Source organism: Rana temporaria, chromosome 1 (assembly GCF_905171775.1).
Source record: "Rana temporaria chromosome 1, aRanTem1.1, whole genome shotgun sequence".
Lineage (NCBI taxonomy): Eukaryota > Metazoa > Chordata > Amphibia > Anura > Ranidae > Rana > Rana temporaria.
In genome coordinates this window covers 508,829,575-508,901,663 of record NC_053489.1, presented here as the reverse complement: position 1 = coordinate 508,901,663, position 72,089 = coordinate 508,829,575, and positions in this window count along the sequence as shown.

The following is a 72,089-nucleotide window of genomic DNA, read 5'->3' as shown; positions in this document are numbered from 1 at the left end:
AGTGTTGCTCACGAATATTCGTATTGCGAATATTCGGCTCGAATATGGCATATTCGAGTATTCGCGAATATTTCGAATTTCGCGGTCAATATTCGCTATTCCGACTATTCGATTCAATTTTATTTTTAGAACAGATCACATCCTAGAGATCTCCATCGACGTCTAAAAGCATTGCTGGTATGATTAGAGACCTTGGGCCGATCAGCTGAAGCCATCATTTTATATTGCCGAAAATTCGCATTGCGATTATTCGGCAATAGGAATATTGCGCGATTATTTTCTCCGCCCTTCTTTTGCATCAGAGCCAGCAGTTGTCGAAATTCCGCAATCAATATCGCATTCGCATTTTGCGAAATTTCGATACAATATCACGAATATTCTGAGCCAATCAGAGTGCTCCTAGCGCTGTTGTCGAAATTCCGCCATCAATATCGCATTCGCATTTTGCGAAATTTCGATACAATATCACGAATATTCTGAGCCAATCAGAGTGCAAAATATTACGAATATTCTGAGCCAATCAGAGTGCTCCTTCCGCTGTTGTCGAAATTTCGCAATTATTTTCGCATTCGCAATAGCGAAATTTCGCAAAAATTTCATTTCGATAAAATATCACGAATATTCTAATTTAGCGAATATTTCTCGAATATACGGCTATATATTCGTGATATATCGCGAAATCGAATATGCCGTGTTCTGCTCAACACTATACACTACACCTGTGACCCCATGGCACAGAAATATCGTCCATGTGTGAATGATGTCTTAGTTATACTTTATTTTTGTTTTTTAAGATTTGAGAAATATCAGGAGTCTAAACCGTGGGTGCTCAACCTGTGGCCCTCCAGCTGTTGCGGAACTACAAGTGCCATCATGCCACTGCCTTTGAGAGTCATGCTTGTAACTGTCCTTGGCTTGCAATGCCTTGTGGGACTTGTAGTTCTGCAACAGCTAAAGGGCCACAGGTTGAGCATCCATGATCTAAACAGACAACTTTTGAAATAGAGACAGCAACCACCATCTTCTCTGCAAATGAACTCACTCAATAAACAGGAAGCATTCTATACAGAGACTTCCTGTTCATTCACAAACTGAAGACATAGTAAACACAATTTACTATGAATTATTTATTAATGATTACAGGAGTGATTGGTTCTAATCACTCACTGTTTTCATTCATTTAGAAAAGGAGGGGTTAATAAACACGAGAAGCATGTTTACTGAGTCCCCCTCTCTATCCTAATATCTGATCCCCACCTAAGTGCTCATCGCTTCTGACAGCTGATGGGGAGGGAGAAGAAGAAAGGCTGGAAGTGCTGTGGGAAGTCTTGGGAAATTGAAATGGTGTGATGAAAACCATGTGGGGATAAAAATGTGAGGACTGACTCGTTTACATGGTATTATGTAATCATTTACTATGCTCTTGGAAAAAGGTGTATATCTCGCGCCAATAAAATTTGATTAAATTAGGTGTATAGAATAATACAAATTGAGCTGCACCCCAAAATCAGTGCATACTGGAATAGGGGATGAATAAAAAGAGGGTGGGGGCGCTAAATTAAATAACATAAAGATGTAAATATGAAATATTGAATAAAATATATACATAACATGAATATATCAATTGGAATCACAAAACCAATCAAGTGCTGTGCAATTAAGTAGTGTAACAATGCCCAAAATTAACACCAACAGACTCAAATAATAAATACAAATGGCTAAACAAAATCAAAAGTGCAACAGTGCAGTTCATTATTGTGGTAAATACCACTGGCGCCGACACAAGTACGCAGGCACTTGGCGCCCTGTTTTTTACATTTCTTTTAAATAAAACGGAATTATACTATTGCGGTCTTTTTCTTCATTCCGTATATTGCTATCGGAGCCTGGTTGATTCCAAGGAGTCTGAGTACTAATGCAGCTACACATCTGTGGACTAAGCTCTGATTGACCTATTTTTTGGCTAAAAGGGTCAACAACATTTGGTAAGGTGCCATCCTTAAAGGAGTTGTAAAGGAAAACATTTTTTTTTGCTGAAATGACTGGTTACAGTGTATAGAGACATAATAGTTAACTGTTTCTTTTTAAAAATGATTAAAAATAGATAAAAATCAATCATATAATGTGCCTGTAGTTTCAGTTTCGTGTTTGCATGTTTTCTGCTTCTCTGCTGCACAGAGCCAATACAGGGCAGTGATGGTTTGGAAAACGAAACTGATTGGTGTTGAGGGGTTTTAGATACACAGTAATCACACCTCCTTGATTAGTGACCACAGAGAGAAAGCTCCCATGACTTTTTTCATCAGGAAACAGACAACCAGGAAGTGTTCAGAACAGAGAAGGATTACAGCAAAAACAAACAATGAGGACATGAAACCAGGACTGCAGTAAGGTAAAGGAAGCTATTTAGCTAAAAAAAAAATTCCTTTAGTGTCCCTTTAACTTGAGCACATTCTGGGTGATTTTTCACAGTCGGTAAAGGTGGATATATCTACAGTGAATTTGAAGGCCACTGTTTATGCACATAGCACTTTATTAAAGGACTTATTTATCACTTATTCGCCAGTGGTATTTACCACAATAATGAACTGCACTGTTGACTTATTTATCACGTATTCGCCAGTGGTATTTACCACAATAATGCACTGTTGCACTTTGATTTTGTTTAGCCATTTGTATTTATTATTTGAGTCTGTTGGTGTTAATTTTGGGCATTGTTACACTACTTAATTGCACAGCACTTGATTGGTTTTGTGATTCCAATTGATATATTCATGTTATGTATATATTTTATCAATATTTTATATTCATATCTTTATGTTATTTAATTTAGCGCCCCCACCCTCTTTCTATTCATTTACTATGCTCTGTTATGCTTCCTAAGGGCAATTTCTTTGATTGAGAGATCTCATTGTTGGGGACTAAGCCGCACCCTCATTCATTTACCTGGGCCTTACTTTCTATAATCAGGGATGTGGTCATTACTCAGCTTTTCCAGCACAGAATATTGGCATAAGCATGCATGAAGGATATCCCTGTTGCAAGAAATAGGTATTTTAAGGCATTTCAAAGAAAAAAATAAGTTAGTACAAGACCATAAAGAGATAACAACATATGAAATGTTGGGGTTTTTAATGTTGAAGATTGGGGATGCAATTTAGTGCAATTGAGAGTTTTCACTTAGTTCAGGTCATTTCACCATTTTAGCAACACACTTTGAGAATGCATAGGAAGTAGAGAATTAATAGAAATTCAACAGAGAAGGCAAAATTAGGATTGCTTTAAGTGTACAGTGGGCTTTAAATAGTCTCTGAGGGTTACATCAGCTCCATTAAATGTTTTTGAAAAAGTGTTACTTTAAAAAATGATGATGATGATTATTATTATTATTTTTACTGTATTTATTGGCGTATAATACTCACATTTTTACCCTAAAAATAGAGGGTAAACTGTGCCTGCGTGTTATATGCAGGGGGATGTGGAAAGTTTTTTTCCTGAAACTTCCCTCTTAAAGTTAGGGTGTGTGTTATTCGCCCGAGCGTGTTAAACGCCGATAAATACGGTATCTATTATTATTATTACACACATTCTTGAAGAAAACATTTTCTTTCTATGAATATTTAAAGAAATACAGTGGCAATGTTCCCTCAAATGTTTATTAACAGTCGTGTTATCACCAGCTCTGGAAACAAATGTTTTTCTTTATCAGCAAAATCATTGACCACCATGCCAACACTTACATGGTGACCTCATGGGTTTTTAGAACCATTCTGCTTACCTATAGTGAACATTAAAAGCAAGGCATTATTGTGTACATACATAGGTAGATTCAGGTACATTGGCCTTACTTTAGGGCGGCGTAGCCTAGCCTGTTTAGGCTACACCGCCATAAATTAGTTAGGCTAGTAGTGATTCTAAATCAACTTACCTGCCAATTTTCGGCGGCGTAGCCTAAAACGAGCGGGCGTAAGGGCGCCTAATTCAAATTGGTTGGAGGGGGGCGTGTTGTATGGAAATGAGGCTTGACCTCACGTTTTTTGACGTTTTTCTACACTGCGCATGTGCCGGGCGCCTACATTTCCCAGGGCGCATTGCGGCTAAGTATGCCGTACGGGCCTATTGATTTCGACGTGGACGTAAACGACGTAAATCCCGATTCTCGGGCGACTTACGCAAACGACGTTAAAATTTAGAATTTCGCTGCGGGAACGGCGGCCATACTTAACATTGGCTAGGCCACTAGAGCATAGCTCTAACTTTAGGCGGCCTATCTCTTACGGAAACTACGTAATTCGACTGCGGCGGCCGCGCGTACGTTTGTGAATCGGCGTACAAGCTAATTTACATAATCTACGCCGGCCGCAATGGAAGCGCCACCTAGCGGTCAGCCAAAACATTGCAATCTAAGCCATCCTATCTTAGATATATTTAAGTGTATCTCTGTTAGAGAATACACTTAAACATAGGTCGGCTTAGATTCAGAGTTAGGTCGGCTTATCTGTAGATAAGCCGGCCTAACTCTTTCTGAATCTACCTAATAGTATTTAAAAAAAGGAACAGTGCAAAAAGCAAGAAATATATTTTTTTATCAGCATAACACTGTTTTTACATTTTTGCAAAACCTATATTGGTTCCCGTCTCTGTGCCCCAAATACTGTAGTGAACATCAACAAACTTTTTGTTCCTCGAGGGAGTAAGACTGGAAAAAAACAAACAGAGGTGGGAGGAGGATGTAGGCCAAATTACAAAAGCACAATGGGAACAGATCCTTGCGGCAGGGAACTTGGTGTCTCTTGCACCATCGCAGAAAGTCTCTCACCTTTTTTTGTTTTATAGAGTCTATTACATGCCAAAGAGACTGTACGAGTTTGGTAGGAAAGAAGACGACAAATGCCCCAGATGCCAAAAGACAGGGGACTTAATACATATGCTGTGGAGGTGCCCACAATTGCACAAGTATTGGGGTAGAGTGTAACACTAGTCATATATTAATCATCCAGCCACTTAGATACTTGTCAGCTAAGAACTGCTTAGTTAGGTTGCACTGTAACGCTCCCACCTATCAGCGTCACTTATCATTTGTTTCCTATATTGCCATGCTTATGATGGAATAAGCAAGCTTCATGTTGGTATTACTTTGAGGATGTGATGAGTTAAACCCCAAACTTTCTGTATACTAAGAGAGTGAACTGGTGGTTACACCTGAGAAGCCTCTGCAGCTGTGATCCAACCCTCTCATTAAATACTCACATAGCAGAGACGTTACATAATAACGGAACCCCTAAAAATTAAAATGGATCCAGCAGAGCTTGCTAACCACCTAGTTGGACTTTCACAAAGAGTGGATACCCTCACAGCCACTATGAACGATTTACGATTAGAAAATGACGCCTTACGTAACCAAAATTTTGCCCAACCAAGGGAGAGACCTGAACCTAAGGTCTGCCCCCCAGAACCCTTTTCTGGGGACCGAAAGTTTTTCCGCCAATTTATCAGCTCTTGCCGCCTCATGTTTGATTTACGCCCCCGCACCTATTACTCAGACAGAGTTCGAATTCTCACCCTCATATCTTATCTTAGAGGAGAACCTAGAATCTGGGCTGATGCATATGTGGAAGAACATGGTGATTTACTCGGCGCATTTAATACTTTTTTGGATGAGATGTCACTTCTTTATGAAGACCCAAACAAACAGCTTACCGCAGAGAACACCGTCAGAAACCTCAAACAAGGGAAAAGACCTGTAGAGGACTATATTTCAGAATTTAAGTGTTGGAGTCGAGAAACCCAATGGACAGATATCGCTCTGCGTAACCAATTTAGAATTGGATTATCTGAACCAATGAAGGATGAGATTGCTCGCGTTGAACTCCCTCCATCTCTAGAGGAACTTATGCATTTATCCCTCACCATTGACCGACGTCTACGAGAAAGGAAGGCTGAACGTGTCACCACTTACCTTGCTCCACAATTCAGGAGATCCAAGTCACCTCCTAAGGATGTTCCCATGGAACTCGGAGCTGTCAAAGGTCCTCTATCACTGGCCGAGAAACAACGTCGCAGAGCTCAGAACCTTTGTCTCTACTGTTCCGCTCCAGATCATATTGTCTCTACCTGCCCACTTCTTAAGAGAAACGCCGAAGGTAACTTCTCTAACATATGTAAGACCAATTCACCTGGAACTAACACTAATCGCTTTATATATGTCACTCTTACTTTACAGTGGGACCAAGATAGAATCACCATCGACGCCATGGTCGACACCGGTGCCTGTGGCAACTTCATTGATTTAGGAATTGTAAATTCTAATAAAATTCCATGTGTGGTTAAACAAAATCCTCTCTCTGTCACTTTTATTGATGGATCTAGTTCCACTTCGGGCCCTATTTCCTCTCAAACCTCACCTCTACTGGTCACTTGCGGGAATAGCCATACAGAGACCCTTGTCTTTGATGTCATTCCATCTCCATTATTCCCAATAGTTCTCGGGTTACCTTGGTTACTACTCCATCAGCCAAGTTTCCATTGGTCTAACCACTCACTCAATCTCAACTCCACATTCTGCCAGGAGACTTGCTACCCCATTTTTTCAATTCTCTCCACAGAAGTTTACTGTAAGGATCTCCCTAATTATCTACAAGATTTCTCAGATGTTTTCAGTAAAACCAACGCAGAGATCCTTCCCCCCCATCCTATATACGACTGTCCTATAGATCTCATTCCTGACAGTCCAATTCCAACTGCACATATCTATCCGCTATCACAACCAGAACTCGTGCATCTGAAGGATTACCTAGATGAAAACCTGAAAAGGGGCTTTATTAGACCATCCACTTCCCCCGCAAGTGCTGCCATGTTCTTTGTTAAAAATAAAGATGGCTCTCTACGACCTATCATTGATTACCGTGCCCTCAACCGTATCACTGTTAAGAACCGCTACCCCCTACCACTCATTCCAGAACTCATTGAACGTCTTCAAACTTCAAAAGTTTTCACAAAATTAGACCTCAGGGGTGCCTACAATTTGATCAGGATTCGTCCAGGCGATGAGTGGAAGACCGCTTTCAAGACTCGTTATGGTCTCTTTGAATACACTGTGATGCCATTCGGACTTTGTAACGCACCTGCTACTTTCCAGTGGTTCATAAATGACATATTCCGAGATCTGCTTGACATCTGTGTAGTAATATACCTGGATGACATTCTGATCTACTCAGATACACTTGAGGAACACACCAAACATGTTCGTTGGGTTTTGGCCAGGCTCAGAACGCATTTCTTATATGCCAAACTTGAGAAGTGCGTTTTCAGCCAGTCAAGTATTTCCTTCCTTGGATACCAAATTACACCTCAAGGCATCCAGATGGATCCCTCTAAAGTAGAGTGTATTATTTCTTGGCCAATCCCCCACTCTAGGAAAGCTCTTCAACGCTTTCTCGGTTTCTCAAACTACTACCGCAAATTTATTAAAAATTTCTCAGCAATTGTCAAACCATTGAGTACTCTTACCAGCACGAAGACACCCTTCTCATGGTCAAAGGAAGCCCAGAATTCTTTTGACACTCTTAAGCACTGCTACACTTCTGCTCCTATCCTACAACTACCTAACCCACAATACCACTTCACTGTAGAAGTTGACGCCTCCCATTATGCCTTGGGAGCTATACTTTCTCAACGTCCAACTCTATCTGAACCTTTACACCCAGTAGCCTTTTACTCCAGGACCCTATCACCAGCAGAGAAGAACTACCCCATCGGTGAAAAGGAGCTTCTTGCAATTAAAGATGCATTACAAAATTGGAGGCACCTACTGGAGGGTACTAAATACCCAATAACCATCCTTACGGACCACCGTAATTTACAGCATCTAAAGGCATGTAAGACCCTCTCTGCCCGTCAGGTCAGGTGGAGTTTATTTTTTGACAGGTTCGATTTTTATATATCTTATAGACCTGGTACACAGAACGTCAAAGCTGACTCCCTGTCTCGAATGTATGAGGACCAAAACACTGAAATTGCACCTCTCTCTATCATTCCATCTGACCGTTTCATTGGTGTTACCACCTCCTTTAGGCAGTTGATCTCTCAGTCACTCTCCAAAGATCTCTCCTCTTTACCAAGTGGTCTTACTAGGTTACCAGATGGAGTTTACACCTTCAACAACAAGTTCTACGTTCCCCCCAATTTACAACTTCTACTACTCAGACATCTTCATGACTCACCATTAGCCGGCCATCCTGGGATCAACAAGACAATCCAACGGATTAAGAGAGACTATTGGTGGCCCAACCTTGCCAAAACGATCCATGAATATGTTAATTCATGTGAAATTTGTGCTCGTAACAAACATTCCAGGAGACCCCCTTTTGGTCTACTCACTTCCATCCCAGTACCTAACAGACCTTGGGATGTTGTGTCTATGGACTTTATAGTTGATCTCCCTAGGTCAAATGGTGCCAACACCATTATGGTCACGGTAGATCTCTTAACTAAAATGGCACACTTCATACCCTTGAAGAAATTACCAACCTCCCTGGAGACAGCGAAGGCTTTCATTTCTAATATTCTCAAAATACATGGTCTTCCCTCTCAAATCATTTCAGATCGCGGTAGTCAATTTGTTTCTAGATTTTGGAAAGCCTTATGTAATGCTTTACAAATTGACCATCGCATGTCCACTGCCTACCACCCTCAAACAAATGGACAGACAGAACGTGTCAACCAGATCCTCGAACAATACTTACGATGTTATTGTACACATCTTCAAGATGATTGGTTTCACTTGCTTCCCCTTGCTGAATTTTCTTATAACAATTCTACTAGTTCTTCATCTCGATTCACGCCATTCTTTGCCAATTATGGTTTCCACCCAAACAGTCTACCAACCACCTACGTCCCAAATAGTGTTCCAGCAGTTGATCATTATCTCTCTACTTTAAAGAACACACTGGCCATTCTACATTCTAATTTAAAGTTTGCTCAACAAAGACAAAAACAATACTATGATGCTCACAGGTCTGTTCCTCCTGTTTACAAGGTTGGGGATTTGGTTTGGCTTTCCACCCGAAATCTTCACCTTAAGATTCCATCAAAAAAATTAGGCACCCAATTCACTGGACCTTTCCAAATAACACATTTGATCAATTCTAACGCTGTTAAGTTACTTTTACCCCCAGATTGGAAGATACATTCTTCATTTCATGTTTCTCTCATTAAACCTTTCGTTTCTAACCCTTTTCCTAACAGGAAACCATGTCCCCCTCCTCCTGTCGAGGTACTTGGTGAAACTGAATACGAGATTGAAAAGATCCTAGACTCCAGGAGACGTGGTTCTACCCTTCAATACTTGATACGTTGGAAAGGTTATGACCAACTGGATGACTCTTGGGAAGCTGCTTCAGACATACATGCCCCTCGCCTAATCAGACAATTTCACCGTAGATACCCTAACCGACCCTCTCTTTCAGGGAGCACTGTTGGTGCCCCCTTGAGGAGGGGAGTATGTAACATCTCAGATGTTGTTCTTTCTACAACGAGCGCAGCTGTGCCTTTTAATAGCAGCTGCGCTCCGTTCTGTATGGCGTCCGCGTCACTTCCGGTGCGCGGACGTCTGCGTTCCACGCTGGAACGCGGAAGTGCGACTCAGCGTCGTTTCCCCGCGAATTCCCGGCTATTTAAAGCTTGCAGAGATGACGGCAGGGTGTTCCGTTATTTTGTCGGATCCCTGCCGTCACCTGCGATCACCCCATCGAGCGCTGAACCCCACGATCCACTGGAGTGCTTGTCACCCAGATCCATCCCTGCCTACGGAGTCCTTGGCTTCCTGAACCTGCATCTCTTCACCACTCTGCATCCTGCCACAATCCCTCTTGGATCATCCATACCAGGAACCATCAGTTCTCAGGATCTTGGGACTCCTCTAGCACTTCCCTACAAGCTCCTCTCAGTGCACCATAAGCTCCAGCAGAACCGCAAGTATCTTTAACCACATAATACACTTGAATTGATACTAATGACCTATCTGCTTACCATAGGGGGGTTTTACTAGTTGCTGTAACCTATCCTTAGATACATCTCCTTACCATCTGAAAGACTGTGTCTATATCAATATTGTGTCTAATATACATGGAGTAATATAACACTAGTCATATATTAATCATCCAGCCACTTAGATACTTGTCAGCTAAGAACTGCTTAGTTAGGTTGCACTGTAACGCTCCCACCTATCAGCGTCACTTATCATTTGTTTCCTATATTGCCATGCTTATGATGGAATAAGCAAGCTTCATGTTGGTATTACTTTGAGGATGTGATGAGTTAAACCCCAAACTTTCTGTATACTAAGAGAGTGAACTGGTGGTTACACCTGAGAAGCCTCTGCAGCTGTGATCCAACCCTCTCATTAAATACTCACATAGCAGAGACGTTACAGAGTAATAGAGATCATAAACACTACTTTTGGGATAAACTTGGAACTGGAGGCATTGGTCTGTCTGCTAGGATGTATAGAGGAGAGACTCGAGTCAAAAGGCAGAAGGGTAGCAGCTATAAGGTGTCTGTTCCAAGCCAGAAAGCTGATAGCACAAAAATGGCAGTCAGAGAAAGCGCCAACATCAACTGAATGGGAAAATGTGATAAACGCCACAGTATGGAAAGAAAAAGTAACCCTAACCAGACAAGGCAATTTTAACAAATTTAAAACAATGTGGAAGCCCTGGTTGAGTAGAATGGGATGTCCACCATAAGGAGAGCTGGGGAAACAAGAGAGGTCACCGTGGTGGGTAGACCAGGGGTAGTTAAAAACAATGAGGTAAAAGAGTGCAGGTTAGGAACTCCCAGGGGACGTAAATGCGTTATATGTTAAAAAGTGCTAAGAGTAAAGTAGAACTTAAAACGGCCAAGGTGGGTACAAAGAAACATTCAAATAAGCAGGGGGGTGGGAAGGGGGAAAGGTAAAAGGAGTAATATAAATTGTAAACATAGAAATGCACTAAATTAGGATATATGAAATGTAAAACGATTTTTAATGTTTACCTTTTGTTTTGTACGGAAGAAAACGAATAAAGATTACTTGAATTTAAAAAAAAAAAAACTTTTGTATGTGCATAAGTTACTTTATTCAGAAAACATAACCATGCATATAAAAAGAGCATCACAAGCAATGCTGGGAATTCTCATTTTATCAGCTATAAGCATGTATTGTCTATGCCTACATTCAGTGTTGTGTTAACTTGAATTATTGTCTGATTGCCTGCATCCCTAAAATGTATAAGGATTGTACGATTCTGTGGTACTCTCACACCTGATGCTACTGTGAATGCTCCAATTACTCCTCTTGTGTGCAATGCCAGAAGCATTGTAGGAGAGACAATGCCCGCAGAATCTCTTTAACACCTTTAGATTGATTTTGTCTTCTTACGTTGTAAAGGCATTCACATGATTTTAGCTGATATAAAGTTATAATTTCAACAACAAAAAAAATAATCTGAAAATTATAACTGAGGTCTCACAGCTGGTCACTTTCCCATGTTCTTCTTTCAGGAAGGTTTATTTACATTGCTCTATAAAAAGTGTTAGGTTATTTGTGCAGTTAGATTTTTATCAATAAAGGAAGTAAAGGAAGTATAAAGCCTCATACACACAATCGGACTTCCATCAGACTTTTCCGTGGATTTTGCTCCAAAGGACGTTGTCCGTGAACTTGGTATGCATACACACGACGGGACTTTTTCAGCCAACAAACACGAACGTAGTGACATAATAGACGTACTACATGGTTTTTCTGCTCTTTACCACTACTCTTTGACAACTTCTGCTATTGCTGTCTGATCTTTAGCATTGGTTCTGCATGTTTGTACTTTGGACTTTAGTCCGATGGAGTTGTGTACACACAATCGGATTAGCCGACGTAGGACATTTGTCTGTTCTCACAGCGAACATTTGTCTAATGAAAAAGTGAAAACGTTTGTCCAATGGAGCATACACATGGTCAAATTGTCCGCTAAAACAGGTCTGTCGGACAATTGTTGTCAAAAAGTCAGATCGTGTGTACGGGCCCTAACAGTCTTAAAGGGGTTGTAAAGTCAAAAGGTTTTTTATCTTAATGCATTCAATACATTAAAATAAAAACAACCTTCTGTGTGCAGCAGCCCCCCCCCCCCAGCCCCCTAATACTTACCTGAGCCCCATCTCTGTCCAGCAATGTCCATGAGTGTCTCGGCCGTCCGAGACTCTCCGTCCTGATTGGCTGAGACACAGCAGCAGCACCATTGGCTTCCACTGCTGTCAATCAAAGTTGGTCAGTCAACCAGAAGAGAGAGGGGGTGGGGGCAGGCCACTTGGTGTGGGAGCTGCTTGCTGTGGGAGCACTCTACAGGAGGGATGGGCAAGGAATGCCAAAGAGGGAACCGAGAAGAGGAGGATCTGGGTTGCTCTGTGAAAATCCACTGCACAAAGCAGGTAAGTATAACATGTTTGTTATTTAAAAAACAAACAAAAAAAACAAGACTTTACAAGCACTTTAACACAGAGAGGAATGGAATCTGCTGATCTAGTGATGGTGCTCAAATTACATTTTCTGGGCAGTGGCGGCTGGTGCTCAAAGTTTTTGGGGGGGCACAAACGAAAAAAAAGAAAAGAAAAAAAATTGCAGCTTCACTGTGCCCATCAAATGCAGCTACTGTGCCATCAATTGTCACCACTGTGCCATGCCATCAAATGCAGTCACTGTGCAATGCCATCAAACGCAGCCACTGTGCCATCAATTCGCACCACTGTGCCATGCCATCAAATGCAGCCACTGTGCCATCAATTGTCACCACTGTTCCATGCCATCAAATGCAGTCACTATGCCATGCCATCAAACGCAGCCACTGTGCCATCAATTCACACCACTGTGCCATGCCATCAAACGCAGCCACTGTGCCATCAATTCGCACCACTGTGCCATGCCATCAAACGCAGCCACTGTGTCATCAATTGTCACCACTGTGCCATGCCATCAAATGCAGCCACTGTGCCCATCAATTGTCGTCAGTGTGCCAATTGTCACCACTGTGCCCTTTAATTGTCGACACTGTGCCCATTGTCGCCACTGTGCCCATTGATATCACTGTGCCCTTTAATTGTCGCCACTGTGCCCATTGTCCCCACTGTGCCAATTGTCCCCACTGTGCCCATTGTCACCACTGTGCCCATTGTCACCACTGTGCCAATTGTCCCCACTGTGCCCATTATCACCACTGTGCCCATTGTCGCCGCTGTGCCCTGTAAAATGCCCCTTCCCCCACCCGGCACTTACCTTTCTGGAAGTCAGCCATCCTCCTAGTCCTTCCACGTCCCTTGATGTCTTCTCCCGCCCTCGATGACGCTTCAGCCAATTAGGTTACCGATAACCAGAACCGGTGAACCTGATTGGCTAAGACGCCTGTCAGTCTTATCCAAGGAACGCACCCCCCGTACGTTCCCTGGATAAGCATCCGGAAGGCTGAGGGCTGTACTTGGAAATCCTATCAGAGCCGCTGGCTCTGATAGGCACTACCGCACAGCCAACCAGCTGCCATTATTCAGGTGGCCGGGCACTCAAGGTCCGGCCATCTGAATAGACCAGCGGCCGGCAACAATAACATAAATTCATGCAATGCATGAATCTATGTTATTGTAATCAGTGGCGGTGCGAGAGCCAGAGGGGGCAGCACTCCAGCGCCCTCTATAGATGCACCGCCACTGATCCTGGGTCATGATGAGCACAGAGCATGCTCTGCCAGTGACATGAAACTATAAAAAAATACTAGAGATATATATATTTCCACATTGAGAAGCTTGATTAAGAGACTGGACAGCCTTGAAATGCATGCTGCCTGAGGCTTCCAACATCTCTGGTTCAGCTGGCGGACTGCAGATTGCTTGCTGGTTCATAGCTATAGGGGCTATTATTCAAACAGAGAGGGACTCTGCACCCAGCTGAAACAATGAGATTGGCACTCCATTGCTCTATTTAGTTGCCATTTTACTTTTCCTGTTTTACCCTTCCTGTGCACCCTATTGTGTTCTTTCTGCAATATTTACTTGGTATACAGTTTGCATAGATTGTGATCACTGTGATTTTGATCACTGCTGCATTATCTCTTGAGTGGTTAAAAGGATCGTTACAATGCTGCTATACGTTCCTCCTACATTTATCTTGAGATGCAGTGTGAAAGGGTTGTGTGAGTCCCGATTTGTTGTGAAAAAAGTTCCCACTCAGTCCACACGCCCCCCAAGTCAGAGAGAACTGTGGAGGGTGGAGCGCACAATCTGAGCATTAACCAGTAGGGTGAGTGGTCCACTAAGTAAGGCAATAGAGATCTAGATATAAGGATAAGTGTGATCACTGTGATTGGTCACAGGAGACCAATCACATCAATTTCACATGTAAATAGTGTATATTTGCATCAGAGAGTTCTCCTTTCCTCTTACAACAGCAGAAGGTGAGGAAATAGGACAAATAAATTAAGTCATTCATTAATTCCTGATAACAGTACACGCGATGTAAAGATTTTTAACCCTTTTAACCCCCTTCTCTCCTATACATCTGATCTACAACTAGCCTTATGTAACCTGTATATTACCCTTCACCTCCTTATCCTGCTTATCTACAGGTTACATATTACATCTACTCCTCTCTCTGTGTATGACTTGTATGGGTTGTATATAGTTCACCATTAGTAAGCTCCCCTTAAAGTGGTTGTATGCCCTGAAAAAGTCAAAAGCATAATAAGCTAGTATGCAGCGCACGGCGCATACTAGCTCATTCTGAAATACTTATCATAGAATGAAGCGCCCGCACCATCTCCCGGTCACCACTGAGGGAGCTGACATGTTCCCTCTGCGTTTCTTCCAAGTTCACATGTGCTTGGGAGTCCCCATTTTGGCAAGGTCCAGCAGCGTACGCCAGACCTTTAGAGCGCATGTGCCGCTGACGTCAGTGGCTGCATGTAAGGTGAATATCTCCTAAACCATACAAGTTTAGGAGATATTCATTTTACCTACAGGTAAGCCTTATTATAAGCTTACCTGTAGGTAAAAATGTGAAAGCAGGTATACAACCACTTTAATACTAGAATGTTTCTAAATTTTGAAAAAGTGGCAAAAAAAATCACCATGTGTAGTATAGTTTGCAAAAAGAATATTTGTTTATGTTAGTATTTTTCCTTTATAAAGTAAAAATAAAAATAAAAATCCAGTGATTATTAAATGTCACCAAAAGAAAGCTCTACCTGTCTCAAAAATTTATTTGGGTACAGTGTTGCATGGAGGAATAATTGTCAAAGTATCACAGCACTGAAAATTGAAAAATGATCTAGTAATAAAGGATTATTACAATCTGGTACTCTAGAGGTTAGTAAGTTTAAAGTGAGAAATTAGAAATGCTAAATTTATTTAACTACCATGCTTGAGGGAATCCTTAAACCTACCTGTGGAATAGTGTATCTGTAGGATGTACTACATTAAAAGTGAAATAAATAAAAAATTCCTGCGAAATGACATATCCTTCTGGCTATTTTTTTTTTTTTTCAATGAAACGACTTCCTAAGCTGAACTGGGCATTGCCCAAGAGGACTTGTATCAATGCAAAAAAAGAAATGTAAAATAATACTATTCAGGTGAGAGCAGCTCTTTTCAATAAGGCATAAAAGGCAACATCAACAATACATAATTAATTTAACCTCTTCAGCTCACTTTCACACATTGCGTGTACATTTAAATACAGTATAAACAATTATGCCACAAATGTTATAGATCACTGAGCATGTCAGAATCAGAACAACAATTTTACATCCCCTATTTATAGTTAACGCTAAACTAATGAGCTATTAAGGCATTTAAGTGTCACCTAACAAAGATTTTGAGTACAATAATTTTTTTGCCCTTTTATGGGCATATCCAGCGTTATTTTATACAAAAAAAGTGGATTATATATACACTTTAGTGATTTTTTTTCCTGAACATTTAGGTTTGATAAACAGTTGTACAAATATCATACAACAAAAAACAAAAATTCCAACTACCATATTTTTATTCCACAGGGCCTCTGCATTAAGAAAAATATATATCTTTCTGCAGATTTTTAAGTAATTGTATAGCTAAAAATACTCATATTGAGGGAATCTAGGATGGAAAAGGACCTGGGGTTCCTAGTAGATTATAGGCTCAGCAATGGTTTTCAATGCCAAGCTACTGCTAATAAAGCAAACAGAATATTGGCATGGGAATAACTCCAGAGATAAAATGATAATTCTTCCACTTTACAAGACTCTGGTCCGGCCGCACCTAGCGTATGCTGTCCAGTTCTGGGCGCCAGTCCTCAGGAAGGATAGAGAAAATTTGATACTGCGCTAAACTAACTAAATAAACAACAAAAAGTGAAGAAAAGCTGCAACAAAAATTGTGATATACACACAATAAAGATCAAAAACAAAACGTATTAGTTGCGCTAACAGTGAATAAGTGTAAAAAAATCAATATGATTGAAAAAAATATTGTCCATGGGTATACAAAACATCATACATAATAATAATATATAGTGAAAAGTTCAATTTTCAGTGAAAAAAATTGTTGGATGAAATTGTGCCCGTGACTAAAAAAAATAGAAATCCTCCACCGGTGCAGTAATTGAATAGATATCTATGCGCTTACCGGAAGGGCAAGCAAACAGGGCTTGCAGCTGAAATCCCCCAGCTAGGGTCTTTAGTGGAAATCCAGATATTATTCCTCCAAATTGGGTAGATAGTTCCGAAATCCAAGAAGCATGTAAATAAATGTATAAGCAAATAGTGATGCACCGTAGGCAAATGAACATAGGCACACCAAGGGAAAAACCTCCACCGAAAAGGGTCACCAAATAAAGGGGACTCTTACCAGAAATAAGTGATAAAGAGCTTGTGGCCAAACCCAGCCAGGGCCTTTAGGGTTAAATCCAATCAATCGATTCTCTCACAAAGCAAGACCGAATATATCACCATAAAAAAGAGAGATTCCACATAGTGACGTACCATAGGTAAAAAGATTTAATAAGGTAGATGCACTTACATGGAAACAGGTAAAATCAGCATATAAAAGATTCGAGCCGGCCGGCTACTACAAACGCCCGTCCTTCGGGACCTAGACGCAGCACGTCAAAGCGTCTCCTCCTCCCGACGTACGTTTCGTCAATATGTGACGTCGTCTGGGGAACGGGCGACGCAGTGACGTGTCGCGCTTAAATGCACATTATAAAAAACCAAGCCTCGATATGGGTAAAGTCACGGCTAACACGCGGTAGGAAACAACCAATCGCGGAAGCCGCAACACATATCCGGGCAGATACTGCATAGACGTCGCAGAATGATCACTGCAACGTCGGGGCAGCTTATTTAAAACAAACTAATATATAATCACAATAATATATCGATAAAAAAGTGAAACCATAACAATGAGATCTATATATATATCTCGGGGCTATGTACACTCTCAAGCCGAGCCAACCACTCTGGCCCAGGAAAGAGTGCCAATTTTCACTCATACAGAAATGAGGCCCAATAATTCCCATTATAAATTATTAACAGAAAGAAAAAAAGGGGAAAAAAATCAACTTCACTAAATGTAAATTATTGAGATAGCAGAAGGTTGAATACAATAAGGCCTGATTTAGTAGTACGGAAACTAACTTAAAAGGCTAGACCATATAATGGATACTCACAAATAGAAATAAATAAATAAAAATAAGAAAATAAAATTAAAATTAAAAAATATATGTGTTATAAAGCAAATACTTGGTTAACACCAATAACACATACATCAAAAATCACCGAACCAAGATGTATGAATTCGGGATAAGTTGTGGGACTCGCCCCATTAGGGGTCCACAAACAAAAAGAAAAATTCTTTTATAGTTAAAATAAAGCCTATGAGGGGCTCGACTCGAGTGGCCATATAACAAATACCGCCCATAAAAACTCGACTTAAATTAACATAGAATAAAAACAAAGGCAAAAATGCCTTGATATAAAAAAAAAAATAATTGAGATTACCTTATGCATTATTGATAAAAGCATTGACATCTACCTCCACATTTAAACCGTGGGGGGTATAACATTTAACCTTATAAATCCATCCCATTTCAAGTCTAGAAATACTTCTTACCAAAGACCCCCCTCGCCAGTGTGGGGTGTACTTGTCAATCCCTAAAAAAACTGTTTTGGAGGGATCTCTGTTATGTGATAATAAGTAGTGTTTAGACACTGAATGGTTGGGATACCCATTTAGGATATTCGTGATGTGCTCATTAAGCCTGACTGAAAGAGGTCTTTTTGTTCTGCCAATATATTGCAACCCGCATGGACATTGGAGCAGGTACACTACCTCAGGAAGGATATACTGGAAATGGAGCGAGTACAAAGAAGGGCAACAAAGCTAAAAAAGGTCTGGATGATATTAATTATTAGGAAAAGCTGCAAGCACTGAACTTTTTCTCTCTGGAGAAGAGACGTTTGAGAGGGGATATGATTTCAATTTACAAATACCATACTGGTGACCCCACAATAGAGATAAAAAAAATTGTGGAAGGGAGTTTAACAAAACACGTGGCCACTCATTAAAATTAGAAGAAAATAGGTTTAACCTTAAACTACGTAGAGGGTTCTTTACTGTAAGAGCGGAAAGAATGTGCAATTCCCTTCCACAGGCAGTGGTCTCAGTGGGGGGCATCGATGATTTCAAGAAACTATTAGATAAGGACCTGAACGGCCGCAACATACATGGATATACAAGGTAATACTGACATATAATCACACACATAGGTTGGACTTGATAGACTTGTGTCTTTTTTCAACCTCACCTACTGTGTAACTATGTAACTACTATGTAACATATATACGAAAAAAATAAGGAAAAAAGTGATTGAATGACATGCATGTGAAATTCCTTAAAGCGGAGCTTCGCCGTAAAAAAAATATTAAAACCCAGCAGCTACAAATACTGCAGCTTCTGACTTTTAATAAATGGACACTTACCTGTCCTGGAGTCCAGCAACGTCGGCAGCAGAAGACGAGCAATCGCTCGTCTCTCGGCTGCCCCCACCGCCATCATCGGTGAGGAAATCAGGAAGTGAAGCATCACTGCCCGATTCCCTACTGCTGCGCCGTTCTCACTGTTCCCCGCTGTGTTCTGGGAGTCGTGTGTTTCCCAGAACACAACATGAGGGGGGGGGGGCGGAAACTGACGTACTGCCCGCAGGTCCCCGCAGAGTTTATGCCCGGAAGTGGGTGCAAATACCCTAGACAGATATCTGTACACCCCTGAAAGGTGCCAATTGTGGCACTGGAGGGGGGAGGAATCCAATGAGCAGAAGTTCCACTTTAGGGTGGAGCTCTGCTTTAAATCTGCCTGGTAAGAGACACAAATATAGGATATACACAAGCAAAAGTGAAATTTACAAAGAAAAAAAAATCCATTGAAATTGCTGGTCACTAAATTATATTTTCCAACTGCAGGAAGTTGTCATTTAGTGGTGGTAATGATACAGGGGTGGGTGAACACCCTATTCAGTTTACCCATTCGATGACCAGTGATTAAACAAATCCTGCGTGACAGCAAAGGTGAACCTCACCCCAGCATGATGACGACAAAGGGAATGCTTTATCAGCTACATGCTGAGCCCAGGTACCACACTGCCAGGGACAAGCAGTCAACACTAGCCCCTGGCCACCTTAAAATCAGATGCTTTTGAGATTATAAATGATCTTAATCTGTTGACAAGTAATCTCATGTTAAAATTCATGTGGACAGGACACAACATTCTAGAAGAGATTTAATAGCAACAAGAGAACTTGTCTATCCCTTACATCAGATGCCCCAAGCAGGCAGAGGGCAGAATGTGCTGCAAGTTTACACATAATTCCACTTCTGTTCTCCTAGGAACCTAGGGGTGGGTCACATATGTGACATCATTGGTTGTTAGGACACCAGTGGTCCTATAACCAATCAATGCAGTAGAGGGCTGAAAACTGCCCTTGGGAATGCCTGGCTAGCTGACGATTCATAAAGAACTGTCGCTCTGTCGGGGTCAGGACCTCCGCCTGCCATTTAGAAAATCTATTGATACCCCAAAAATATGTGACATCTGACAAAAAACAAAGCCTAGCTCATAAATAATTGATTAATAAATCAAGAGATTACAATAAAGCCTTCAGAGAAAGGGGATAACACTGTGGTTTTAGACAATGAACAGTACCAAAGTATATGCCAAAAAATGTTGAAAAAATAAGGAGTGGTCTAGGTTTCATCTTCTAAAATACAAGAATTGAATAATAATGCTATTTGGGAATTCAATGAAGCCTTAACAGCACTTTTCTGGAGGCAGCTCCCTTTAAAAATTCCTTCACCTAATTAAGGCAAACCGAGTAGGCCATGCCTGTGCTGGAAAGCTGCCAAGTACGTAACAGCTTTCCAGCAGGACTCTATCCTTGGCCCCCATTCAGCTGTTTCCTGGGTGTATATAATGCATACAACCTCCTGCAAAACAACATGCCTGGGGCATGCCCTTAACCTGCTTGTGAAGTTGTGCATCTGTATGTTGTGTACAGCCTACTACAGTAAAACTGACATTTCAATTGTCAGTAAATTACAGCTCTAGGCTATTTCTCTCTGTAAACATATGTGCGAGTATTCCCTTCATGTGAATACATACGAGGATCATAGTTCCCCTATTCATTTACATCAAACAGCAAAAAGAAAAAACTTCACGTAGATAGTTTTCAACAAATTCTTTTGTTGTGACGGGAAGCTGCTTTGATCCCCTGTACTCTTTCAGAGTGAGGATTTCATTGAGGAGTCACCTACATATTAAAACTAGAACCTATAGGTAAGTATTTGCTTTATGGAACATCAATTAATATATAAGCAAGGGCTTTGGACTTAGTAGATATTTGTGGTTGTATTCTTTCAGAACTTGGGTTTAACATTGAACAAACTCAAGGGAGCAGGTAATGTGGATGTATAGCTCATTGTAAAGTAACATTAATTCACAATCTAGGGGCAATATACCTAATATTGAAATATATAATCTGAAGATGAGAATGAAATGTACAGTATATAAGGATATAAGGGATATTTTAGTGCCATTAAATTTGGGTTTAATGTATCCCACCTGTAGATTTTCTACTCTGTGGTTATGCCCTGCAAAACTACTGTATGTAGAGTCATCTGATACATGTTGAATATTGGACTGAGCATCAGGCTATAGGATAGTTTTTGTTGAATGCTTTGGTAATTAGGCATTCAGGTTCCATTGGCACAGAGTATATTGGGTATAACGTTGTGATTATTTTCAACATCTCTGTGATCCAAATTGGGCTTAGTTCATTGAATACCCTCATTTGGAATCATATTAGAAAATATATAAATATGTTTATTGGAAGCATACTATAGTATAGACTATTGTCAGATCTGAGATGTGAGCTTTCTCTACACGGTATTCCCGGAGAGTTGACGCTCTTGGGGACACGGATTGGCAAACACATGATTGGAGATAAATGTTTTCTTCTAATGGCTGGGTCTTTTCACAAATTATATTACATATGCACAACCTATACTGTATGTATTGTATATTAAAGCGGATGTGCCACGGGAAAAATATATTAAAAGCCAGCAGCTACAAATACTGCAGCTGCTGACTTTTAATATAAGGACACTTACCTGTCCTGGAGTCCAGCGCCGATCGCAGCAGATGACGAGCCGATCGCTCGTCACCCTGCTGCTCCCCCCTCCATCCTCGGTGAGGGAACCAGGAAGTGAAGCGCTCCGGCTTCACTGCCCGGTTCCCTACGGCGCATGCGCGAGTCGCGCTGCGCCCGCCGATTGGCTCCCGCTGTGTGCTGGGAGCCGAGTGTTCCCAGCATACAACGGGGGACGGACGGGAAGGAAGGAAAAAACCCGTCCTTTGCCCGTATCGTAGGGCCGGAAGTGGGTGCAGATACCTGTCTGTAGACAGGTATCTGCACCCCCTCCCCCCTGAAAGGTGTCAAATGTGACACCGGAGGGGGGGAGGGTTCCGATCAGCGGGACTCCACTTTAGAGTGGAGATCCGCTTTAATGTTATGAATGTTGATTATACCTATTATTTATAAACATTAGGGGCCAGATTCACAAAGAGATACGACGGTGTATCTACAGATACACCATCGTATCTCTGACTTACACTGGTCCTATCTATGCGCCTGATTTATAGAATCAGTTACGCATAGATATGGCTAAGATCCGACAGTGTTACACTGTGTTACACTGTCGGATCTTATTTTCGATTTAAAAATGGCGCCGGGGGCGTTCCCGCTGATTTACCCTGATTCACCCGTCACGTGACCCCCACCCCCTCTGACGCAAGAGGGAAGACTGGGCTTCCCCAGTGACATAGCAGAGGGTGCGTCAGAGGGGGCGGGGTCACGTGACGGGTGGCCCCGCCTCCCCTATATAAGAAATGTCACAGCTTCAGCCGCGTCATTCGCTGGGCTGTGTCCAGCGGTGAGAGGAGGTCGGCGATGCTGCGCTCTGGATGGATGGATCTTCTCATCGCTGGACCGGAGATCACCTGCACCCGTCGCTGGATACAGACAACGTTGGCGCAGGAAACCGGGAACGAGTGGATTATCACCGCTGGAGTTTTTTTCATTTTTTTTATTAATAAAGGACTTTTTTCTACGGTGTGTGTGTGTTTTTTTCAACTATTTACACTTCCTTCGTGAAATGGTAGGGGTACAATGTACCCCATTACCAATTCACATAGGGGGGGCAGGATCTGAGGGTTGCCTTTGTTAAAGGGGTCTTCCAGATTCTGATAAGCCCCCCGCCCGCAGACCCCCACAACCACCGGGCAAGGGTTGTGGGGATGAGGCCCTTGTCCCCATCAACATGGGGACATCCTCCCCATGTTGAGGGCATGTGGCCTGGTACGGTTCAGGAGAGGGGGGGCGCACTCTGTCCCCCCTCTTTTCTGCGGCCGGCCAGGTTAACGTGCTCGGATAATGCATTGATACATGTCCCCTGGCATAGGACCTAGGTCCCCAAACACTTTTTAGGACAATAACTTGCATATTAGGCCTCGTACACACCAGCGGATCTGTCCGATGAAAACGGTCCGCGGACCGTTTTCATCGCACATGTCCGCTGCCGGATTTTGGTCTGATGGCTGTACACACCATCAGACCAAAATCCCAGCGGAAAACAAATGCGGTGAAGTGTCGCGACGTGGCCGCGACGATGACGCGGCGACGTGCGCGACCCTGGAAGGTCAATGCTTCCACGCATGCGTCGAATCACTTTGACGCATGCGAGGGCTTTCGACCGAGCGGACATGTCCGGTAAGTCGTACAGACGACCGAACATGTCCGACGGACAGGCTTCCAGCGGACATGTTTCTTAGCATGCTAAGAAACATTTGTCCCCTGGAACCCTGTCCGAACTGCCGGACATTTGTCCGGTCGGCCGTACACACGACCGAACATGTCTGCTGAAACTGGTCCGCGGACCAGTTTCAGCAGACATGTTCGGTCGTGTGTACGAGGCCTTAGCCTTTAAAATTAGCACTTTAGATTTCTCCCATAGACTTTAACAGGGTGTTCCACGACTTTTCGAATTTGCCGCGAACACCCCTAATTGTTCGTTGTTCGCCGAACAGGCGAACAGGCAATGTTCGACTCGAACTCGAAGCTCATCCCTATTTTTTAATATGGTAATATTGTTTGTAATGAAGCTGTGTGTCAGCCATAATATAATTATAATTTTTTAAGACAATTAAATGTTTATTTATTGATCAGTGTCTATACAGTAGCTATAGCACTATACCTTGGAAAAAATAAATAAAAAACTCTTCAACTTTGCATTCCCTGCCAGGGGCATGCTGAGCACTATACTAAGCACACTGAAACATTTTCCCATTGTTGTTAATTTGTCTTTTTTTCTTTTTTTGGGTTGTTTTTGATATTTTAGTTAAAATACACCAGAGTTTCATAGGCATGTTGTCACTATGGGGTTGATTTACTAAAACTGGAGAGTGTAAAATCTGGTGCAGGTGAGCATGATAGCCAATCAGCTTCTAACTTCAGGTTGTTCAAATAGGCTTTGACAAAAAAAACTGGAAACTGATTGGTTCTTCCAGTTTTAGTTAATCAACCGCTATGGGACTACATAGCAATAATAGATGGTATTGTTATACTTGATATAGTTGACCCTGAGCGCATTGCGCGATGACCTAGCAATTTCAGTGGGGATCGAAAGTTTGGGCACCCCAGGTAAAAATTTGTATTAATGTGCATAACGAAGCCAAGGAAAGATGGAGCAATCTCCAAAAGGCATCAAATTACAGATTAGACATTCTTATAATATGTCAAAAAAGTTAGGGCCAGATTCACAGAACAGATACGACGGTGTATCTCCTGATACACCGTCGTATCTGTTGTTCTATCTATGCGGCTGATTCATAGAATCATTTCCGCATAGATAGCCCTACGATCCGACAGGTGTAATTGACTTACACCGTTGGATCCTAGGATGCAGTACCTCGGCCACCGCTGGGTGGAGTTCGCGTCGTATTCCAGCGTCGGGTATGCAAATTAGCAGTTACGGCGATCCACGAAGGTTTTTCCCGTTGTTACGTCGGCGCAAGTCTTAGTTTCCCGTCGCAAAGTTAGGGCTGCTATTAACATGGTGTAAAATTACTCCACTATGTTAAAGTATGCCCGTCGTTCCCGCGTGGCTTTTGAATTTGTTTTTTTCCCGGCGTAAGTACGTTACGCACGTTGCGATTCACAAATACGTTGCGCCGCCGTAATTTCGCGCAAAGCACGCCGGGAAAATTGCGACCGGAGCATGCGCACTACGTTCCGTGCGGGAGCGCGCCTAATTTAAATGGTACCCGCCCCATTTGAATTGGGCGGGCTTGAGCCGGACGTGTTTACGATACACCGCCGCAAGTTTCCAGGTAAGTGCTTTGTGGATCGGGCACTAACAACTGAAAACTTGCGGCGGTGTAACGTAAACGGGTTACGTTACACGGCCGCAATTCTATGTGAATCTGGCCCTCAGATTTTATTAATAAAAATTACAGAAAACAAAAAAATGGCATCTGCAAAAGTTTGGGCACCCTGCAGAGTTAATATCTTGTACTGCCCCCTTTGGCAAGTATCACAGCTTGTAAATGCTTTTTGTAGCCAGCCAAGAGTCTTTCAATTCTTGTTTGAGGTATCTTTGCCCAGTCTTCCTTACAAAAGTCTTCCAGTTCTTTGAGATCTCGGGGCTGTCTGTCACGCACTGCTCTGTCACGGTCTATCCATTGATTTTTAATTATGTTGAGGTCAGGAGATTGTGAAGGCCATGGCAAAACCTTCAGTTTACGCCTCTTGATGTAATCCCCCGTGGATTTTGAGGTGTGTTTAGGATCATTATCCGTTTGTAGAAGCCATCCTCTCTTTTACTTCAGCTTTTTCACAGATGGCATCAAGTTACCATCCAAAATTTGCTGAAAGTTTATTAAATCCATTTTTCCTTCTACTCGTGAAATGTTCCCTGTGCCACTGGCTGCAATACAACCCCAAAGTATGATTGATCCACCCCCATGCTTAACAGTTGGACAGAGGTTATTTTTTCATTAAATTCTGTGCCCTTTCTTCTCCAAAAGTTCCTTTGCTCATTCCGGCCAAAAAGTTATATTTTAACCTCATCAGTCCACAGAACTCGTTTCCAAAATGCATCAGTCTTGTCTATATGTTTATTTGCAAAGTTCAAATGCTGATTTTTGTGGTGAGGACGTAGAAGAGGTTTTCTTCTGATGACTCTTCCATGAAGACCATATTTGTACAAGTATCTCTTTATAGTGGAATAGTGTACCACAACTCCAGTGTCTGTCAGATCTTTCTGGAGGGATCATGCAGTCAAACGTGGGTTTTGAATTGCTTTTCTCACAATCCTGCGAGCTGTTCTGTCTGATATTTTTCTTGGTCTTCCAGATCTTGCTTAAACTTCCACTGTTCCTGATGACTGCCATTTCTTAATTACATTCCGAACTGAGGATATTGACATCTGAAAACGCTTTGCTATCTTCTTATAGCCTTCTCCAGCTTTGTGAGCGTCAACTATTTTCAGTTTCAGAAAGTGAATTGCAATCTTCTGAACAGATGCACACAGACAGCAAAACAAATGTTATAGGGGTGATAACCCTTCTCTATGTTTTCAGAAAAGCTTAAAAATAGATTTTATGGCTGGAGCTACACTTTAAAAAAGTACCAGGTCACAATTACAAACAGATTCTACTTAACAACAAACCTACAGTCCCTGTCTTGTTTGCACCGCCTATATACTGCTGTTCAAAGTATATAGGGCCAAAGGGGCTTGTAATGACCTGGGGGGAGTCGGGGGAAACCCATACTATTTTTCTCAATGATTTTCATCCATATTGCAGGGACCAGACATTACATTTAAGCCGCAAGCAGTTTTAAATTACTTTTTTCTTATAGCAATCTCATTTTGTGCAGGGACAGTTCTAAACATGTGCCACTTCACAGTCATACTATAGACACCCAGCAGGTACGATATTTAAAGGAATTTTTCATTTTTTTTTTCACTTTAAGCATCATTAAAATCACTGCTTTTTTCCATTGATACATGTTCCCTGGGGCAAGACCCGGGTTCTCAAACCCGTTTTCCAACAATTACCTTTTTTTTGGGCTTAAAATTAGCACTTTTGAATTTGAACGTTCAAGTCCCATAGACGTGAATGGGGTTCTAAATGTTCGCGCGAACGTTCGGTCCGTTCGAAGGTTCTGGTGCGAACCAAACGGGGGGGGGTGGAGTTCGGCTCATCCTTACTGGAGGGCCATGGTTTTGAGATCCCTGGCATAAAGGGTATAGTGTAATACAGTAATGACTAGATAGTAAAATGTTGAACTAGGCAGAAAAGTAGTGCTTCCTCAAAGCACCTTGTTTCCATATTGATGAGGACAAGGGCCTCATCCCCATAAAACTGGCCAGTGGTTGTGGGTAGGAGGCTTATCGGAATCTGGAAGTCCCCTTTAATAACACTCCAAAAATGAAGTAACTTAGAAATAAAACCAATCAAATCCCCAAAAATGTCCCTTGTAAATCCATCAACAATCACAATGCTCGCCACCTGGTGTCAGGAGTCTATCCATAGGAGAGTTGCCCACAGGCCTGACACAGTGGCCAATTTCCAATATGGACTCACCCGCATACGTATTGCGAATGCACGTTCGCCGTGGCGAAGACGTGTGCATGCTGGCGCCCACAATGCTTGTCAGATCTTGGTGTCCTCTGCCCTTTAAAAGAGTGACTGCAGCACATTGACATTGCTGACTGGTCTTCAGCATCCTGCTTCCTGTTCCTGTGTGTGCTTATGCTTCTGACCTCCTGTTTACTGCCCGGCCTGCCCTTGGATACCTCTTGTTGCTCTCCCAGCTCTGACCTCAGATTGCCCCAGATGTGCTCTTGTCTCCTGTCCTGTGTATGACCTTGGCTTGCCTGACCACATCTCTGTTCTTCTGTCTGCTGACCACTGGCTTACCGACCTTGGCATCTGCCCCTGACTATGCTTCCTGCTTCTTCCAGTCTGCTGTGACCCGCCCTGTTGCCTACCCACAGTACCCAGCCTGCTGTACTTACCCGTTGCTCCAGTCTGCAATTCATACTTACTGAATCCAGCTTGCTGCAATATCCACTGCAACCTGTTTCCTGCTGTGTGCAGTCTGCACAATGATCAGTTCCATTGGGTCCTACTGCTGCTCACCTAATCTGGTATCCACCCAATGAGAGATCTTTACACCTGCATCTACCATCTGTGGCACAGTCGGCAAAAAACAGATAACCTGATACTCATGACTGATCCCAATGGTACCACTAGTCAGATGCCATCTGTCATCAGCTATATGAGGAAAGGGGTGTGGGTGTTACAAGTGGTGATATCATTGACCAAATATGGCCATAGCCATATTTGGTCAATGTTATTTTTGGGAGTGAGCATGGCCCTATTTGGGAGTGATGTCACTGCTATCCCCACCTCTTTGCTTAAAAGGAGCCCCCCGATTCCCGGTAATGTCAGTGATTCTTAGAGATGCCATGGTTGCTAGCACCCGTGACCTCCCTATGAACCAGTGACCGTGTGAAGCTGCTATGTACTGTATAAAAGCAGTCAAAAATCTGCTTCTGTATATGATTTTTAGCCCTTGGCTAAAGTTGGGGTAGTCATCAGAACCCCATGCAATCAAAGCTTGGTCTGAACATAAGAGGTTCACTCTTAACTGTTGGCACCCTTTTAAACTGAAATGTTTGAGGTTAAGTCTTTCTTAACAGCTTCCCTAATGAGGTCCCGCTCTTACCCCAGGCCTTGTAACAGCTGGAATTAACACTATATTAGTGTTTGTTTGTTACCTTGTATATACTTATATCATGTGAACTTCAATTGATACTTAGAGACAATAATGCAAATACTACTATATTAACTTTGCAAAATAAATAAACAACTGTCAAAACATCTTCAACACAGTGTGATATCTTGTGGTTTTATTTTGCTATGCAAGTCTAATTCCTCAACTTAAAAGAAACACAAACCAACCCCCATGGATATAGAATTTGGAACTCTGTAATCTGGAATTAAACAATAGAGAAGATTGGGCAAATGCCTGTAAGCACGCAATGTTAATTATTTTATTAATGGTTTTTGTAGATATTGACAGTTGATTTACATATTGCACACAATTTTAAAATGTAAGCAATGTAAGTACTTGAATGCTAACTGACATGAGCTGCTTGAAGTCCTTGTACAGCAGGACTGCAGTGTAAGAGGAAGATCCACTTGTCAGGCTTTTGACAAGAAGTATGCTGATAGGAAGAGAAAGCAGAGTGGAAGAGAGATACATTCCTGTGTTTCTTACCGTTTGACTGTCCAGTGACAGGCAGTGGATGGCCCAGGAGGATATGGGCTCAGAGGAAGTGGATTGAATAATGCTGGCCCTCTGACTGTGGGCATATAGTTGTGGGAAAAAAAGTACAGTGGGGAAATCTCTGGATTGAAGATAAATATAGCTGCAAAAGCATATGTGTTACTTTATCTTTTGATGGGATATTCATTTTTTTTTTAAATATTTTTAGCTGAAGTTCTGCTTTACCTTCTGTAGACTAATTTGATGTAAGGCTCTGTGATGAAAAAAATACAATAAGGAATTCCCAGAGTACAATAGTTTAGCTAAAGAGACAACACAGCAAATTTGCTTGCTTTGAGGCTCTGTATGTCTGATTAAAACATTGGACTAAGTTGTCCAATAACGGAAGAGTCACTACTAAGAAGCTGTGTAAACAGCCATCTTTCATAAAATAAAATAAAAATTAAGTACCCTTAAAATACAAAAAATAATGTAATATTCATAAATAGTAGAAATAGAAACTTTATTATCCTACATATTTTATATTTAACTGCAAAAACTTTTTTTTTTTAAAACTTTACCTAAAATCCTGATCATAATAAATAAAAAGTAATTACTGGTATGTAAAAATAAATAAATAACTTCACATACGTTTTAACTACACTGTTTAATTAAACACATATCATTCCCCAGAGTAATTTTAAGTGTAGCATTTCTTGTACTTACAGTTGAAGAGAATATGTCTTTATGTGTTTTACTCATCTTAATATTCATTTTTGACTAGAGGTTATACAGTGGCAGAAACATCAGTTGTTTTTTTTGTTTCATAATTCATCAGTATTTACAAATCAACACGTCCACCACCTAGACTAACTTATTCAGGTCATATGATTAATAATGATTGTTAATGAGGGCTGAAAAATTTACAAAAGTAAGCTACAGATTAGAAATGCGTACACTTTTCTTCCTCTTAACGAGTGATTGTAATTTCCTCACATACACTTATTCACCTGGGAACTTTTCATAGACTTTGCTAATTGGCAAAACAAATCCCTGTGTCACAATGATCTTTTTATTTATTAATGTGTTGATCTAAGTAAGTTATGCAAGGAATTTTTAAATAAAATTTACAAAAACAAAGCAAACAAGTTATTTAAATTAGGAAGAAATATTTAAGTATTGACATCAGAAATATGCACTTTGGGAAATAGTTATTTTTGCTGCAGACGCCACTGGGAATACCTGTATGTCCCAATTAGGACAGCAGAAAGGTTTAACAAATGTATTTAAAAGTTTTTATTTCTAATTTCTCAATGTATTAAGGATCATTTATATTTAAAAAAAAAAAAAAGTTGAAAATGCAAAAAAACTGCTGATATAATTAACCACCTTAATAACACTGTACGTATACATGCGGCCTCATATTAAGGTGGTTATACTGTGATCATGGTTAAAGCTACAATCATGATCCCAGTACTATTTTTTTCAGCCGGGAACTCTGCAGCAAATTTAGGGCCCCTCGATCATTTTTTACTGGTGGCAGAAGGGGGTGCTCCCTTTCATATCCGCCAGCACCTTACCCGGGCTCTCCTGTCCTATTGGGGAGCACGGAACAAATGCAACTGCTTTATTTGCATACACTGAGAAGAATAAATGGACCAGAGGTTATTTTCCTCCTTCTCTGATATCAGAAACCGGAAACAACAAGGATGTTATCATTTCTGCTTATGGTTTGTTTATGTGCAAGTCATTGCTGGTGTTCTGTTAAAAGAGCCAACTCATAAAAATATGCAATTACATCACCTCCAGTGACTCTCCAGCAGCAGTAATTGGATGACTTGGCTGTTTTTACAAAACTCTGGCAGTGTATACACTATGGTACACAGTATAATGAGTGGACATTGTTAGTCCGCCTGCTAGTAACCAACAACATGGACGTCTCCAAGGTGGCAACAACTTTTTTACTCCTTAGCCATTGTTCTGTCAAAAGAGGCAACTCGTCATGTACCGTAGTGTAAATGCTGCTGGTGTACTATACAAACAGCCAAGTCATCAAAATCTACAAGTACTGCTGCTGGAGAGTCACCACAAGTGACTTAATTGGAGATTTTGATGAGTCAGCTTTTTTGTTAGAACACAGGCTTGTGTAGCATCTGATCAAACCAATCTTGGTTTGATCAGATGCTTTGGAGGCCAGAGGAGATATATGAGTTGAGTTGAGTTGAGAGGTATCTTAATATAGCGCGGTCTTACCCCGAAGGGTCCTGATGCGTATAGCAGAGTTCCTGGGAAAAGAGGACCCAGGAACCAAAAGCAGCACAGAGCGGCAGAAAGGGTGAAAGAGAGAGGCTACGCAGAAAAGCCAAGTTTTCAGTAACCCGCGGAAGACCGGGATAATAGGGGCCTCCTGGAGCTCGACAGGGAGGCTATTCCATAAAACGGCACCCTGGTGGGAGAAGGCCCACATAACCCCCATATAAGGTCCAATAGACACCATGGGGGTTATTTACGAAAGGCAAATCCACTGTGCACTGAAAGTGCACTTAAAAGTGCACTGCAAGTGCACTTTCAAGTGCAGTCGCTGTAGATCTGAGGGGGACATGCAAGGGAAAATAAAAGACAGCAATTTTGAAATTGAAAATGATTGGATTATAAAATCAGCAGAGCTTCCCCATAATTTCAGAGATTCCCCTCAGATCTACAGTGATCTACAGCGACTGCACTTCCAAGTGCACTTTCAGGTGCACTTAGGGTGCATGTGTAGTGCAGAGTGGATTTCCTATTTAGTAAATCTACCCCCATATCTCTACAAAAAAAGGACCTGCCAAGGTCCATGCTATCACAAAGGAAGTTGTTCATAACTTGTGACAGCAATAAAGTTGATCCAAAACTGAAATAAATAAACAAATAAAAAAATAAACGTACAGTGTAAAAATACATTTAAATAAAATAAATAAATAAAAAGAGATAGAAAGAAAAATAAAGTTCTCCCATAACCCCATGCTCATGTGCAAATGCAAACACATGTGTACTTTCAAAGCAAAGGTCAGAGTAAGAGCAGTAATTCTAGCATCAGACCTCCGGTGTAACTCTAAACTGGTAACCTGTAAAGGCATCCAAACCAATGCCTATGGGTAATTTAATATACAGTAGTGTATTGTCATGCCTTGGTGGTGCCCAATCTTATGTTTTATACCTTTTTTAATAAGTAACACACACGCACACTTACACACACATACATGTGTCATCATAGGTGTGCGCAGCCTATGGCATTAGGGTGTGCACCTCCAAAGCTCATATGCAGTATAGATATATATGTGTATTCTATATATGGCAGTAGAGCATGGTGTCGGTAGTTATTTTTTTATTTTATTTTATTATAACTTTGTCACTAGTTTATTATTTTTTACAATATTTTTTTAATATTTTTTTTTACTATTTTCTTAGAAGCCCCATTGGGGGCTTTGGTGACATATCAGGGATTTAAACAGACCCCTGATATCTCACTTTCAAGATGGAGAAAGGGGCTAAGAACAGAGGGGCCAGATTCAGATACAATTACGTTGCTCCACGGCAGCGTAACGTATCTGATTTACGTTACACCGCCGCAGGTTTACAGCGTACAGTAAGTGCCTGATTCTCAAAACTCTTACCTGTAAACTTGCGGCGGTGTAACGTAAATGCGCTCGGCGCAAGCCCGCCCAATTCAAATGGGGCGGGCACCATTTACATTAGGCGCGTTCCCACACCGAACGTACTGCGCATGCTCCGTCGGGTAAATTACCCGACGTGCATTGCGCTAAATGACGTCGCACGGACGTCATTTGTTTAGACGTTAACGTAAATCCAGCGTCCAGCGCCATTTACGGACGACTTATGCAAACAACGTGTTTTTTTAAATTTCGGCGCGGGAACGACGGCCATACTTAACATGGCTTAGCCCTAATTTTACGCGGCGTAACTCGACGGAAACAACGTAAAGCTAGATCGAGGGCAGCGCGGACGTTAGGGAATCGCCGTAACTAGTCATTTGCATATTCTACGCCGACCGCAATGGCCTCGCCACCTAGCGGCCGACCTAGAATTGCATCCTTAAGATCCGACAGTGTAATTCAATTACACCTGTCGGATCTTAGGGCTAGCTATGCGTAACTGATTCTATGAATCAGTCGCATAGTTAGGATGGCCGGAACACAGAGATACAACGGCGTATCAGGAGATACGCCGTCGTATCTCTTCTGTGAATCTGGCCCAGAGATTCTTAAGTCCCTTTCTCTGCAGCCAAGCAGCAGGGGGATTCTGCACAGTGTGATTAGGGTGTGCCCAGGCACACCCGGCACATGTGTGTCATATATGCTAGGTTAAGGGGCTCTGGAAATGGTGTCTCATTAGGAAAATTATATGTGTGGTTCACTGAGTATTAAAATTGGATTATATAAATATTTATATGCAGTATATAAAAATATACAGTATATACAGCACATATACGGTACGCACTGTATATCTTTACCAACTTTGAATAAAAATAGACATGTATTGCATGATAAAGGAATCCCAGAACACTATATGTTTTCTCTAAAGAGACCCCACTATTTCTAATTAAAATGTTGGATAGAATTATCTAATAAAGAATAAGTGTTTGCAGGTAGGAATCCTGCAAAAATGGTCAAAATTAATGAGCAAAATTCATATCATTATTTGCAAAACACCTGGAAACAGGGGCGGACTGACCATTGAGTCACTCAGGCACTGCCCGAGGGCCCCATGCCACTAGGGGGCCCCATCAGGGTTGCCAGGCTCAGTAAAACCAGGGACAGTATGTACAAATCTATGTTTTTTTTTTTTACATCTGTCCCTGATGTGTCCGAAACAGATAAGCTTTTGATCTGAAAATCCCGAGATTTTAGCTGCCCCGCCTCTGCACTGCCTCCTGGAGTGGTGGCCAACTATAAGCCCAGGGGCCCCATAATCTTCTATTGCCCAGGGGCCCCATGAGTTGTCAGTCCACCCCTGTCTGGAAATAATTGTGCAGACTACTAATTAAAATCTAAACACTCCTTGTAAGTAAGGATAAACCTAAAGAAACAAGCAGGTGGGTGAAGGATCAGGAGCAGGATGCAAGTCAGGGGCACATGGGCAAAACACCAAGACAAGAGGAAGTAGCACAGGAAAGACTAAATACTCTTTCAGCGATGAGATCAGGTGATGACTAATTACTTCGAGCTTCTGGCTGCTGAGAGACATCCACTGGTGGATACCAGAACTGCAGCCTATAGGTCTGGGAGGCACAATGCCACCAGCAGTACACTGATTCCTGACACCCTCATTAAAACAATGAAGCATAAATTACAATGCAGGCAATACGATTGATTAGTTTAAACAAAAGGATTGAGCATCCATCTCCATTTCCATTTGGATATTTAAGTATCCAACATCTACAGTGACATAATGAAGAACGAAAAAATCTAATCATATATGTTTCAGTCAAGCAGTAGTAGTAAATTCTTACACAAGACTCAATGCCAAATAAAAGAAAAAGTTTGTTAAGCAGCGTCACATATTGAGGCAAGGACCAGAGTATTCCAAAAGGAATAACATGGGATTCAGTAGTGCATATTCATTTGAACCATTGAGTCCAGGGTTGCCATAAAAGTGCTGTTTGGGTGAAGTGACCTTTGCCAGCATTAGCTCATAAGAGCAGTGAGTTTGGACTTGATCAAAAATTTCCAAAATTGTGGGGATACAAGAAGATTTTCAAAGTCTAGGTATACTAAGTCTCGCTGCCAATAGAATATGCGCAATGGTGTGTCTGTAGGGGAAAGAAGGGTTATCAATCTTAGAAATTCAATAGTGCTAATTCTGGAGATGACAGCGACAGTCTATCAGTAATCTCAGACATAATTTGGAAGGCCTCGTACACACGGCCGAGGAACTCGACGTGCCAAGCACATCGAGTTCCTCGTCGAGTTCCTTGTTGGACTTGTCGAGAAGCTCGACAGGCTTGCTTTGCGTACACACGTAACAGACAACAATTTGGTCGTTCTCCAGCGCGGTGACGCTCACCACGTATGACGCGACTATAAAGGGGAGGTTTGATTTTGTTGGCGCCACCCTTGGGGCTCCTTTTGCTGATTCCGTGTTTACGTGTGTTAGTAAAAGTTTGGTGAGTGACGATTCGTGCTTTTCAGTCTTTTTGCTTTCAGATTGATCTCTGCCGTTCAGTTTGTACTTGTGGGGGTCATATCTAGGCAATCGGGACGTGCGGTCAGGTCGTATTGTTATACATTGCGGTTCTGTCCCCGCGTTTTTCATTGTCAGGTCGTTCTTCATAGGTCTTGCTGTTCTTCACTGCGGTCTGTTTAGTGCAATTCTGATTTGTCGTTCGTTCCTAGCCTTGTAGCCATGTTGCAGGCACCTAGTCGTCGCCGACTTCGTGCTCAGCATCTTATGTGTGTAGGTCTGTTTGTTTATGACCTAGACGATGAGGAGTTCATGAACAGGAGGAGGACGCGTTCATGGACCAAGAATTGGTTGCTCCGTAGGAACCAATTCTCTCACATGCCTTTGCTGCGGGAGCTTCAGGAAAATAATCCTGTTGATTACAGGAATTTCCTGAGGATGTCTGATCCCGTCTTTCAGCACCTGTTGGCTTTGGTGTCCCCCTATATTACCAGGCAGGACACCGTTATGCGGGAAGCCATCAGTGCTGAGCAGAGGCTAGTTGCCACCCTCCGTTATCTGGCAACTGGGAGAAGCCTTCAGGACTTAAAGTTCTCGACGGGCATCTCCCCCCAGGCTCTGGGCCTCATCATTCCTGACACCTGCTCTGCCATCATCCAGGTTCTGCAGGAGGAATATATGAGGGTAAGTTTTCTCCTTTAATATCCCATTTTATGTCTATAATGTATGCTAATGTCTTGTAGTTATCTCCTCCTTCCCTAATTACCATGTCTGGAATATGCTGTGAATGTCCCCTTTGCCCCCATGCATGCTGTAAACTGTATTGATGCCCCTTTTTTGGCCTACATGCATATTTCCCATCACTTACCTCCCCAGCATGCTATCCTGGGCCCCAAACTACCTAGTCTAGTCACTTCCCAATGTATTGTGTTATATCCATTGTAATGTCCCCCCCTCCCCTCCAAAATGTGTGGTAAAGTCTATGTTCACCAATATTAAATATATATATTTTTTTATTTTTGGACTCCCAAACTCATCTAGCCCTCCCCTCCCAAATGTGTGGTAAAGTCTATGTTCACCAATATTAAATATTTTTTCTTTTTGATTTTTGGACTCCCAAACTCATCTAGCCCTCCCCTCCCAAATGTGTGGTAAAGTCTATGTTCACCAATATTAAATATATATATATTTTTTTTTTTGGACTCCCAAACTCATCTAGCCCTCCCCTCCCAAATGTGTGGTACAGTCTATGTTCACCAATATTAAATATATATATTTTTTTAGTTTTGGACTCCCAAACTCATCTAGCCCTCCCCTCCCAAATGTGTTGTAAAGTCTTTGTTCACCAATATTAAATATATATATTTTTTTTTGGACTCCCAAACTCATCTAGCCCTCCCCTCCCAAATGTGTGGTAAAGTCTATGTTCACCAATATTAAATATATATATATTTTTTTATTTTTGGACTCCCAAACTCATCTAGCCCTCCCCTCCCAAATGTGTGGTAAAGTCTATGTTCACCAATATTAAATATATTTTTTTTTTAGTTTTGGACTCCCAAACTCATCTAGCCCTCCCCTCCCAAATGTGTTGTAAAGTCTATGTTCACCAATATTAAATATATATATTTTTTTATTTTTGGACTCCCAAACTCATCTAGCCCTCCCCTCCCAAATGTGTGGTAAAGTCTATGTTCACCAATATTAAATATTTTTTCTTTTTGATTTTTGGACTCCCAAACTCATCTAGCCCTCCCCTCCCAAATGTGTGGTAAAGTCTATGTTCACCAATATTAAATATATATTTTTTTTTAGTTTTGGACTCCCAAACTCAACTAGCCCTCCCCTCCCAAATGTGTTGTAAAGTCTATGTTCACCAATATTAAATATATATATTTTTTTATTTTTGGACTCCCAAACTCATCTAGCCCTCCCCTCCCAAATGTGTGGTAAAGTCTATGTTCACCAATATTAAATATTTTTTCTTTTTGATTTTTGGACTCCCAAACTCACCTAGCCCTCCCCTCCCAAATGTGTGGTAAAGTCTATGTTCACCAATATTAAATATATATATTTTTTTTTTTTTGGACTCACAAACTCATCTAGCCCTCCCCTCCCAAATGTGTGGTAAAGTCTATGTTCACCAATATTAAATATATATTTTTTTTTAGTTTTGGACTCCCAAACTCATCTAGCCCTCCCCTCCCAAATGTGTTGTAAAGTCTATGTTCACCAATATTAAATATATATTTTTTTGATTTTTGGACTCCCAAACTCATCTAGCCCTCCCATCCAAAATGTGTTGTAAAGTCTATGTTCACCAATAATCCTAATTATATATTTTTTTTGACTCCCAAACTCATCTAGCCCTCCCCCAAACTTGGGCACTGGCCCATCAGAGGGGGTGTTTAATGTGCTAATTGTCTAAATATATTTAGATATAATATGCTAGTTCCCAGAAATGTTATAATGCTTATAATGTCTTTGTCTAATCTGCTTGCAAGGTTATGTGGCTATTTTTTTTATTTTTTCTTCCCCAGCTTCCGTCCACACCACAGGAGTGGCAGTCTGTGGCTTTGGACTTCCAGACCCGTTAGAACTTCCCCAACTGCGGGGGAGCCATCGACGGGAAGCACGTCCGCATCGTGCCTCCACCCCGTTCGGGATCCCAGTTCTTTAATTATAAGGGGTTCAACAGTATTGTGCTGATGGCGGTGGTGTCAGCACAGTATGAATTCCTTTTTGTGGATGTCGGGATGAACGGACGGATATCGGATTTCTTTTTTGATCATACAATATACAAAAATCTTGTTGTTTTTTTATATTTTTTATTAAATAATCATCAAAATCTGGTTTTGTTATTTTTTTGTATTTTTTTTGATTAAATAATCATCAAAATCTGGTTTTGTTATTTTTTTGTATTTTTTTGATTAAATAATCATCAAAATCTGGTTTTGTTATTTTTTTGTATTTTTTTTTATTATTATTAAATATTCTTAAATCAGTGTTTTTTTGGTTTCACAAACTTTTTTGGGCACATTCAGACTCTCCCCAAAACATCTATTAAATTTTTCAATTTATTTTCCACCCTCCTTGTTCGTTCTTTTATTTTTCGGTTGGCCAGATGTATCTCCTCCACCTCTTCTCTGCAGGCCCAGATTTCTTGGATCACCATCTGGACAGTATGCCTGTCCAAGTCCAAGCCACCACCTGCTCCTGAAATGTGGGACAAAACCATTTGTAAAAATTAGGCAGGCCTACATCTACATTACCTGAAGCTGGGTTAGTTATATGTTACTTTACCTGATGTGGTGGCAGGCTGCGCATCATCACCATCCCTCGGGGGTGTGGCTTGCGTGCTGACTTGGTGCTCCCGTGTCGAAGCTTCATGACGCCCTACGAGAATGAAGAAAATGGAAACAGGATTTTAAGAGCTTATAGGCCTGAAAGAGGAATATGATTCACTTTATACAATTTCGGGGACTATTGATGTTTCGAAAAACCCCTCTGGGCAAAACACAGGATTGTAGGCATTCACAAAGATCATGACATTTCTTGTACCTTTGGTCTACTTTTAAACATGTAAGCCAACCAAGTATACACTGGATCACCTCACCTCTGTGTGAACCCCAAAATGGGTTATTAAAGGGGACAACAATTATGCAAATGAGTCCACATGTGTCACCGACTGCTGAGCAGACTCTCCTTTTACTGTATATATTTTAATTTAACAGTAATAGAATTTTGTTAATAGCGCATCTACATTAATTTCAATATTGATCTCACGATAAATTTAGTGAAATGTCATAATTTTCTTGATTTTATGCACAATATTTTGTCGTATGAGTTGTCGTTCCGAATGTATGTCGACTTTGACGACAAATTATTGGGCAGAAAAACATAATACAGTACAACCTGAAATAAAAAACACATGGCGCGGAACAAATAATAAAAAAAATATAAAAAACTTACTTCTTCGAATCACTCTCCTGATCCGGTTCATTTGTTCCGGCTCCCGCTTTTTGAGGTCCGACCACCTTTTTCTTATCTGTTCTTTAGATCTTTTGACCCCAAATTTGCGATGGAGACTCCTCCTCACCTTCTCCATTATTGCGGCCTTGACCTTGTTCGGGTACTTGTATGGCCCATGCCTCCCATCATAGTCCTCTGCTTTGAAGATGAGGACCATCTCCACCATTTCTTCAAAGGTCATGTTGGTGGCCTTAAATCGGATTCTCCTGGTGATCCCTCGTCCCGCCTGGCCTGGCTCCTGTAGTGCTGCCATATTTTTTAGCATGTGCTCCCAACCAAAAGAAAGAATGAAAAGGGGCGGGGAAAGGACTACACCGCGAACGTCAGGGGCGGGGAGACGTGCGTAAATTCACACATGCGCGTGTATAAAGGGCTACCACGTGAGTAAAAGGGGCGTTCACAGTTTGTGGAAGACGGCGGAGATAACGATCGGGTCAAACACGGTATGTAACTACATTTTCCATGTTATTATTGATTGAATGATTTTGTGGGCTACATATTATGGTCATAAACTAAGAGATAGCTAGTTCTAAAATTGAAGGTAATGGCCCGCTATAGTGCCGTCGTACGTAACCAACGCTTTGCTTATGCATTTTGATCCTACTACTGTTGTGTGGCCAATCTCGGTTCTCAGGATGTCTTTAGAAAAAATTTCGTTTTAGACATGATGCAAATGGTCGCTTTTATGTCTTGACCAAACTAGATCGGAGTGCTTTTCTATAACGTTTCATACACAAATGAGGAGGAGATCTGGCTTATTAGTTAGACACAACTGGTCATCTGTTTCCTACGAACTGACCCAACATGATCTGCTGCCAATTCCTCCTTGTCGTTTTAGCGACGGAAGATAAGGGGCGGGGGGAAACATCTAATTCTTTAAGCATGGGCGGATGACGTGTGCGGAGTGTATATAAGGCTCGAACACACGTGGCGTCCATACGACCGAGTTGCGTAAGAAATACGTTTGAACGACAAGCGTGTAGGTATGCTTCGAACTTGGGACAGCAGTGGCATATTCAGGAAAGACAGACATTTAAAGGAGCAATAACCCCAAATATTTTGGGGCATAAATAGCTTACTTTACATTATATCAGTCTGGATTTCATGTCCTCATTGTCCGTTTTTGCTTTTAAGCAGCTGTAATCCTTTGCATAAATCCACACTTCCTGGTTCTCTGGCTCACTCTAAAATTTATCATGGGAGCTTCTCACTGTGGTCTAAGCTGTGTGTCTAAAAATCCACAGAAACAATGGTAATAATTTATTGGACAAAAATATGCCCTGGATTTGTTTGTTTTTGTTCTGTGTGTCTCTTTACTTCACAGAAACATTAAATCAGTTTAAAAGCGAAAGTGAAACTAGAGGCACATTATATGTATGCACTTGTATGTCTCTAGACACTGTAAACAGTCATTTCAGCCAAAAAAGATTTATCCATTAGTGACCCTTTAAGGGCTAGCTGGTGAGAAAGAGTAATTAACTTTATAGACTGTGGATTGACAATATTTATTTCTCCTTGGTTTTGGACAGGAAAAGATGAACCAGTTCAACAAACCAGAGTTTTTGGAGATCTTTATTGACCGGTGGAGAGAACTTCCAGTTCTGTGGGCCACCAAAGACCCCATATCCCGCAACAAAGACTTGCGGAAAACAGCACTGGAGAGCCTGCTCCCACTTGTGCGGAGACAGGTGGGGTTTGATGTGACGACTGACCAGTTGGAGGTCAAAGTTGGGACCTTGAGAGGCACCTACAGGAAGGAACGCAACAGGGTCTTGGTTTCGAGGAGGTCTGGAGCTGGAGCAAGGCAGGTATATGTACCAAAGTTGTGGTACTATAGTAAACTGAGCTTCCTGGATGAACACCTGGAGGTAAGGGAGTCACTTTCTAGCCTTACCCCCAGAAGTAACAGAAGGTCCAGCCTTCCCTCCAACCTTCCCTCCAGCCTTCCCTCCAGCCTTCCCTCCAGCCAACCTGCTGCTCCCTCTGCAGATGAACCCTCTCAGCAGCCTTCCATCCTGGATGAAGATCCGGATTTGCCCAGCTGGAGCCAGGTATAGTACTTTCAATGTGCAAATGTGTGGTGTTTAAATGTTGTTAAAGAGATGTAAATTAAGATGTTAAAGGTCAAAAAAAGGTAGAGATAAAAGTGTTATCCAGATCATTTGTCAGTATTGGCCAGGAATGATTTTTGTGTGATTCACCAAAAAACATGGGTCACAATGATTGGCTTAGCTAAGTCGTGAATAAAAAATATGCAACAGTCAGGAGCTGAAAATTGAGTCTTATTTTTAAAAAAGAAAGTAAAACTGTACTTTTTTTCCGTACACAGGACGAGACCAGCCAGCAGGAGGATCGGGAAAATGCCAGGCAGGAGGAGGGCAGGGTGAGTGGCTTGGAGGAGGCTGCAGGCCCAAGTAACTTGGACGAGGTGGCAGGCCCAAGTGGCTTGAACGAGGTGGCAGGCCCAAGTGGCTTGGACGAGGTGGCTGGGCGAAGTACCAGGTGTCAGGTGCCTCCTCTTCGCCTGCGTCCGAGAAGGCAGGTGAGGGATACGAGGGTGCGTGACACCTCACTGGCCCTCATTCGGGACGCCCATGCAACCCTTCAGCAGCCTCCCACTGCTCAGGAGAGATTTGTGACTGTTGTTTTGGCAAAAATGGCTGACATGACAGTGGACCAGCGCCTCCTCTTTGAGGGACTCCTCATCACCCTAGCAAATCAGGGGGTGAGGGGTCTTCTCACGGAGGACACTGTCATTTGCAGACATGCCCATCCTCAGACACCAGATAACTCCCAACCTCCTCCACCTTCTTCTTCTCATGCTACTTCTCAACCTCCCCCACCTTCTTCTTCTCCTGCTCCTTCTCAACATTCTTCTTCCTCTTCTTCTCCTGCTCCTTCTCAACATTCTTCTTCCTCTTCTTCTCCTGCTCCTTCTCAACATTCTTCTTCCTCTTCTTCTCCTGCTCCTTCTCGACATTCTTCTTCCTCTTCTTCTCCTGCTCCTTCTCAACATTCTTCTTCCTCTTCTTCTTCTACTACTCCTACTCCACTTTCTTCTACTGCTCCTCCTCCTTCTACTGCTTCTTCTACTGCTCCACCTCCTTCTACTGCTCCTTCTACTGCTCCTCCTCCTTCTACTGCTCCACCTCCTTCTACTGCTCCTTCTACTGCTCCACCTCCTTCTACTGCTCCTTCTACTACTCCTCCTCCTTCTACTGCTCATCTTCCTTCTACTGCTCCACCTCCTTCTACTGCTCCTTCTACTACTCCTCCTCCTTCTACTGCTCCTTCTACTGCTCCACCTCCTTCCACTGCTCCACCTCCTTCTACTGCTCCTCCTCCTTCTACTGCTCCACCTCCTCCTCCTCCACCTCCTCCTCCACCACCTTCGTCTACTCCTCCTCCACCACCTTCGTCTACTCCTCCTCCTGGCATGAGTACTACCCCTGTGGCACCACCTCCAGCCAGGCAGAAGAGGAAGGCTGCTGAGAAGGCTGCAGAGAAGGTCAAAGAGCAGGCTGCAGGGAAGCCACCAAGGAAGGCCTTGAAGAAAACAAGAAAGTGACTCCCTTACTTCCATGTGGTGTACCAGAGTTCAGGCTGCTATAGTACCACAACCTGGTGACATCTGCCTGCCCTGCTCCAGTTTGTGACCTCGGGGAGTCCAAGACCTTGATGCGTTCCTTCCTGAATGAACCTCTCAAGTCCCCATTTTGGCCTCCAACTGCTCACCAGTCACATCAGGCCACACCTGGCTGTGCACAAATGGCAGCAAGCTCTCCAGTGCTGACTTTTGCTTAGTTACTTTATTTTTCTAACCAAAATAAATGGTAAATTTTGATTTTACAGTTCATACTTGTCCTTGTTTTTTTTTGCTTTAAAATTTAGCTTGTGAGAAGGCAGGTTATGTTTAAAATAAAATGGGATATAAGGTGTAATTTGAAAGGGACAGATGAGATAAGACAAAGCAATAAGGTTTCAATGGGGGGAACTTGACATTCCAAAAAATAAGAGGATTTGCATTTTTGCTAAATTAAAAATTAAGGGGAATATTAAGAGCAGGATTTAAAACACAGGACCAAAATAAGGTGACAATTTTTTAAGAAAATATAATTGAGATCAGTAAGAAAAAGGTTCCACAAAATTTTACAGAACTCTGTGTGAATATCCTAACAAAAGCAAAAAAGAATATTGCTGTTTTGTGCCCTTACAAAAAATTGTGTAAAGCGCTGCAAATAAACGATGCAATAATGTTGGAAGCGAGACGAATGTGCTATCTCCATTCCAAACGCTACTTTTACCGATGGTGTTCTCCAGTGTCTAAGTTTTTCACAGGTTTCTTAGCATACACACGACAAATTGATAAAACAGCCCGACGAAGAACTCATCGATCCAAAATCCACTCCCGTCGAGAAAATAGAGAACCTGCTCTCTATTTGCTTGACGAGTTCCTCGGCGGCTCCATCGGGCCGAAAGTGTACACACGACAGAGTTTCTCGACAGAATCCGGCTCTGACCGAGTTTCTTGACGAATTCTGCCGAGAAACTCTGTCGTGTGTACGAGGCCTAAGACTTGTTGCCCAAACCTACTCAGAAGTTTTTATATTTTCAAAATATATGGAGCATATGTTCAATATAATGGGGAGGAGTTGTGTCCAAATTTAGAGATCTTGGGCCAGATCCATGTAGTGTGGCGCATTGTTGCGTCCGGCGTAGCGTATCTCTGATACACTACGCCGCCGTAACTTACAGCGTATTTTCCTTATCCTGAAAGAATTTGCGCCGTAAGTTACGGCAGTGTAGTGTAACTTTGGCGGCGTAAGGGCGTGCAATTCAAATGGATGTGACGGGGGCGTGTTTTATGTTAATACGTCTTGACCCGACGTAAATGAACGGCGCATGCGTCGTCCGTGGGGGTGTCCCAGTACGCATGCTCGAAATTAACCCGCAACAAGCCAATGCTTACGACGTGAACGTCATTCTACGCAAAGCCCTATTTGCGAACGACTTATGCAAACGACGTAAAATTTTCAAAATTTGACGCGGGAACGATGTCCATACTTAACATAGGATACACCTCATATAGCAGGGGTAACTATACGCCGAAAAAAGCCTTACGGAAACGACGTAAAAAATGCGCCGGCCGGACGTACGTTCGTGGATCACCGTATTTGCATACTCGACGCGGAATTCGATGGAAGCGCCACCTAGCGGCCAGCATAAATATGCACCTTAGATCCGGCGGCGTACTAAGACGTACGCCAGTCGGATCTAGCCCAGCTTCAGGCGTATCTTGTTTTGTGGATACAAAACAAAGATACGCCGGAGCAAACTAGAAGTTATGCGGCGTATCAATAGATACGCCAGCGTAACTTCTTTGAGGATCTGGCCATTTATGTGCCATTAAGTCGTGTCAAAAATTGTTGGGGGTAAGTTCCCACAAAAAGGTACAACAGGTTGCCCTGTATATAGATTGAAATTCCCTCATCCATTGTAGCTCTATATAATCGTCTCCTAAATCTGCTTTCCACTGTACCGTTTAACAAGAGCTGTTTTTGTTAAAATTGTGTGTAGAAGAGTGTAATGTTTGTCCAGGTGGGTTAGTTTCACTTTTATAAAGTCAGTTTTGCAGTAGACATAAGATGAGTCCCCTATGTGTACATTTTCTATACCTGCTATTAGACTCCTGGCTGGCTGCCTGCATGCTGGTAAAAGGTCACTCACCTGGCTGTGGATCACTTGCCCAGCTACCTCTGCCTCACCAGGGTTGGCCTCTCTGAAAGAAGGAGGCAGTGAGAACAGAGGGCCAGATTCACAGAAGAGATACAACGGCGTATCTCTAAAACGCCGTCGTATTTCTCAGAGTATCTATGCGACTGATTCATAGAATCAGTTACGCATAGATAGCCCTTAGATCCGACAGGTGTAATTGTCTTACACCGTCGGATCTTAGGATGCAATACCTCGGCCGCCGCTGGGTGGAGTTTGCGTCGTATTCCAACGTCGGGTATGCAAATTAGCAGTTACGGCGATCCACAAAGGTTTTTCCCGTCGTTACGTCGGCGTAAGTCTTAGTTTCCCGTCGCAAAGTTAGGGGTGCTATTAACATGGTGTAAAATGACTCCACCATGTTAAAGTATGCCCGTCGTTCCCGCGTTGCTTTTTAAAAAAAAAAATTCCCGGCGTAAGTACGTTACGCACGTCGTGATGCACAAACACGTCGGGCCGCCGTAAGTTCGCGCAAAGCATGTCGGAAAAATTGCAAATGGAGCATGCGCAGTACGTCCGGCGCGGGAGCGCGCCTAATTTAACCACTTAAGGACCGCCTCATGTACATATACTTCAGCAGAATGGCGCAGGCAGGCACATCAACGTATATATATGTCCTCTGCTTGACGTGGGTCGGGGGTCCGATCGGGACCCCCCCGGTACATGCGGCGGTCCCCGTGGCTTCAGGAGCGATCCGGGACGACGGCGCGGCTATTCGTTTATAGCCGCTCCGTCGCGATCGCTCCCCGGAGCTGAAGAACGGGGAGAGCCGTGTGTAAACACGGCTTCCCCGTGCTTCACTGTGTCGGCGCATCAATCGCGTCATCCCCTTTATAGGGAAGACACGATCGATGACGTCATTCCTACAGCCACACCCCCCTACACTAGTAAACACATACACAGTGATCCCTAAATGTTACAGCGCCCCCCGTGTTTAACTCCCAAACTGCAACTGTCATTTTCACAATAAAGAATGCAATTTAAATGCATTTTTTGCTGTGAAAATGACAATTGTCCCAAAAATGTGTCAAAATTGTCCGAAGTGTCCGCCATAATGTCACAGTCACGAAAAAAATCGCTGATCGCCGCTATTAGTAGTAAAAAAAAAAAAAACTATCCCTTATTTTGTAAACACTATAAATTTTGCGCAAACCAACCGATAAACGATTATTGCGATTTTTTTTTTACCAAAAATAGGTAGAAGAATACGTATCGGCCTAAACTGAGGAAAAAAAAAATGTTATATATGTTTTTGGGGGATATTTATTATAGCAAAAAGTAAAAAATATTGCATTTTTTTCTAAATTGTCGCTCTATTTTTGTTTATAGCGCAAAAAATAAAAACCGCAGAGGTGATCAAATACCACCAAAAGAAAGCTCTATTTGTGGGGAAAAAAAGACGCCAATTTTGTTTGGGAGCCACGTCGCACGACCGCGCAATTGTCTGTTAAATCGACGCAGTCCCGAACTGTAAAAACCCCTTGGGTCTTTAGGCAGCATTTTGGTCCGGGGCTTAAGTGGTTAAATGGTACCCACCCCATTTGAATTGGGCGGGCTTGCGCCAGACGTGTTTACGATATACCGCCGCAAGTTTACAGGTAAGTGCTTTGTGGATCGGCACTTACACTGAAAACTTGCGGCGGTGTAACGTAAACGGGTTACATTACACGGCTACAATTCTACGTGAATCTGGCCCAGAGGAACTTATTGTCCTTGGGTGAACCCTTTGGAGTTGTAAGAAAAGGAGTTCAAGAGGCCTGCATCTGAATATGATCATTGAGTAAATGGGCACGCCACCACAGAATTAACATATAGAGTATATTTACGGACAATTTGTGTGGGAGGTAATTTTTTTTAAGGGGGGGGGGGGTGTAGGTGATGGGGGTGCAGGGGCTGGTGATGGACTTTAAAAACAAGTGGTTTGACATATTTAAATGTAAAAAGTCATAACAAATGACCAGGGGTGTCTTGCAGTATCTGGATGAACATTTAAAGAGATCACCTAGTTTGTTCTAAATCCACCATGGTGGGATATCACCATCTCAGGCCCCGTACACACGACAGAGGAACTCGACGTGCTTGGCACGTCGAGTTCCTCGTCGAGTTTTGGGATGAAGCCGCCGAGGAGCTCGGCGGGCCGCCTTCTCCTATAGAACAACGAGGACAACGAGAAAATAGAGAACATGTTCTCTATTTTCTCGTCGAGTTCCTCGGCGGCTCCATCGAGCCAAAACTGTACAGACGACAGAGTTTCTCGGCAGAATCCGGGTTTTGACCGAGTTTCTCTGTGAATTCTGCCGAGAAACTCTGTCGTGTGTACGAGGCCTAACATTCATGGGGTGTTTTACAGCTCTTTTCCTATATAAAAAAAATACAGCTCTTTTTTGTAAATAAATGTTTACTCTAACTTTCATTAATTGCAATGTAGACATATTATTGTGTGTGTGTATTTAATTAACACGAGAAATGGTGGGTATATTTTTACAGAGAATATTTATAAGGCATTACTCAATTACATAGCTACATAGTTAGGTTGAAGAAATACTCCATCTAGTCCATCTAGTTCAACCAATAAAAGTGAAGGGAACAGATTTGTACCTTTCTTGATCCAGTAAAGATGATAAACAGAATATGTTTTCTGAATCTGCTGCAATCCCTATTTCATGCATGTTCAGGTATAATAATAATAAAACTTTAGGAAATAATCAATATTCACTGTACACCACTGCTGACAGTTGAATTCTAAAAGACATATATATATATATATATATATATATATATATATATATATATATATATATATATATATATATATATATAAATATATATATATATTATATACACATAAAATATATAAAAGCAGAATTTTAATAACTCCAAGTAAAGAGTCCGCAATAGTCCTGCAGCAGCGCTGCAATCAAACTGACATTTGAAAAAGTTCATATATGTGACAGTTAAGCCCTGTACACACAATCAGTTCGTCTGATGAAAACGGTCTGATGGATTTTTTTCATCAGATATCCGATGAAGCTGACTGATGATCAGTCTTGCCTACACACCATCAGTTAAAAAAATGTCAGAACGCGGTGACGTAAAACACAACGACGTGCTGAAAAAAATGAAGTTCAACGCTTCCAAGCATGCGTCGACTTGATTCTGAGCATGCGTGGATTTTTACCAAAGGACGTACCCACAGACGATCGTGTTTTTCTATAGGTTTTTTATCCATCAGATAATTTTAAAACAAGTTCCTAGTTTTTTGACTGATGGATAAAAAACCAATGGGGCCCACACACAATAGGTTTGTCTGATGAAAACGGTCCATCAGACCGTTTTCATTAGACAAACTGATCGTGTGTACGCAGCATTAGTGTAGCAGACAGGAGTGGCAGTGATTGGTCAATGGTCTTTAGCATAAGTGCTCCTTTCACCAGGGGATGTTCCCTACGTGGGGGGATTCGTACCCCTTATGGGGATGCACTCACCAAATATAAGATCATTACAGGCATTCAATACACACCCACTTCCAACATCTGTGCTCTCCACCAAAGGTTTACTTGGTAGATGGTTCCGTGATCACATGTGAGGAAAATAAACATCTATATAGAGCAGTACCGTTTTGAAAATGTAATGTCCCAAATAGTACCCCCTTACATATATGCGTATCACAAACAAAGTAAAATCAGGCATGTACAATGTGTGGTTGCTCAAACTAACTTGACCCTGAAGACTGCTGTGTCCAAGTTCCTCCAGCGTCTTCCTGGTTCAGGTCCATGGAGCTCACATGTCACTTCCGGTTAGGTCGATGAGGAGTCCCACCCTGACGCGTTTTGTCACTTCCTGACTTCGTCTGAGAGTGTCTCCCCCAGACGAAATCAGGAAGTGACGAAACGCATCAAGCGGGACTCCTCATTGACCAAAGCGGAAGTGACGTGTGCGCTCCACGGACCTGAACCAGGAAGACGCTGGAGGAACTTGGACACAGCAGTCTTCAGGGTCAAGTTATTTTGAGCAACCACACATTGTACATGCCTGATTTTACTTTGTTTGTGGTACGCTTATATGTAAGGGGGTACTATTTGGGACATTACATTTTCAAAGCGGTACTGCTCTATATAGATGTTTATTTTCCTCACATGTGATCACAGAACCATATACCAAGTAATCCTCTGGTGGAGAGCACAGATGTTGGAAGTTGGTGTGTATTGAATGCCTGTAATGATCTTATATTTGGTGAGTGCATCCCCATAAGGGGTACGAATCCCCCCACGTGGTGAACATCCCCTGGTAAAAGGAGCACTTATGCTAAAGACCATTGACCAATCACTGCCACTCCTGTCTGCTACACTAACTGTCACATATATGAACTTTTTCAAATGTCAGTTTGATTGCAGCGCTACTGCAGGACTATTGCGGACTCTTTACTTGGAGTAAGGAAAAGAAGAGGTACAGCGCAAATTCTAGTGTGTAAAAATTCTGATGTGATACCAAAAAATTCCTGGCGTGACACAAATATGTGAAGGTGACACAAAATCATAAGGTCAATTGCTAAGCATCGCTGAAACTAAACAATTGACTAAAAATGCACGTGAAATAAAACATAAAAAAAGGTTACTTATGAATGAAAACAGTATATAAATGTATATAAACAAATCCGTGAATGAATAAGATTGTGCAAGCAAAATGACTTCAAGTGAGGTAATAGTCCATATGCTCCAATATGCTCCAATTTAATGATCAAAGTAAAATATTGCACTTACAGATAGGTGGAGAATCATAGGCCCAACAAGGTGCACTAAGTGCGGTTACGAAAGCTGGACCTTGTGCACCTTGTTGGGCCTATGATTCTCCACCTATATGTAAGTGCAATATTTTACTTTGATCATTAAATTGTTTTGCAAAGTTGCACTATGGGCCCTTTTCTTTTCTTTTTTTGCATCTGAGCCATTTGGGTGACTTTAAATATACCCGGGTCCAGTCCGACCACCGTTGTGGTCTTTATATCTGGTAAGGGCACTGTTTTGTCACTTGGGTGTGCCTTGGTGGAAGGTTGTGTCAGCCCTGTACTATCCTTTTCTCTGAAGACATTCGCTGTGAAGTTCACTCTTCCAAAGAAGTTTTCTTTAAGATATCTGGGAGCATATGGACTATTACCTCACTTGAAGTCATTTTGCTTGCACAATCTTATTCATTCATGGATTTGTTTATATACATTTATATACTGTTTTCATTCATAAGTAACCTTTTTTTATGTTTTATTTCACATGCATTTTTAGTCAAATGTTTAGTTTCAGCAATGCTTAGCAATTGACCTTATGATTTTGTGTCACCTTCACATATTTGTGTCATGCCAGGAATTTTTTGGTATCACATCAGAATTTTTACACAGTAGAATTTGCGCTGTACCTCTTCTTTTCCTTATTTTGCCAAATATTTGTATCTATATTTTTGGTACTGGCAGCATTTTTAATTTTTGTTTAGCGCAGTGTTTTTTTCGTTTCTTTACTTGGAGTTATTATAATTCTGCTTTTATACATTTTATGTTTTTTTAAGCAGCTGCTACATATTGGTAAACGCATCTGACCATTTGCTCTGTAGATCTCTGTAGCTTGTTTCTAAGCGCTGAGCTGTACTATTAGGTAGGGCTGTTTCTAGTACTTGTTTGTTTGCAATATATACACATACACTGGTTTTCACTCACAGTTTGTTTTTCGATACATAATGTATTGCAGCAGAAAAAACATTTAGACCTCAGGTGCATGCAAGGTAGCTCCTAAGATGGCCACGTAGACCAGGAGCTCTGCTCTGCTCCAATGGATCAGCGCTTTCATTAGCCTGCAGCACACCTGAAAACCCACACAGACAGCAGACTAGGATTGGGGAACAGCGGCGGCACACCCCCATGTCAGTGGGACCCGTCCCTCTGGGATAGTGCCTCAGAACCACACCTCAGAACACCAAGATGGCAGTTGTGACCAGGCCTCAGACACAGGAACTACAGGGGACTCAGGTGAGCAGCCCAGCCCCTGACCCCCTTCTCTTCAGCCCTCTATCTGGGACCCCTGTGAGCATCCAACAAGCTGGGGCTGCATCACCAGCATCCACAGAATCCCTTACAGATCACGCAATGGATGACTACCTATTGACCCCTATGGGGGAAGACTCCTCTCATTCACAGGGGAGGGAGGCACACCTCATCCACCACCCTAATCTGCCCACCAACAGAGCGGACATGTTCTCCAGATTTGCTGACATGCTCACAGGGGACATTAAAGCAGAACTCCAGAATTTAGGTTCACGCATAGAAACAATTGAACCACACCTGGATGTTACAATCTCTAGAACAAGCCAAAAAGAGCGCATATAGGATCTTCAAAGCCAGCTTGAAACATCAATATCTAAGATCGATGACCTAGCGAATAGGTATAGCAGGTATAACTTCAGGATTAGGGGGCTCCCGGAGACTGTAATGGATGTTCATGCAGCGGTACATGCTCTCATCCAAGATCTCATACCTAACATACCCACCCACAGATTGGAATTGGTTAGAGCTCATAGAGCACTGAGAGCGTCCCGATTAGACATAGTACTGAGAGATATTGTGGTGAAACCCCATCACTATGCGGTCAAGGAAGAGGTAATGCAGTGGGCTCGCTCAACAGCACAATTAAAAATCCAGGATCACCCCATTCAAGTGTTTACGGGCCTCTACCCATCAACTATCCAACAAAGGACATAAAATACTGGTGGCTATTCTGGAAGCTTCTCCTCCACCTGGGTCTCATCATTTAGAATCTATTTTATCAACACTCTGGAACCAACACGGGATCCTCCAAACGAAAGATGCCCACTAGCCTTAGCTTACTCCAGTCTGGCAAAAACCCAAGCCCAAGAGGTCCAAGGAATCCAAACCTACCTGAAAGGACTGTTGCCTGCACAGGAATACATAAACTCAAAGAGCACACAGTTAACCTGAGACCTAACTTTTTGAATGACCTATATACAGTCTCTCCGGATCTCTTGAATCCCCCAATTTTTCTTATAATATTTTCTAATTTCCCACCCCCTGGGGGTGTTTTATTTATTTATTTTTTGTGTGTTTGGGCCTGAACAGGCACACCCTATAATCTTGATATTATAGTACAGTATAATTTTCTCTGGGGACTGGAATTTTCGTTAATGACTATCCCGTATTGGTTTACTTTGATGCTTATTCTCTAAACTAGGTGTATAATATTTCCATTGAGTGGTCGGTCCAGTCCACCTTAGACGATACTTGCCATGCAATGGACACTCCTTAGAGCCTCCAGATCATTACAGGCTCCGGAGCTTGGCCATGCTTTCACTGGGATTAACAACCACTTAGGAAGTTTCCCAGGAGGGGGATTGTCACATTAACTGAGATGCCTGACACAACCCTTTTAAGGAACCAGCGCTGATTTTACTCAGCCTATAATGATTACCGCATTTACCATCCTTTTATCTCCATTTACCCAACCCATTGCCCTTTTTTAGACTACCCTTTCATTGGTCACCCCCCACTAAGTGCATGGGCCCCCGTATTTGCCCAAACAAGTTATGCCTTTATCAGGCGGTTGATGTTAGGGTATACTGGTTGAGCTGTTAATTTAAGTAGAAATAGTTATATTCTACTCTTTATATTAAGTTGTAATACAAGAGCGCTGCAGTCGGAGCAGCTCAGTTGTACCTTCACCTGACCAGGAGACATGGTTTTACCCCACGCCCCTGGACAAGAGTGATTGATCTCTGGTAGAAGTAGACCCAACTAAAGTGACAGAGGGATTACTGGGACACAGTCCCACCTCCCCTCTAGAGATGACTATATCTCTTTTGCATTGTCCTTTGACTCCTCCTTCTCTTGCTTACTCTTTTCTTTTTTCTAGATGTTCTACTGGAAGCTCTCAAATTCTCATCCTACCTGACCAGAAACCCAGGCAACAGGGTACTTCATTTGTATCTCTCTACAGAGGCTGGTAAGTGATGATATATTTCTTGTGCTCTCCCTCTATTTGCTCCATGGCTGATGTTGAAACACTACCTCCCCATCTACGAATAGTTTCCCACAACATCCTGGGACTAAATTCTCAGATTAAGAGACCAAATATTTTCCAATAATACCATAACCAAAATATAGATGTGATACTGCTCCAGAAAACACACTTTCCTAGCATGTACAACCCTAAGTTCATCCACCCTAATTATCCTACATTTTTCCTAGCTTGCGGGGTAAGTGGTTAACTGAGGTGACCAGATAAAAAAAAAAATTATCTGCCATTTTTTTCACAGTGGCACAGTGAGGCTGCAATTGATATTTTTTTGGGTAGTCAGATAAGGCAAGCATGGCTCAATAACACAAACTTTTAAAAAAAAAAAACGTTTGTGTGTTATTGAGCCATGCTTGCCTTATCTGACTACCAAAAAAAACATTAATTGCCGCCTCACTGTGCTATCACATACAGCCACTGTGCCCATCAAATGCAGCCACTGTGCCATCACATGCAGCCATTGTGCCAACACACTTCGCCACTGTGCCCATCAAACGCAGCCACTGTGCCATCAAACGCAGCCACTATAACCATCAATTATTGCCACTGCCAGTTTGCCCCATCAATTGCCGCCAGTGTGCCCATCAATTGCCGCCACTGTGCCCATCAAACGCAGCCACTGTGCCATCACACGCAGCCACTGTGCCATCACAAGCAGCCACTATGCCACTGCCAACACACGCAGCCACTGTGCCCATCAAACGCAGCCACTGTGCCATCACATGCAGCCACTGTGCCAACACACGTCGCCATTGTGCCCATCAAACGCAGCCACTGTGCCAAAAAAATTAAATAGGGGGAAAACAAAGAAAAGTCATTTTCGGTTTCGGTTTCGGACTGAATTTTTTTTTTTATTTCGGTTTCGTTTCGGTTCTGAAATTTCCATTTCGGTGCATCCCTAATAAAAACGAATTGAAATATCAAAAGCATTTAGACTTTTATTGTGTTTTAGTAAATGTTAGGTAAGAAAAAACAAACAAAAAAACAACAAAAAAAAACAGATAATTGTAAAATGACTGTGACACAGTTTAATTTAATGCTGAAAGGAACATGATTAAGATCTTATTCCGTACAACTGGATTGCAATGAAATGCAATAACATACTGTAGTTATCTTAATGACTTTGTGACTTTGTGAAAGTTTAAGCAATCTACCATTTTGATCACTAATTTTACATTGTAAACAGCTAAAGCAAACAAAATGAAAATGGGGACTATCTGCATACATAAATAAATAAGCAATGATACTTAATTGGAACACCTACAGAAGGCAATCTGTCTACAACTATGGATATATGAAATTCAAATTAAACACTGCATAACTGAAACAGACATCCTGTATTGTGTTCAGTAGGAAATAACGTTATAAAACAGTTTTTGGCCCATGAAATTCACAAGACTATAAAGCCAGCTATTCATGGATCAAAATCCATCTTATTCACCAGGGACCAGCAACATTTCAATCCATGTATGAGCACCCTGGTTGTACACAAGTCGATCCATCAATCAACTTGTATACAACCAGCCTCTCTGGTTTTTCCTGAATGATTAGTGCCACTGGCTATAGCTGGCAACAATAATCACTTTGTTCTGCTGGCAGGGAAGGCAGGGATCCTCTGGCAGAACACAATAGCGCTGTGGGAGGGATTCCCCCATCAACAGTGAACATTGACTGTGTTGATAAGGTAATCTAGCACATTTCTTTCCTTCCACCCATGGTGGAAGGAAAGAAAATTGCACAATGTACAGTCTGCTTTTAATCAGACACCTAAAAAAAAATAGTAAAAAAACATTTAACATGCCTACATTTAATTTGAAGTGTTCCTTATTTGGCTAGCTGCGTTTTTTATTGAAATCCTCTGTCTTCTGATACCCCTACCTCCTCAGCCATAATCTTTCAGCATCATGAAAGGTAATATAAGCTGAGGGACCTATCATGTGCACTTGTCAAGAGAGCCAGCTATGCCCACCCTTTGCCCCCCTTTCTCCATTAATGGAAGCTGTACTATAGCTTTCATGAATGAAAATTGCTCTATGAATGGCAGAAGGATAGATAAATGTAAGATTCACCTCCTTATTCATAAATAATTTTTCAGTCATTGAAGCTATACTACAGCTTCTGTAAAAGGAGGGGGTGGGCAGAAAGGGTGGGCATAGTCAGCTCTCTTGATGAGTTCATATGACAGGTCTATCTGCTTATATTAACCTTTGTGGCACTAGAAGATTATGGCTGCAGGGTTAGGGGAGGATCAGAGGAAAGAGTATTTCAAATAAAACTGCAGCCAGCAGCAGAAGGGATACTTTGCACTGATCTTATGTATCATCCCTTGTGCTGATTTTAGGAAAAAATATGACTAAACTTAGGCTTTTAAAATGTAATTTAACTTCAGATGTACACAATAAACCAGGGTTGCCCAACCCTTTGCAGAGCGAGGGCCACTTGGTAAGTGACTTGGTAACCAGTCGCGGGCCTCAATAAGCGGAGCGGGTGGATGGCATGTCCGTGTCTGCTCTGCATATGCAGAGCAGACACAGCCCACAATACTTTTTAGCGGATTGTATTGGAGGTGGAACACAAGTCGGTTTATGTCTGCCACTACTTAGAGGTGAATGGAGGGTCCAATTGGTTGGACTGACCGCGTGAAAGGGGCCAAAGGCTGTTTTCAACTGATGCGCTGCGGTTTACCTGTACCACGGGTGCAACGCAGTGTACCATTAGATTTCCTGCACCTTGCAATAGACTTCTATTTTATTCTTGAAGTTTGGTGCACTGCTATGCACCTATGGATCAGTTTGAAAGCAGCCCAGTAACCACTGCAGAAAAGATATGTCCATATATACACTGTGATTTTAGTAATAAACGGACCTTTAATAACAATATTCTTTCTATTCCATCCCAGAGCAGGAGGTCGCGGGCCGCATCAGAGGGCTCTGCGGGCCACATGTGGCCCCCGGGCCACTGGTTGGGCACCTCTGCGATAAACCAATGTATGGAAATACTTGTAATATATAAATAATATACCATGGCCCGGATTCAGAAAGACTTATGCCGATGTATCTAATGATACGCCGCGTAAGTCCACGTATGCGCTGTCGTATCTATGCACCTTATTCAGCAAACAAGATACGCCTGAATTTTGGCTTCATACGACCGACGTAAGTCTCCTACGCCATCGTATCTTGGGCGCATATTTACGCTGGCCGCAAGGGGAGCTTCCATTGATTTACGTGTCGAATATGTAAATTACCTAGATACGCCGATTCACAAACGTACTTACGCACGTCGCAGTAATCTACGCCGTTTACGTAAGGCATACGTCCGGCGTAAAGTTAAACCACCAAATAGCAGGTGTAAGTCATGTTAGGGTATAGACGTCGGAACAGCCGTCAAATTTTACGTTGTTTACGTAAGTCGTACGTGAATGGGGCAGGGCGTAGGTTACGTTCACGTCGTAGGCATTGAGCCGGCGTATCTTATGTCAAATCTCATGCCAAATCACGTCAATGTGAACCAGGGCTGACTCTCTCCCAGGTTGCGTTTCTGAGTCCCAGGTCAGAGCACCCTCTTGTTCCATCCCTTCATTATTTATCCCACCTACTGCTGATCAAAAGCTAGAAGCAAAACCTGGCTCAGATTCCACACTGCCAAGGTGGCCTGGAAAACATGGACAAGATTCCACCTCATTTTCCAACATATGAAAGCTTCCAAGGTAAAACAGTTCCTCACCTTGTTTTATATTATGTCACAAAGTGCATTATTCAGTTACATAAAATTACTTCTCATAGAGCAGTTTTGGGCTGAGCAGGGTTAACTGTAAGATTGGAACATACTGCAGCTGTATATATATTCTCTTTTTTGGGGAGCATCAAACATGACATTCCACTGTAGCCCAAAACAATGAAAATTGCTTGCCTCTCAAATGCTCCTCCAAACCTGTGTCAGTTGGATCAGCATGTGAAAATACTGGTGCAAGTCTAATGCCGCGTACACACGATCGGTTCGTTCGACAAACCGATCGTGTGTGGGCCCCATCGTTTTTTTTCCCCATCGGTGAAAAAACTTAGAACCTGTTTTAAAATGATCTGATGGTTAAAAAAGTCCATCGGTTAAAAATCCATGCATGCTCAGAATCAAGTCGACGCATGCTCGGAAGCTTTGAACTTCATTTTTCTCAGCACGCCGTAATGTTTTACGTCACTGCGTTCTGACACAAACAGATTTTTTAACTGATGGTGTGTAGGCAAGACTGATGAAAGTCAGCTTCATCGGATATCTGATGAACAAAATCCATCGGTCCGTTTTAATCGGATTAACCGATCGTGTGTGTGTCGCATTACAGAATTGGCTTGTCAGGCTCCAGTAGACTTCAACAAAATGGTGGCCATCTGGACTCCATGTTGCAAAAATGGAAATGAGATGGGTAAAAGATGGCTTCAGCTCCTGTTCTCCATATGAAAAGAACTCCTCAGGCATGTTTCACCCTTTTCAGAGCTTAAAAGTAGAAGTCCTGCTCATATCTACTGTATCATTTCAGGTCTCACAATCCAGATGTTCTCATTTTGATTGTTTGAGCGGTGTCTGCAGGTTGCGACATTCTACATAAAACAATGATATTATTTGTATTGTAGACACTGTATTATACTCTACATACAGTATTATTAGTGTATGGACCTTGGGGCAGATCCACAAAGCACTTACGCCGGCGTATTTCGAGATGCGCGGCGTAAGTGTAAATATGCGCCAGCATATCTATGCGCCGTATCCCCAAAACGAGATACGCCTGAAAAATAGGTTTTTCCGACTGACGTAATTTTTCTGCGCCGGCGCATCGTGGGCACAAATATACACTGGACGCACCATTGTTTTGCTATGCAAATATGCAAATGAGGGAGATACGGCGATCCACAAAAGTACGTTTGTCCGGCGCAGGCTACGCGCTGTGCGCGTAAGCTGTACGTCCGGTCTAAAGTTACCCCTCATAAAAGCAGCTTTAACTTTGCACCAGACGTGTGCAGGTCAGCTTCAGCAGCACCGTTAGGGACGAGCTGAGCACCCACACTTGCAGGACAACAATCTGTATGCCAACATGCCAGGGGCATCCATGGTCATAGCTATACTACTGGCTTTAGATGCACGTAGAAGGAGGAGGGCACGGGAGAGGATATACCGACCGCGCATAAACGTATTTGGCATGGGTGATTCTGAGGTGTATCACATCTTCGGATTCAGCCCTACTGCCATCCTGGAATTAGCCACAACCCTGCATGATGACATCACCAGCCAGACACACCGCTCACATGCAGTGGAGCCACTGGTCAAGGTACTGGCAACACTCCATTTCCTTGCCAGTGGCTCGTTCCAGCGTACAAGTGGAGTCGTGGCTGGGATGGCACAATCCTCCATTAGCAGATGTGTGCACCAGGTTGTCCCCGCAATCCTCAGATGCATGGCCAACCAAATCATCAGACCCACCCAGGAGCATCTGCGGGTGAAGGCAATGCGGGATTTCTACAGAATTGCAGGATTCCCACGCACTGTGGGGGCCATTGATTGCACACATGTGGCACTACGGCCCCCCCGTGACACAGAGCACATTTACCGCAATCAGAAGCACTGGCATTCCATCAACGTACAGGTGATAGCCGATGCCCAATGCCTCATATGGCATGTCCGTGCCAAACACCCCGGGTCCAGTCATGACAACTACATATACCGTCAAAGCCCCATCCCAACAGAATTTGAACAGAACGTGTATGGGGACAGCTGGCTGGTTGGTGAGTGACATGGGTGTCAGGCATGACTGTCCGCCCCCATGATGCAGACATCACGAGGGGCACATGCATGACTAACATCCTCCTGTCTTTTCCCTTCCAGGTGACTCTGCATATGCACTTGGACCCCATGTCATGACTCCATTCTGGGATCCCCAAACACCAGGAGAGCAAAGATACAATGATGCACACGCACGTACCCGTGGAGTGGTGGAACACACCTTTGGCCTTCTGAAGTCCCGTTTCCGATGCCTGGATAAGTCTGGGGGGACCCTGTTGTATTCCCCAAACTTTGTGTGCCAGATCATCGGTGCATGTTGCAAGCTGCACAACTTCGCCGTGAGAAAGGGCTTGGAGATTGACATACGTGATGACCTGACCCCCGAACCAGACAATCCCCCCCTGACCGAGGCTACCCCGTCTTCTGAGGGAAGAGCAGTCAGGAGATGCCTCGCAGTAGGCATCTTTGCACGTTAAACCCACACATTAATCATGGCACAAGCAGAATTCATGCATGCACACCACTGTGGTCCCTAGCACACACACCCCACATCCTCATCAAATTGGATTAGCCCAAGTCCACCATTCAGGACTTGTGAGCAGCAACGCCGTGCCAAGGCTCCAATTATGTTGCTGTACATTCATACACCATTCACACAGACCTAGGGATCACTTCTCCCTGGTCCTGGGGATCCCTTCTCCCCAACAACCGAGGGTGACACCCCTTTTCCGGCAGGAATGTCACCCCCACATTCATACATCAGTCACACTGTAGCCTGCCTGGGCTACAAAAAACTAAAAATACTCATAACCTGAGTCAAAATAGAAAAATATACATAAAATACTCATAGCCTGAGTCAAAATAAAAAAAATAATATAAATTACCGGCGCTGCCGTGCCCCACGCCTGCCGCGGCCACGGCCCCAGCTCCTCAGTGGAGACTCATTGGGGGGGACATCAGGAGAAGCATCCCCTGGTCTCACCACACCTGGCGGCCTGCCCTCCAACGCCAGGGCGATACGGGTGAGGACCACATTGGTGTCCTCATGCAGCCTCACCACCGCCGTGTGGCTGCCGTGTTGGCCCTGACAGCCTCGGTGAGGGCGCGGACATCTTCACCCACGCCTGCTGTGGTGGCCTGCATATCAGCCATGCAGGTGACCAGAACTGATGAGTTGCATGCCACATCCTGCACAGACTCCTTTATGGAGGCCATGCTGTCTGCCATGTGGTGCATTCTCCTCACCACCTCACCCAGATGGCGGGTCTGGTGGGCCTGGTTCCTCCGGATGTTTTCAGGCAGGATGTCTGCCACCCCCCTTGTCTTCCGGGTCGCCTTCCTGGGTCCTGATGAGGCTTGGTGCCTAGAAGAAGGGGAGACCCTTGGGGGGGAAGCCCTGTTGGGGGAGGAGCGGGAGGGGCTACCCCTGATGGAGGCCTGACTGGTGCCAGCACCAGAGGAAGACTCCTCCAAATGGAGCCTCACTTCATTGCCAGACATCACCTCCTCCTCCTCAACCTCCTCATGAGGAGAAGTGTGGCCACTCCCCTCCACAGAGGACTCCAGGCTTGCCAGGTGGTCAGAGGCAGCCTGATGTCCGGGCTAGGTTGTGGACTGGCCAGATGGCCCAACACCCTCCTGCACATCTTTGGATGACACAAAACATTCACAGGTTGGAGGATCCACACACTTGTCACATGTTCCCTTCCACCCCCACAAAAGCTACACACCAGATAGAAAAAAAAACACACTTACCTGTCCTCAAGGCCTCCTCAATGGAGTCAAATGCAGTAACTCCCTCCACTTGATGCCTGTGGAGGCACTGGGCAACCACCCGCTCCTCAGCACTGAGCGTCTCCCTAGTGGCTGGTCCCCCTCCAGTGCCCCTGGCATGAGTGGCCATCCTCGCCATCTTACCTCGCACCACACGCCACAGATCATTGATCTTTTTCAAGATCTCATTGGGGGTCCTGGTCTCTCTCCCCAATGCATTCACATCATCTGCGATCTGTGCCAGGATCTCCCTCCTCCTGGCCTGGGTGGTGTTGACACTCTCTGGCCCATTGAGGTAACGATCATTCAGGGCCATGGCCCTGACAATGATGGCCTTCTCCTGTGGCTTGTCATTGTGCTTGCGCTTCCTCTCTGCTGCTGTAGCAGACATGGCTCTAACAGAATAAACTGCACAAAAACCTGCACAAAAAAGGACAAAAGCACCTTGCTTCAGGGGGGGGGCGACAAACGGATGTACTTTTGCACTGGACGGGCGCATGTCTGGGCGCATTTATGCCCTGGGCGTATCTCTCTAATTACCCCGGGCCTAGTTCGTATCTCACTGATTACGCCGGGCGCAGTTCTGAGCATGCGCAGAGAGGCGCTGAACATAGTCAGCGTCATTGCGCATGCGCCGTCCGGCTGGCCCTTCATTTGCATGGGGTCACGGCTCATTTCAATGGTACACGCCCACTTCCTTCCTACTTTCAATTACGCCGGCTTACGCCTCGGAATTTACGTTGCGCCGGCGCATCGCCGGGCGCAAATACTCTGAGGATACGGTACTTGCCTCTCTAAGTTGAGCCGGCGTAACGTAAATCAGATGTGCTACGCCGGTCTATATATGCGCCGATGTACGTGGATCTACCCCTTGTCTTTATCTGGATGTGTCTGCCTTAGCCAATAACTGAGGGTGTTACTCCAATGATTTGAGCTGACAGGAGATGATAAATATTTGAAACAACTTTCTAGAAGGGTTTTCCCTTACGGGATTTTAACTGGAAGGGGATGTCAACATAGAGAAAGGACTTTGCCTGGGCATTGGGCCTTGAGAATCAAGAAGATGGCTGCCAATCTGGAGCATGTTCAGTGGAGTCTGTTTTACTAAAGAATGTCTATGAGAACTTGGGAAAAGCTTCTGCTACATAGACATTGCACAGACATCTTATTTCAACTTTTGAAGTTACCTATGTCTACTTGCATAAGGTTAGTAGACCATTTCCTTTTAGTGGGCTGCTACTGAAGGATTTAGGGCCACCGGTAGTTTGATCCATTTGTAACTTGAAGCCTTCTACTTAGTCACTATCAACTTTGATATTATGGGGAAGATGCTACTCAAGAAATTAAAGCCACCGTCCATTTCTGTTGCTGACATAAGAAGTCCCAGGAAATTTTTTTGTTTTATGGCATCCATTACAGGGTGAGTCACCATTAGGAAAGACAGGAAAGCCTGTTATATATCCAGCAGCTCCTTGAGTGATAAGTCCCACAATTGGATATAGAAATATGCATTAAAAAAAAGAAAATAAATATGTTTTGCATGATAACCACAGAAAAAAAAGTTACATGCTCATAAATTTGTAAATTTATTAAAAAAAAACATACATCCAGTATTCTTTATAGCCCCTGGAAAAAAAATAATTTAAGAATTACAATTAAAGTAGAATGGTAGAACATTAAATTAAAGTCAATATTTAAAGCCAAGTCAACGGCAGGACAGAAGCTTATAATGTAATCAGAATATATAGAAAGAGCCAGCTAGCGATAACATTGTGTTAACAGATTATTTTGTAGCTTTCAAGTAAACTGATTTTTGCTCTGTGGAAGGGAGCATATGAAGGAGGTCATAAGGCCAGGCACAAGCTACTGTGCTGGAAGCACGCTCTCAAGAACTGTGTAGATAATACTTCCCTCTGGGGTTCAGAAAGATACAGAACTGGGAAAGCACTTGTTTATGTCAAGAGTGATTTACTGGTGTCCAGATATAAGGATGAGTGCCCCACTGTTATTTTCCTGAACTTTTCACTTGATACTGTAGACTATAGTATATAATACATCTCTCACTTGGCTACTAGAATTGGTTACAATGAGCATGTTTACATCTGACAGACCTAATAAAGGACATTTGTGTACAATATGTGTCAACTAGTGCAAGAAATGTTATGTTCTATAACTGCTATGATCCTTTGCAAGTGTCCTGAATCATATGTTTTTCTGCATGAAATAACCTGATTGCAGCATTTAGTTATATAGGATAGAGCTACGGGACTTTTCTCTTTGAAGAGAAATAACAAAATGCTGAAGATGTGCCCAGCTCAAATTTCATGAAGTGGGTTTACATCCACTTTAAGGGGGTGAATTCTTCCGGGACTGAAGTGGTTACAATTTAATACTTGCAGCCTTACATATGAAATAAATGTGATAGCAAAAATCAAGGAAACTGGCAGGACACTGCTGTAGCTTATATTCATGCAGAAATCCCATTGATGGATAATAATCATGCTGTCAGTCTCATCTTTACTGGAGATCTTCTTTTTGCAAGCTGAAATGTAAAGATTGGCTCTTTATGTTAAGATGTGTGGAATATCCAATGGACGAGGGCTGTTTAACACAGTCACCACAGCTTAAATTTTGCTGTTCTTAAAATGATTGCACTCCGCTGTATCTCTGACTACAGAGCTTTTATCTGCCTTTAACCAGGTAAAAAGAAGTCTGGATCCCGTCACGCTTGTTGACCTCAGCCACTATATGATATTCAAGCACCAAAGATATCACCTGCTTTTGATGTATTCACATTTACACTGAACATTCTTCAAAAAAAGAAGTGTTCCTCCCTTTGCTTCGACTAATCATCTAAGTGCCTTTTATCTCATGATCTATTTTGTTCCACTTCTTCATCTAACTCCACAGAGAAAATAAAGTTCAAAATGAGATTAATGTGCATGTTAGAAATCTTGGGCGAAAAAAAAGAACTCTTCATAAATGTCTTTTACATATCAGTGTATTGCCAAGTATTTCTGCGGGCCAGTGTGAAAAATGGAAGTAAGACTCTTGATGAATTGTATAATGCATGAGAGGTTTTAAAGCTTTTACATTTGTCACCTGAATTAATATTTTGCATTTATCTGTGTCTTCAGTCTGAAGGTTGTGCCCTGAACAAAGTGTTATGAAGAACTTTGAAGCCAACCGAATATCATATCCAAACTTTTGTCGCCGTGAACGAATCAGGCTTTACATAGATCCTTGTAAAACTTGATGATTATCCAGGAATATGAAATCCCCTTCATTTAATAAGTGACACTATTAATAAGGTGATATATTTAAACCGTTATCACGCAATCCCCTAATGAAGCATAAATATTTTGATCCGTGTGATGAATAAAGAGGATGTTCCTAGAGGGATTAATCACATCTGCATACATCTTTAGATTTTTTTCATTTTGCGCAGATTTTTTTTTTTTTATTGCTCAGGGTTAATTAAGTATATTTATACACCTCCTACAAAATAACCGTACAGATGAAAAATGTATATATTAATAATAGGGCTTCATAAAGAAACAGAATGTCATCACTTATCTTTTTTTTTTTTGGAGCTGGAAGTCTGTTAAAGCACATAGAAGTTTTCTCATTCTTTTTTCATTCTCCAAAAAACTAATTGTCATTATCAATAGTTTAGCAAGTCTCACAAGTTTAGCAAGTTTAACATGTCTCACAAGATGTGAATATGAGACCCATTATATGCACGATGTACAAATGTCTTACAAGTCATAAACAAATCTCATAAATACCAGGCCTTCCAGCAAAAGATAGACAGAAAGATAACCTGTCAACATGTAGCCAAGCTTAGGTAATATTCAAATCAACCTGTCTCAGCCAGTGATTAAAGGGTCACTAAAGGATTTTTTTTTTTTACTGAAATGACTGTTTACAGGGTATAGAGACATAAAAGTTAACTGATTCCTTTTAAAAATGATTAAATATAGATTAAATCCAATCATATAATGTGCCTCTAGTTTCACTTTCGGTTTTAAACTAGTTTCATGTTTATGTGAAGTAAAGAGACACACAGAACAAAAACAAACAAATGCAGTGTTTTGTTTTTAAAATTAATCTGACTGGTTCTGAAGAGTTTTAGACACACAGTAATGACAGCTTAGACCACCGTGAAAAGCTCCCAGTACTGTGGTTATAAGGAGCCAGACAACCAGGAAGTGTGGAAATCACAGCAGAATTACAGCAACTTCAAAACAAAAACGAACAATAAGGACATGAAACCAGTACTGCAGTAAGGTAAAGGAAGCTATTTAGCTAAAATGTACTGTGCATATCGTGCCTGAGCAACATTTTCATACATAGGCATCCCAGATGGTGCATTTTCATTCATGTGTGTGTACTTGGGGACAGGGTGGGCTCAAAAATGATGGGGAGATTTAAAAAGGAAGACAACCCTGATGGGTTTTACTTCCTCTTTGTTTCCCTGCAAAGATAAAGCATAATGGGCTACTATGCATCGCATTATGTGTCACTTACCTGGAACTGCAGCCTGCGATGTCCCCGATTTCCACGCCGGCTGGAAGTGTCCATCTTCCTTCCGGGGTCACGGACTCCGGCTTTGTGACTAGACGGAGTCGCATGCACGTGGGAGCCACCGCCTGTCATGGCAAGACCTTTAATCGGAACGGCACAGCATGAGCTTTCTACAGTGCGCATGCAGCAACGTACAGGGAATTGTAATTATCTCTTAAAACGTGGAGGTTTAGGAGTTAATTACAGCACCTACAGGTAAGCCTTAATCTAGGCTTACCTGTAGGTGAAAGTGTGCTGTAAGGGTTTACAACCACTTTTTTTTTACTTTTTCTACTCCCGTTTTTTTACACCCGTTGCGATTCTCAAAACCCGGCGCAATGTAAATCCGTGCAAAGCACGTTGGGAAAATAACGTCGGGAGCATGCGCAGTATGTCCGGTGCGGGAGCGCGCCTAATTTAAATGGGACTCGCCCCATTAGATTAGGCACGCCTTGCGCCAGACAGATTTAAGTTACACCGCTGAAAATTTCTAGGTAAGTGCTTTGTGGATCAGGCACTTAGGTAGAGATTTTGCGGCGGTGTAACTTAAATGGCAAAAGTTAAGTTACGGCCGGTTTTTGTGGATCAGGCCCATAGTCACTAGTCATTCTGGCCTTGTGGACACCAAAAAAAAAACAATGTATTACATGTGTTTAGTATTTTATAATTTATCACATTGTATCATTGCCAAACTTTTGAAGGACTATTGGATTATGTCAAAGAACAGTGTATGCTCCTCTGAAAAGGATACAAAAGTTGAGAACGGAATCATCTGGCAGAAAAGGATTGATTTTTTCTTTTTTAAGGTTCCTCATGCAAAACTGGGTAATGTCCTTATAAAAAGAAAAAATGTTTCTTTTATGTAGCCTGTGCTCTTGGCTACCCTCCAGATGTCAGATAAATTGAGCACATTATGATGTCCTGCAGAGATAAATGAAACGTTTTTCTGTGGAAGAACAATGATTCTGTTTCATAAAACCCACAGAGTTCAGCCAGCAGAAACATTTAAGTATTAGCTATTTGGGGACTATGTATGCAAATATAACACATATATAGAACAAAATCTATGGCTTTGGATTTCTCATCTCAGTGGTGCCCTGTTGGCTGAAAACTGATAAAGTGATAAATCTTATCTTTTTTTAAAGTGAATAAAAGTTTAAGGGTTTTCCTACTCAATGTACAGGTTAGAATTTTGTAAACAATTTTTTACAGGTTATGTTTTTTTTTTCCTTATCAGATTGAGCAGAGCTGCCCTAGTTTGTGTTGTTGGTTTCAAGGCTGCAGATAACACAACATTTCCCCTGGTTTTATTTCATCATCTCATTATATTCTGATTGCTCTATCCTAGATACATACATACTATAAGAAATTGTCTGCATACAGCTGAATCCCACTTCAGAAAGCTTTATACAAATCAATGACAACGGTCAGCTTCATCCACGGGGTGCCTAAGGCTGTTATAAGTTCATTTTTTTCAACAAAGCTATCTGAAACAGGATTTGGATGTATGCAGACCATTTCCTATATTTCATGGTACTGCAGCTTTGGAAGGATGAGGTCTGAGGCTGTTATCGAAGATGTAAGTCAGGTCACCTAGGCAGCAGCACTGAATAATTTAAATAACTTACAGTATATCATAGGAATGTTGGCCCTTTTATGCTGTCTAAAAACAGCATATGATATTCATGGTTAAATCTATGCAAAGAAGCACATTAAACGGGCAATGATCAGATTCATTCAAAACATGGAATAGCGCTCAAGGGGTTGATACAATAAAGCTAAATAGGGTGTTCAATTTGCAAGAGAAATTACACTTTGCACGAGAATATTCCCCATTGCTTGGCGAATGAGTTGAAGCACTGCTGACTTTTATCATCCAATTAAGTGCAAGCAAAATTGCTGTTATTTTTTTTTATATTTTCCTTGCATGTGATTGGGTATTCTTTGCAATGTGAATTATTATGTCCTGCACACACGATCGGAATTTCCAATGGGATAAAATCCGATGGAATTTTCCGTCGTAATTCCGTTCAAGCTGTCTTGCATACACACTGTCAGTCCAAATTCCTGAACATCCAATAGTGGTGACGTAAAACACTACGACGAGCCGAGAAAACATGAAGTTCAATGCTTCTGAGCATTCGTCGACTTGATTCTGAGCATGCGTGTTTTTTTTTCCGTCGGAGTTCCACACAGACGATCAGAAAAAAATAAAACATGTTCTGTTTCTCAACTCCGATGGAAAAAAGTCAGATGGGGCCCATACATGATCGGAATATCCGATGAAAAAATGCTGTCTGACTTTTTTCATTGAAAATTCTGATCGTATGTACAAGGCATTACTATCATTTTTAAGGTCTATAGAACAAATTCCCTAGCTAAGTGCAATTTCCCGCCTTTTTTCTTTTAGTAAATCATCCCCAGTCTTCATAAATCATCATCTTCATTATCCATCAGCATGATTTGAAAGTCACATAATTATGGGGTAAGTAGACTAAGTAGGTAGTCACACAGATTTGCCTTTCGACACCATGGGTATTTGAACTTTGACTGGGAGTCCAGGGCATTCCTGTATAGCTTAGAAATAAAATCCCTGACTATTCCATGTTTTCCCTTGGACATCCTCCTGGTTCGATATCAGCCCTAGGGGGTTTTCCAAGAGCATATGTGCAAAAGATAGCTAAATAAATTTGACTGCAACCAGTCATTCATTCGGGAAAACTGTTGCATACAGAATCTGGTGCAGCGCTGCATAGTAACCAATCATATTCTAACTTTAGCTTATTCAATTAAGCCTTAACAATAAAACCTAGACACTGATTGGCTACTATGCACAGCTGCACCAGATTCTTAGCACACCAATTTTAAATCTCCCCCCTTATATCTACTCCTTGGCAGGCCATGATTTAGAAAATTTCTTTCCTTCAACCTAAGGATGAGCTGAACCCCCCCCGGTTCAGATGAGAACATGCAAACAGGCAAAAAATTTGGACAAACACACGAACACCGTTAAAGTCGAATGATCAAAAGTGCTAATTTTAAAGGCTTATGTGCAAGTTATTGTCATAAAAAGTGTTTGGGGACCCGGGTCCTGTCCCAGGGGTGATGTATCAATGCAAAAAAAGTTTTAAAAACAGAAGTTTTTTAGGGAGCAGTGATTTTAATAATAATAATAATAATAAAAATAATAATAATAATAATAATAATACATTTTCGGGTCCCGGCAATATAGATAAAAATCATTGAACAAAAACAGCATGGGTCCCCCCCCCCCAGTCTATTGCCAGACCCTTTGAGTCGGGTATATATATTTCGGGGAACCCCGAGCCAAAATAAAAAAAATAAAAAAACGCGGGGGTCCCCTCAAAATCCATACCAGGACCTTCAGGTCTGGTATGGATATTAAGGGGAACCCTGCACCAAATAAAAAAAATAGCATAGGGGTCCTCCCCAGAATCCATACAAGACCCTTCAGGTATGACCGCATGAAAAAAACCTGATAGGCTAGTCATAGTCGAATGTTAGATTGACTTCAGTACAGCCAGTATGCCCATAAAAGAATAGAAATTAATTTGGTTCCTGCTAAACTGGCCAAATTTCAATCTGTCTATGACCGGCCTTGGTTTAATTTATGTTCATAGGTAATTAATAAGTAAAAAATACATTTAAAAGCTTGTCAGTCTCCAGTATTGTGCATAACATAATATTGAACTGATCTTCTTTGCTGTGTCTTCAGCAACACTTGTATGACATGCTTCTATATTTTATAGCTGAAAAAAAGATAAAAAAAAAAAAGATATTTGCAGCTCTGTAATCTTTAACCACTTGCTTACTGGGAACATATACCCCCTTCCTGCCCAGACGAAAATTCAGCTTTCGGCACGGTCACCCTTTGAATGACAATTTTGCGGTCGTGCGACGTGGCTCCCAAACAAAATTGACATCCTTTTTTTCCCACAAATAGAGCTTTCTTTTGGTGGTATTTGATCACCTCTGCAGTTTTTATTTTTTGCGCTATAAACAAAAATAGAGTGACAATTTTGAAAAAAACACAATGTTTTTTAGTTTTTGCTATAATAAATATCCCATTTAAAAAAGTAAAAAAAAAATGTTCTTCAGTTTAGTCCGATACATATTCTTCTACATGTTTTTGTTAAAAAAAAATCACAATAAGCGTATAGTGATTGGTTTGAGCAAACGTTATAACACCTACAAAATAGGGGATAGAATTATTACTTTTTTTAATTTATTTTTAATTTTTTACTAGTAATGGCGATGATCTGCGATTTTTGTCAGGACTGCGATATTACGGCGGACACATCGGACACTTTTGACACATTTTTGGGACCATTCACATTTATACAGCGAACAGTGCAATAAAAATGCACTGGTTACTGTATAAATGTGACTATCAGGGAAGAGGTTAACACTAGGGGGCATCAAGGGGTTATATATGTACCCTGGGAGTGATTCTTACTGTGGGGGAGGGGGACTGACTGGGGGAGGTGACCGATGGTTGTCCCTATGTACAAGGGACACACCATTGGTCTCCTCTCCCGGTGTCCCGGCAGATGAGAGCCACCTTGCGGTATATATAGTCGGCCGCAGGGTGGGAAGTAGTTAATGGAGTTTTTTTTTTAATGCAAGCAGCCTAGGTGCCTGAATGTGACCTGGTATCAGTCTTTTGTAGTCCCTGTATAGCAGAGCTGGAATGTGAGAGAAAGAACAATACTATGATCCAACCAGTTCCTATCGATAAAACGCATGCTGCTAGGAGGAAAAATCAGAGTGACAGATATAGGTATAGGCAGGGGCGGACTGACCATTGAGTCACTCGGGCACTGCCCTAGGGCCCCATGCCACTAGGGGGGCCCATCAGGGTTGCCAGGCTCAGTAAAACCAGGGACAGTATGTAAAAATCTTTGTTTGTTTTACATCTGTCCCTGATATGTCCGAAACCGACATGCTTTTGATGTGAAAAATTAAGAGATTTTAGCTGCCCCGCCTCTGCACTGCCTCCTGGTGTGGTGGCCATCTGTAAGCCCGGGGCCCCATAATCTTCTATGAGTTGTCAGTCCACCCCTGGGTATAGGTATGCCATTTGCCTGTACAGGCCCTTCTGCCGACGTAAATGTGTGTGTGGCGGTAGGCAAGCCGTTTATTAACACATAATATCCACACCATCCCAGGAATATGGAAATTACCCTAAAGAAAGATAATATACTTATATACAGATACATAAATGTAATCATGTTCTACTAATCCTGTCATTCATTTCACATGCAATAATTACTCTATAATATTTTTTTGATTTTTTCAGCAGTGCTAGAGTATATTCCAGGCATGTGTAAACTATATGCAATTCCTAAAAGCTTTACAAATCTAATAATGAAACATATCTGCACAACGGGATAGCGCTACAGTAAGTTATTTAAAGCTAAAAGCCATGAATGTGTGCACAGAAGTTTATTTATAGTTCCCTTTTAATAATGGTTTGCTGGGTGATTTCTTTTTAACTTTACTGATTCAGTTGACTTCAATTCAATATACCCTTTCACTAGCTTGTATGAGATCTATTATGTTTCCTGCAAAAGACCAAACACTTGCTTTTGAAAATGTCATCAGTGTGGTGATCATGGAACTGCAAGGGCTATTTATTGTAATGGTTTATGTTGTCTTTTTTAAGCATTTGGACTAGAGCGATCTTTTATTACAACCGATATAGATTTTCAGTTGAACAACAGCTGCTAAGCACTTTCTCTTTGCCACACTCTCTACATGGGACAATATAGACTTCTATTTGGTATATTACTTTTATACTTATTATTTTATACCTGCCACATTCTGACAGAGAACTGTAATATGTTATTGATTTTTCCTTTGATATGTCATGTAAGAGAGCAGTTACAGAAACTCGCCCTTGGTGTAGTATAGCATTACTAAAAACAGATTATCAAAACTACATTTTTTTTTTTACAGATTTATCACACTTCTCCCACAATTGCAGCAAAAGTTTGTGCACCATTGTTATTGCCAAATGTGGTCAGTTATTTTGAAAGATTGCTTTAGACATGGGAGTTTGTAGAACTTTTAGGGTTGTAATAAATTGAGATTGAAGTTTGGGGTCAATTCTCAAGAATGATGGACTAGTAAATTGGGTTTGAACAATTGATCATGTTATACTGTACGTAAGCAGGACTATGGGTGGCATTTACAAACCTGTGCAGTGTAGTTAAAGCAATTCCTGAATTAGTTTTTATTAAGTGGTTATTATTTATAAAATACAGATGTGTAATTTTGTACAGGAAACAGAAAAATTGCATTTTTCTTGTAAAGTGAAGAAATTGCCCAGTTTTCAGATTTCTCTGTGTCTTTATATGTGTGTATACAAGTTCAATATTTGGTGTGTATTTGATACTTAACCACTTCCATACAGGGCACTTATACACCCTCCTGTTTCACTTTGAATGACAATTGCGCGGTCATGCTACACTGTACCCAAACTACATTTTTATCATCTTGTTCCCACAAATAGAGCTTTCATTTGGTGGTATTTGATCACCTCTGGGATTTTAATTTTCTAATAAAAAAATAAAAAAATGACCGAAAATGTAGAAAAAAAATTCAGTTACAAAACATTGTAAATAAGTACGTTTTCTCCTTCACTGATGGGCACTGATAAGGCGGCACTGATGGGCACCGATGAGGTGGTACTGATGAGGTGGAATTTATGGGCACTGATGATGGGCACTAATATGCGGCACTGATGGGCACTGATTGGTGGCACTGATATGCAGCACGGATGGGCGGCACGGATGGGCATGGATAGGCGGCACAGATGGGCATCGATAGGCGGCATGGATAGGTAATGGATAGGCGACATCGATGGGCACTGATAGGCGGAATAGATGGGCACTGATAGGCAGCACGGATGGGCATGGATGGGCACTGATAGGTGGCACTGATGTACTGTAATGTGTTGTACTAA